This window comes from Syngnathus scovelli, chromosome 9, assembly GCF_024217435.2.
Source record: "Syngnathus scovelli strain Florida chromosome 9, RoL_Ssco_1.2, whole genome shotgun sequence".
NCBI classification, from domain to species: Eukaryota; Metazoa; Chordata; class Actinopteri; order Syngnathiformes; family Syngnathidae; genus Syngnathus; species Syngnathus scovelli.
Window position 1 is genome coordinate 16,438,973 of NC_090855.1, and position 67,242 is coordinate 16,506,214.

Consider the following 67,242-nt stretch of genomic DNA (forward strand, 5'->3'; position numbering starts at 1 on the left):
GTTGAATCGGTTAAAAAATGTAGAAGTGAGAGCAAATGTTGAATCCCCATAGAGAATGAATGGGAATCAAAAGAAAAAGCAATTGCGCCAAAATATTTTGAAATTTGGAACAAAACGTAAAAAAAAAGCTTCAGGAGGTTCACTTTTGGGGTTAAAATGTTGAAACGGGTTCAATCGGACAAAAAATGCAAAAGTTAGCGCCTAATGTAGCTATTTAGGGCAGTTAATTTTGAAATAAGTTCACTTCCGGGTTGATTTGGGTCACTTCCGGTCTATTTGGGTCACTTCCGGTTTGATTAGAGGCACTTCCGGTCTAGCTGAGGTCACTTCCGGTTTATTTGGGGTCACTTCCGGTTTAAAAAGGTCACTTCCGGTTTAAAAAGGTCACTTCCGGTTTGATTTGGGGTCACTTCCGGTTTACCTAAGGTCACTTCCTGTTTACCTAAGGTCACTTCCGGTTCGATTTGGGGCACTTCCGGTTCATTCTAGGGTCATTGGGAGCACTTCAGGGTCAATCCAAGATGGCCGCCACACTGGAAGTGGGGGTCAAGGGTTGAATTGTGTAAGCATAGTGGAAGTGGGGGTGAAGGGGGTGAATATGGTAAGGATGAGGTGACCAAAGTGAATAAAGTTGGAATGGGTTGAATCGGTTGAAAAATGTAGAAATTAGAGTAGAAAAACCAAATTTTGTAGAATTTGGTTGAATTTCAAAATTGAAAATTTGGAAATTTTGGTAAGTGGGAAGGTGTGGAATAGGTAGGCAAAAGATGAACAGTTGAAAGTTGGAATGGGTTGAATCGGTTGAAAAACGTAGAAGTTAGAGTAGAAAAACGAAATTTTGGAGAATTTGGTTGAATTTCAAATTTGAAATTTTGGAATTTTTGGTAGGTGAGAAGTTGTGGAATAGGCAGGCAAAAGATGAACAGTTGAAAATTGGAATGGGTTGAATCGGTTGAAAAATGTAGAAACTAGAGGTGAAAAACGAAATTTCGTGAAATTTTGTCGGAATTTTTAACGTGAAAACGTGAAATTTTTGAATTTGGGAATTTTGGGAATGTCGAGAATCATTCCGAATGTGGTTTGAATGTGCTGAATGAGGTGAATTTAAAAGGGGAATGACGTAAATGTGAAATGTAGAATCTGCCATTGAGAATGAATGGGGAAAAATTTGTCGTAAATTCGCGAATTTTGCGAAATCGGAAAATTTTCGGAACGAGAAAAATGGAAGCGCTCATCTCGTGAATATTTGGAATACGTCAAAAGTGGAACGGAGTGAATCGGATGAATTATGTGGAAGAAGAAGCGGGACAAAAAAGTGTGGAGAATAAAATATAATAATAATAATAATAATAATAATAATAGAGAATGGTGTAGAATAACATATGTGTGAAGGCCATCGCCTTCACACAATAATAATAATAGAGAATGGTGTAGAATAACATATGTGTGAAGGCCATCGCCTTCACACAATAATAGAGAATGGTGTAGAATAACATATGTGTGAAGGCCATCGCCTTCACACAATAATAATAATAGAGAATGGTGTAGAATAACATATGTGTGAAGGCCATCGCCTTCACACAATAATAACTAGAAAATGCAATTTCTGGAGAAATTGCGTGTGAAGGCGAAGACTTTGAATCACTTCTTGGGGAATGATGGCGAATGATGTTGAAATGAGTTGAATTTCTTGAGAAATGTGGAAAATAGAAGTGTAATACTAAATTTTGGAGAATTTGGTTGAATTTCAAATTTGAAGTTTGGAATTTGTGGTAAGTGGGAGGTTGTGGAATAGGTAGGCAAAAGATGAACAGTTGAATGTTGGAACGGGTTGAATCGGTTAAAAAATGTAGACGTGAGAGCAAATGTTGAATCTCCATAGAGAATGAATGGGAATTAAAAGAAAGAGCAATTGCGCCAAAATATTTTGAAATTTGGAACAAAACGAAAATAAATAGCTTCAGGAGGTTCACTTTTGGAGTTAAAATGTTGAAATGGGTTCAATCGGACAAAAAATGCAAAAGTTAGCGACTAATGTAGCTATTTAGGGCAGTTAATGTTGAAATAAGGTCACTTCCGGGGTGATTTGGGTCACTTCCGGTCTATTTGGGTCACTTCCGGTTTGAGTAGAGGCACTTCCGGTCTAGCCGAGGTCACTTCCGGTTTATTTGGGGTCACTTCCGGTTTAAAAAGGTCACTTCCGGTTTAAAAAGGTCACTTCCGGTTTGATTTGGGGTCACTTCCGGTTTACCTGGGGTCACTTCCGGTTCATTTGGGGTCACTTCCGGTTTGATTTGGGTCACTTCCGGTCTATTTGAGTCACTTCCGGTTTGAATAGAGGCACTTCCGGTCTAGCTGAGGTCACTTCCGGTTTATTTGGGGTCACTTCCGGTTTAAAAAGGTCACTTCCGGTTTAAAAAGGTCACTTCCGGGTTGATTTGGGGTCACTTCCGGTTTACTTGAGGTCACTTCCGGTTCATTTGGGGTCACTTCCGGTTTGATTTGGGTCACTTCCGGTCTATTTGGGTCACTTCCGGTTTGATTAGAGGCACTTCCGGTCTAGCTGAGGTCACTTCCGGTTTATTTGGGGTCACTTCCGGTTTAAAAAGGTCACTTCCGGTTTAAAAAGGTCACTTCCGGTTTGATTTGGGGTCACTTCCGGTTTACCTAAGGTCACTTCCTGTTTACCTAAGGTCACTTCCGGTTCGATTTGGGGCACTTCCGGTTCATTCTAGGGTCATTGGGAGCACTTCAGGGTCAATCCAAGATGGCCGCCACACTGGAAGTGGGGGTCAAGGGTTGAATTTTGTAAGCATAGTGGAAGTGGGGGTGAAGGTGGTGAATATGGTAAGGATGAGGTGACCAAAGTGAATAGAGTTGGAATGGGTTGAATCGGTTGAAAAATGTAGAAATTAGAGTAGAAAAACCAAATTTTGTAGAATTTGGTTGAATTTCAAAATTGAAAATTTGGAAATTTTGGTAAGTGGGAAGGTGTGGAATAGGTAGGCAAAAGATGAACAGTTGAAAGTTGGAATGGGTTGAATCGGTTGAAAAACGTAGAAGTTAGAGTAGAAAAACGAAATTTTGGAGAATTTGGTTGAATTTCAAATTTGAAATTTTGGAATTTTTGGTAGGTGAGAAGTTGTGGAATAGGCAGGCAAAAGATGAACAGTTGAAAGTTGGAATGGGTTGAATCGGTTGAAAAATGTAGAAGTTAGAGTAGAAAAACGAAATTACGAAGAATTTGGTTGAATTTCAAATTTGAAAATTTGGAATTTTTTTGTAAGTGGGAAGTTGTGGAATAGGTAGGCAAAAGATGAACAGTTGGAAGTTGGAACGGGTTGAATCGGTCGAAAAATGTAGAAATTAGAGGTGAAAAACGAAATTTCGTGAAATTTTGTCGGAATTTTTAACGAGAAAACGTGAAATTTTTGAATTTGGGAATTTTGGGAATGTCGAGAATCATTCCGAATGTGGTTTGAATGTGCTGAATGAGGTGAATGTAAAAGGGGAATGACGTAAATGTGAAATGTCGAATCTGCCATTGAGAATGAATGGGGAAAAATTTGTCGTAAATTCGCGAATTTTGCGAAATCGGAAAATTTTCGGAACGAGAAAAATGGAAGCGCTCATCTCGTGAATATTTGGAATACGTCAAAAGTGGAACGGAGTGAATCGGATGAATTATGTGGAAGAAGAAGCGGGACAAAAAAGTGGCGGGAATAAAATAGAATAATAATAATAACTAGAAAATGCAATTTCTGGAGAAATTGCGTGTGAAGGCGAAGACTTTGAATCACTTCTTGGGGAATGATGCCGAATTATGTTGAAATGAGTTGAATTTCTTGAGAAATGTGGAAAATAGAAGTGTAATACCAAATTTTGGAGAATTTGGTTGAATTTCAAATTTGAAGTTTGGTATATTTGGTAAGTGGGAAGTTGTGGAATAGGTAGGCAAAAGATGAACAGTTGAATGTTGGAGCGGGTTGAATTGGTTAAAAAATTTAGAAGTTAGAGCAAATGTTGAATCCCCATAGAGAATGAATGGGAATTAAAAGAAAAAGCAATTGCGCCAAAATATTTAGAAATTTGGAACAAAACGAATAAAAACAGCTTCAGGAGGTTCACTTTTGGGGTTAAAATGTTGAAACGGGTTCAATCGGACAAAAAATGCAAAAGTTAGCTACTATTGTAGCTATTTAGGGCAGTTAATGTTGAAATAAGGTCACTTCTGGGGTGATTTGGGTCACTTCCGGTCTATTTGGGTCACTTCCGGTTTGATTAGAGGCACTTCCGGTCTAGCCGAGGTCACTTCCGGTTAATTTGGGGTCACTTCCGGTTTAAAAAGGTCCCTTCCGGTTTAAAAAGGTCACTTCCGGTTTGATTTGGGGTCACTTCCGGTTTACCTAAGGTCACTTCCTGTTTACCTAAGGTCACTTGCGGTTTGATATGGGGCGCTTCCGGTACATTCTGGGTTCATTGGGGGCACTTCCGGGTCAATCCAAGATGGCCGCCACACTGGAAGTGTGGGTGAAGGAGGTGAATATGGTAAGCAAAAGATAAACAAAGTGAATAAAGTTGGAATGGGTTGAATCGGTTGAAAAATGTAGAGTAGAAAAACGAAATTGTAGAGAATTTTTGGTAAGTGGAAAGTTGTGGAATAGGCAGGCAAAGGATGAACAGTTGAATGTTGGAACGGGTTGAATCGGTTAAAAAATGTAGAAGTGAGAGCAAATGTTGAATCCCCATAGAGAATGAATGGGAATTAAAAGAAAAAGCAATTGCGCCAAAATATTTTGAAATTTGGAACAAAACGTAAAAAAACAGCTTCAGGAGGTTCACTTTTGGGGTTAAAATGTTGAAACGGGTTCAATCGGACAAAAAAATGCAAAAGTTAGCGCCTAATGTAGCTATTTATGGCAGTTAATGTTGAAATAAGTTCACTTCCGGGTTGATTTGGGTCACTTCCGGTCCAGTAGGGTCACTTCCGGTCTGATTAGAGGCACTTCCGGTCCAGCTGAGGTCACTTCCGGTTTATTTGGGGTCACTTCCGGTTTAAAAAGGTCACTTCCGGTTTAAAAAGGTCACTTCCGGTTTGATTTGGGGTCACTTCCGGTTTACCTGAGGTCACTTCCTGTTTACCTAAGGTCACTTCCGGTTTGATTTGGGCCACTTCCGGTTCATTCTAGGTTCATTGGGAGCACTTCAGGGTCAATCCAAGATGGCCGCCACACTGGAAGTGGGGGTCAAGGGTTGAATTTTGTAAGCATAGTGGAAGTGGGGGTGAAGGGGGTGAATATGGTAAGGATGAGGTGACCAAAGTGAATAAAGTTGGAATGGGTTGAATCGGTTGAAAAATGTAGAAATTAGAGTAGAAAAACCAAATTTTGTAGAATTTGGTTGAATTTCAAAATAGAAAATTTGGAAATTTTGGTAAGTGGGAAGGTGTGGAATAGGTAGGCAAAAGATGAACAGTTGAAAGTTGGAATGGGTTGAATCGGTTGAAAAACGTAGAAGTTAGAGTAGAAAAACGAAATTTTGGAGAATTTGGTTGAATTTGAAATTTGAAATTTTGGAATTTTTGATAGGTGAGAAGTTGTGGAATAGGCAGGCAAAAGATGAACAGTTGGAAGTTGGAATGGGTTGAATCGGTTGAAAAATGTAGAAATTAGAGTAGAAAAACGAAATTACGAAGAATTTGGTTGAATTTCAAATTTGAAAATTTGGAATTTTTTTGTAAGTGGGAAGTTGTGGAATAGGTAGGCAAAAGATGAACAGTTGGAAGTTGGAACGGGTTGAATCGGTCGAAAAATGTAGAAATTAGAGGTGAAAAACGAAATTTCGTGAAATTTTGTTGGAATGTTTAACGTGAAAACGTGAAATTTTTGAATTTGGGAATTTTGGGAATGTCGAGAATCATTCCGAATGTGGTTTGAATGTGCTGAATGAGGTGAATTTAAAAGGGGAATGACGTAAATGTGAAATGTCGAATCTGCCATTGAGAATGAATGGGGAAAAATTTGTCGTAAATTCGCGAATTTTGCGAAATCGGAAAATTTTCGGAACGAGAAAAATGGAAGCGCTCATCTCGTGAATATTTGGAATACATCAAAAGTGGAACGGAGTGAATCGGATGAACTATGTGGAAGAAGAAGCGGGACAAAAAAGTGTGGAGAATAAAATAGAAGAATAATAATAATAATAATAATAATAGAGAATGGTGTAGAATAACATATGTGTGAAGGCCATCGCCTTCACACAATAATAATAATAATAATAGAGAATGGTGTAGAATAACATATGTGTGAAGGCCATCGCCTTCACACAATAATAATAGAGAATGGTGTAGAATAACATATGTGTGAAGGCCATCGCCTTCACACAATAATAATAATAGAGAATGGTGTAGAATAACATATGTGTGAAGGCCATCGCCTTCACACAATAATAATAGAGAATGGTGTAGAATAACATATGTGTGAAGGCCATCGCCTTCACACAATAATAATAATAATAGAGAATGGTGTAGAATAACATATGTGTGAAGGCCATCGCCTTCACACAATAATAATAGAGAATGGTGTAGAATAACATATGTGTGAAGGCCATCGCCTTCACACAATAATAATAATAATAGAGAATGGTGTAGAATAACATATGTGTGAAGGCCATCGCCTTCACACAATAATAGAGAATGGTGTAGAATAACATATGTGTGAAGGCCATCGCCTTCACACAATAATAATAATAGAGAATGGTGTAGAATAACATATGTGTGAAGGCCATCGCCTTCACACAATAATAGAGAATGGTGTAGAATAACATATGTGTGAAGGCCATCGCCTTCACACAATAATAATAATAATAGAGAATGGTGTAGAATAACATATGTGTGAAGGCCATCGCCTTCACACAATAATAGAGAATGGTGTAGAATAACATATGTGTGAAGGCCATCGCCTTCACACAATAATAGAGAATGGTGTAGAATAACATATGTGTGAAGGCCATCGCCTTCACACAACTAGAAAATGCAATTTCTGGAGAAATTGCGTGTGAAGGCGAAGACTTTGAATCACTTCTTGGGGAATGATGCCGAATGATGTTGAAATGAGTTAAATTTCTTGAGAAATGTGGAAAATAGAAGTGTAATACTAAATTTTGGAGAATTCGGTTGAATTTCAAATTTGAAGTTTGGAATATTTGGTAAGTGGGAGGTTGTGGAATAGGTAGGCAAAAGATGAACAGTTGAATGTTGGAGCGGGTATAATTGGTTAAAAAATGTAGAAGTTAGAGCAAATGTTGAATCCCCATAGAGAATGAATGGGAATTAAAAGAAAAAGCAATTGCGCCAAAATATTTAGAAATTTGGAACAAAACGAAAAAAAACAGCTTCAGGAGGTTCACTTTTGGGGTTAAAATGTTGAAACGGGTTCAATCGGACAAAAAATGCAAAAGTTAGCTACTATTGTAGCTATTTAAGGCAGTTAATGTTGAAATAAGGTCACTTCTGGGGTGATTTGGGTCACTTCCGGTCTATTTGGGTCACTTCCGGTTTGATTAGAGGCACTTCCGGTCTAGCTGAGGTCACTTCCGGTTTATTTGGGGTCACTTCCGGTTTAAAAAGGTCACTTCCGGTTTAAAAAGGTCACTTCCGGTTTGATTTGGGGTCACTTCCGGTTTACCTGAGGTCACTTCCTGTTTACCTAAGGTCACTTGCAGTTTGATATGGGGCACTTCCGGTACATTCTGGGTTCATTGGGGGCACTTCCGGGTCAATCCAAGATGGCCGCCACACTGGACGTGTGGGTGAAGGAGGTGAATATGGTAAGCATAAGGTAAACAAAGTGAATAAAGTTGGAATGGGTTGAATCGGTTGAAAAATGTGGAAAAAAGAGTAGAAAAACGAAATTGTAGAGATTTTTTGGTAAGTGGAAAGTTGTGGAATAGGCAGGCAAAGGATGAACAGTTGAATGTTGGAACGGGTTGAATCGGTTAAAAAATGTAGAAGTGAGAGCAAATGTTGAATCCCCATTGAGAATGAATGGGAATTAAAAGAAAAAGCAATTGCGCCAAAATATTTTGAAATTTGGAACAAAACGTAAAAAAACAGCTTCAGGAGGTTCACTTTTGGGGTTAAAATGTTGAAACGGGTTCAATCGGACAAAAAAAGCAAATGTTAGCGCCTAATGTAGCTATTTAGGGCAGTTAATGTTGAAATAAGTTCACTTCCGGGTTGATTTGGGTCACTTCCGGTCTATTTGGGTCACTTCCGGTTTGAATAGAGGCACTTCCGGTCTAGCTGAGGTCACTTCCGGTTTATTTGGGGTCACTTCCGGTTTAGAAAGGTCACTTCCGGTTTAAAAAAGGTCACTTCCGGTTTGATTTGGGGTCACTTCCGGTTTACCTGAGGTCACTTCCTGTTTACCTAAGGTCACTTCCGGATTGATTTGGGGCACTTCCGGTTCATTCTAGGTTCATTGGGAGCACTTCAGGGTCAATCCAAGATGGCCGCCACACTGGAAGTGGGGGTCAAGGGTTGAATTGTGAAAGCATAGTGGAAGTGGGGGTGAAGGGGTGAATATGGTAAGGATGAGGTGACCAAAGTGAATAGAGTTGGAATGGGTTGAATCGGTTGAAAAATGTAGAAATTAGAGTGGAAAAACGAAATTTTGTAGAATTTGGTGTGAATTTCAAAATTGAAAATTTGGAAATTTTGGTAAGTGGGAAGGTGTGGAATAGGTAGGAAAAAGATGAACAGTTGAAAGTTGGAATGGGTTAAATCGGTCAAAAATTGTAGAAATTAGAGGTGAAAAACGGAATTTTGTGAAATTTTGTCGAAATTTTTAACGTGAAAACGTGAAATTTTTGAATTTGGGAATTTTGGGGATGTCGAGAATCTTTCCGAATGTGGTTTGAATGTGCTGAATGAGGTGAATTTAAAAGGGGAATGACGTAAAAGTGAAATGTCGAATCTGCCATTAAGAATGAATGGGGAAAAATTTGTCGTAAATTTGCGAATTTTGTTTTCACCTCTAATTTCTACATTTTTTGACCAATTCAACCCATTCCAACTTTCAACTGTTCATCTTTTGCCTACCTATTCCACACTTTCCCACTTACCAAAATTTCCAAATTTTCAATTTTGAAATTCACACCAAATTCTACAAAATTTTGTTTTTCTACTCTAATTTCTACATTTTTCAAACGATTCAACCCATTCCAACTTTATTCACTTTGGTCACCTCATCCTTACCATATTCACCCCCTTCACCCCCACTTCCACTATGCTTACACAATTCAACCCTTGACCCCCACTTCCAGTGTGGCGGCCATCTTGGATTGACCCTGAAGTGCTCCCAATGAACGTAGAATGAACCGGAAGTGCCCCAAATCAAACCGGAAGTGACCTTAGGTAAACAGGAAGTGACCTCAGGTAAACCGGAAGTGACCCCAAATCAAACAGGAAGTGACCTTTTTAAACCGGAAGTGACCCAAATAAACAGGAAGTGACCTCAGATGGACCGGAAGTGCCTCTAATCAAACCGGAAGTGACCCAAATCAAACCGGAAGTGACCTTATTTCAACATTAAGTGCCCTAAATAGCTACATTTTAGCTAACTTTTGCAATTTTTGTCCGATTAAACCAGTTTCAACATTTTAACCCCAAAGGTGAACCTCCTGAAGCCGTTTTTTTTCCCTTTTGTTCCAAATTTCAAAAAATTTTGGTGCAATTGCTTTTTCTTTTAATTCCATTCATTCTCTATGGGGATTCAAGATTTGCTCTAACTTCTATATTTTTTAACCGTTTCAACCCGTTCCAACTTTCAACTGTTCATCTTTTGCCTACCTATTCCACAACTCCCCACTTACCAAAAATTCCAAACTTTCAAATTTGAAATTCAACCAAATTCTCCAAATATTCGTTTTTCTACTCTATTTTCTACATTTTTCAACTTATTCAACCCACCTTTCAACTGTTCATCATTTTCCTCCCTATTCCACAACTTCACACTTACCCAAAATTCCAAATTTTCAATTTTGAAATTCACACCCAATTTTCCCAAATTTCCTTTTTGCCTTGTAATTTCAACATTTTTCAACCGATTCAACTCTTTTTCAACATCATTCTGCAGCATTCCCCAAGTATTTATTCAACCTCTTCACCTTCACACGCAATTTCTTCAGGAATTACAAATTCTAGTTATTCTACTTATTCCGCTCACTTTTTTGACGCTTAACTACTTCCACATACTTCAACCGATTTACTCCATTCCACTTTTCACTTATTCCAAATATTCATGACACGGCTGCTTACATTTTTTTCGTTCAAAAAATGTTCCGTTTTCACAAAATTCACAATTTTAAGGCAAATTTATCCCCATTCATTCTTAATGGCAGATTCAACATTTCACATTTACGTTGTTCTAGTTTGAAATTTACTTATTTCAACACATTCAAATCACATTGGGGAAATTCCCAAACTTACCAAATTCAAAAATTTCACGTTTTCACTTTTAAAATTTGCACAAAATTTTGCAAAATTTCACTAAATTTAGTTTTTCACTACTAATTTCTACATAAGCTCCTCCGCTTGGGGCAGGATCTCATCCCACCCTTTTCTGACCGAGGACCATGGCCTTGCATTTGGAGGTGCTGACCTTCATCCCAACCGCTTCACACTCGGCTGCGAACCGCTCCAGTGAGAGCTGGAGATCACGGCTTGAAGAAGCCAACAGCACCACGTCGTCTGCAAAAAGCAGAGACGCGATGCTGAGGTCCCAAAACCAGACACCCTCAATGCCTCGGGTGCGTCTAGAAATTCTGTCCTTAAAAGTTATGAACAGAATCGGTGACAAAGGTCAGCCTTGGTGGAGTCTAATCCTCACTGGGAACGAATCCGGAAATGCGGACCAAACTCTGTCATCGGTGATACAGGGACTGAACCGCCCTTATCAGTTGGCTCGGCACCCCGTACTCCCAAAGCACCCTCCACAGAACTTCCCGAGGGACACAGTCGAACGCCTTCTCCAAGTCCACAAAACACGTGGACTGGTTGAGCGAACTCCCATGCCCCCTCGAGGATCCTGCCAAGGGTGGAGAGCTGCTCCACTGTTCCACGGCTAGGACGAAAGCCACACCGCTCCTCCTGAATCCAAGGTTCGACCTCCCAACGGACCCTCCTCTCCAGCACCCCTGAATGGACCTGACCAGGGAGGCTGAGGAGTGTGATTCCGCTGTAATTGTAACACACCCTCTGGTCCCCCTTCTTAAAGAGGGGAACCACCACCCCAGTCTGCCAATCCAGAGGCTGGGCCCCATGGGGGAAGGCCCGGCCACCAGACGCTCACCTTCGAGCCCTACCTTCAGGCCTGGTTCCAGAGGGGGGCCTCGGTGACAAGGGTGGCGAGGGTTAGGGTTAAGGTTATTTTTATAACCCTAATTATATATATATCAAAGTCAAAGTCAGCTTTATTGTCAATTTCTCCACATGCCAAAGACACACAAAGAAACCGAAATTTCGTTCCCCCCTATCCCACGGTGACAAGACATGGCTCATAACAGACAAACAAGTAAACAAGTATAACAAAAGCGTGCTGAATAAATAATGAATAAATAACACAACAATAAATAAATAAATAAGAGGAGCAGAAAAAAAAGGAGCAAGTGCGCGTACAGCAGACATTCCCGAAAATAGCGCAACAGTGCCGCACGCTACGCAGAAGGGGGTAGCGAGTTCAGGGCCCTAACAGCCTGGAGAAAGAAGCTGTTGGCGAGTCTGGTGGAGCGGGAGCGCAGGCTCCTGTACCTCTTCCCAGAGGGCAGAAGGTCAAACAAAGAGTGAGCCGGGTGACTCACATCTCTGGCAATCGAGGTTACCAGCCGTATTCACTATGCGCTGCAGGGCCTTCAAGTTCTGTTCAGTGCAGTTACCACCCCAGACAGCGATGCAACTGGTGAGGACGCTCTCAATGGTGCCACGGTAGAATGTAGACAGGACTGCCTGAGGAGCACATGCACGCCTGAGCTTCCGCAGGAAGTACAGGCGGAGCTGCGCTTTCTTTGCCAGTGACAAGGTGTTTGCGGACCAGGAGAGGTCCTCACTGATGTGCACCCCCAGGAACTTGGTGCAGCTCACCCTCTCCACCACAGCACCGTCGATGATCAGCGGCAGGTGTGTTGTGTGACCCTTCCGGAAGTCAACAATGATTTCCTTGGTCTTATTGACGTTCAGCAGGAGGTTGTTGTCCCTGCACCACGTGGTCAGAAGGTCAACTTCCGACCTGTACCGAGTCTCGTCGCCCTTCGTGATGAGACCAGAGTATACGTATATTCTCTATTTTATTCATTTATTTTATATATTGAAGGAATGAGGTCGAAATACAAAAAGTCCTGCCTCGCTACAAAAACAGATATGCTCAAACCTCATTGAATAAAGTACATAAGCAGACAAGTATATTCACATATTAAATAAATAAAAGAAACATTTGAAGCATATAATTATACTTACACACCAAATCAATAAAGAAGACATAACTAGACATTTTTGATAAGTGGTGATGAGAAAGGTTTTTATAACTTTATGATCTGATATATATATTTCTGAGGACTTTGAAATAACAAATGACTTTTGATATATTGCCTAAATAGCTTAATGACCCTTAAGGAACTGTGGAATGCATGCCTGACGTTTTTTCTCTGAATCAAGTACCGCCGCTGCTTGGCAGGGTTCCAGGGGTGATTGTGTCTATAAAATGCAGAATTTTGAGTTCTCTCGTGCCGCACGTCTAGGGGCCAGACCTCCTCCGAGTCCCTTGTAGTTCCGCCTGGGTCCGTGTTGTGCAGAGTTACCGTGTGTCGCCGCGTGGAGGCACTACATAGGGCTTGCTGTTAGAGAGGCTATGTACTGGCAGGGAAAGACTTACGCACTCGGCTCTCCCGTTCGCAAACTGCTAGCCAGCGGTGAGGGTTGACAGTGAGAAGTGACATGCACTAGGCACTCCACCAACACACTAGACGCATCACAACAACCCGACTTGGTCTTATGAAGTCAGACACACAATGTAAAAATATACATACAATATTAAAAAATGGGGGCTATTTTAATAGAACAAAACTACTAAGTTACATTATAGTAAATATATACATATTCTATGTAAGACATATCAAATAAACAAAACAACCAGCTCGGCAAAACACAAGGGGGAACAATATAAGGTGTTTTGATAGCCCCTTTCGCTACTCAGCGCTGGAGCCTGTTTTAATTTTAAAGCCATTGCGGTCCTTGTTTCATCATTCGTGGCCTCTGTGCGTGTCGTCAAGAGCTTCTACAAAGATGAACTCGATGGACATCAGGCACCACCCATTGTAGACCTTGGGATTAATATGAATATGGGGGGAAAAAAACGACTACCTGTAAAATAGTTTTTCCTTGATGCATCTCATGTCAGTCGCACATTTCGAACAAGAAGCAATCGCACAGGAACGAGCAGACAGATTTTTCTTTTTAATTTACCAGCGCTATCAGAGCAGTCTTCCTGAGGGCCCTCTGCACGAGTCACACGAGCACGCATATTGAACGTTGTCATTGTCATTTGTGTAGAGTCTACAACAGAAAAAAAAAAGTTAACTTTGAGCGCAGCCACCACATCGTAAGCCTTCACTGTTGTCTTTTTTTATATACAGTACAGATGTCAAACTAATCATACCTGTCCATGGTCTTGGAAACATGCAGGTCTTCAAATCAGCGACCTCCTAACACAAGACTGCTTTGCAATCTGTATACAAGCAATTATGAACAGTGTCTCAGAAGAGTGGAATTAAGAGTAGACAAAATTGAATTGAGGACTTTTTTTCTTGAAAGTCAGGCAAAAAATAACTAAATAAAAAATAAAGTCAGTAACTTTGACAGTACAGCAATTAAACCAAACAGAACCCTTACAAGTTCCATTTGTAAGCTATCAAGAGTGAGTGGTACATCCAAAACTTTGACTAACCATTTCCAAGCATAGTCATTCTGTCATTCAGTCTTGCATCCTGTTTGTCATTTATTTCCTTGAACATCATGTCAAAGGTCTCCAGATCAGTCATGGGAACCGTCTTCTCTCCGCGTCACAGTCTGAACAAGAGTTGAGGCTCCTCAGCCCAGGGATTACCAGAAGGGGCTCCACAATGACCTTCAGAAAGAGAGAGAGAAAAAAAAGAAATAAAATACTCTCTTAAATTACTGCAGCTATGACCTCTTTTTAAATGACTAATGCCTACAAAAAAATAAACTTTTACTTTTCCCTGTCATGGGCATTTCACACTCACTTCCTAGCTGATGAAGAATGAAGCAAATGTTAGCTGCAATGATAAACTTTGCCCTGTTTGAAAAAAAAACAATTATGGCATTCTGTCTGTGCTTTTGAATGTGGTGCAAATTAATTTGGCAGTTCTACAAATTCAATTACATTATTTTAAAATAGTACTGTTTAGAAATAAAATCGCTTGTTCTACAAGTTGTTATCCAAATGATGAAAATGTACAGGGTAAACCTGGGTTTTATTTTGACATCCGCCCCGGTTTCCGGAGTGTGAAAGTCAAGGCAATGACATGTCATAAATGCAAGTTCCATATTGACAATTGCAATTACGACATACGCTTTTTGCATATGCTCGACAGTAGCTAAGCATACATAAGTATATTCAAACCACCAATAACAGATCAATTTACAAAGATAACACAAGGCAGTTGTGAGTACTTCTACAATCAAGAATAAGTCAAAAATCAATCTATGCCTTGCGGAGTCCGGTCAGTTTTTAATACATATACTCCTCTTTTCTACAGGCTTGGAGTCTGAAAAAGAGAACGGGAAAAAGAACATGTCTGATTTGACAAATCACCCATTAATCGCTGTTAATCACATGACACAACACCATTTTAACTTTTGAAGTGATTTGCCTTGCAGTTCCAAGCCCTCTTAAGCGCAAAACAAAGTTAGGTGCATATTTTAATGACATCAGAAGACAAAAACCTACCTTTTCACATGCCACTCCTTGAGCTAAATCTGAAGTCAGTAACCCCTACATGGGTAAAAAAGGGAAATTACATCTTTGCCATGCCATCAGAAAATCTCAAATTTGTGATTTATACCCTGCGACATGTCTGTCCCTAGCGTTTCAAACGAAGCAATACAACATTGAAATTACAGCTGGTATAGGGTTCAATATTTCATATTTGATGGATTTAATTTTGGCATCTATATAAGGTCTATGGAATAACCTATTATAGACTTCTATATCAGTTTACAGAAATAACCACACTTCACACGGATCATTGGTTGTTTAAAACAAAGCAATACAAGTTATGTACATTATTTGGACAACTTATAGCTGGTTTAGGGTTTAATATTTCATATTTGATGGTGGGGATAAGTGGTATAGAAAATGGATGGATCGATGGATTGATGGATGGATGGATGGATGGATGGATGATGGATGGATGGATGGATGGATGGATGGATGGATGGATGGATGGATGGATGGATGGATGGATGGATGGATGATGAATGGACGGCTTCAATATTGGTTATAGAAATAACCACACTTCACATGTGTTGGAATAATTTTAAGTGAAGCTTTGGCCTGCCAGACCTGGAGGCCTCGCCTTTACGAGTTTATCTTTTCCTTTTATCTAGGTTCTTCCTTTTTAGTGATAGGGATGTCTTTTGATCCCTGTCAGCCATTTGTATCCTTCCTGTCCTTATGTTGTCTGTGTGTTTTGGTTCCCGTAAGAGTCCTTCACTGACAATGAGCAGGGCTTATTTGCATAGGTGACATGATCTTTGTTTGATTCACAGGAACTTCATTCCTTTTATTTAGTGGTAGGTTTGGTTCATAGCTTGTAGTTTATCAGACCTGTTTTTCTTTGTTAAAGGTTACATACAGTTAGAAGTAGTTGCATAAAAGTTATCCCATATTTACTCAATGTTTGTTTAAGGAACTGCATACCGGTTACCTCACGTTTGCTTAATGTGTGTTGAAATGTTTAGGACAAGTTACTTATTACTATTGTGTGTTAATTACCAAGTAGATAAAGTTAGCAAAGGTCTAGTTGCATTTGTTCCACAGCAAAGCGCCAATCAACGTGCGTCAGGGTATTTGTTGACCCGGGTCGAGGAAGAGTCAGCCAACTGAGGGAGGACAGCTGGGGACGGCCTCTGCGGGGGGTCACGAGCCAACAACGAAGTGCTAATTCACACCACACTACATTCTTTTGCTAATCAGCGTTGCTACAGACACAATCCCCCCTCCCTTTAGTGTAGCAACGCCTCTGTAACCAGGGCCACCATAACATTAAAAAGAGGGGCACGTGGAGGAAGGACTCAGAACTGATGGAGGTTGTAACTGAGATTGCTTTCTCTATCGTTCTCCTCGCGAGTAAACCTGTTCTGGTTGTCTTCTCCTCTTCATTCCAGCGAGTGATTTAATGTCTAATCGTATTTAGACCCAACAACATGGATCAAGGCGGCTCGGTGGCGCACTGGGTAGCACGTCCGCCTCACAGTTAGGAGGGTGCGGGTTCGATTCCACCTCCGGCCCTCCCTGTGCGGAGTTTGCATGTTCTCCCCGAGCCCGCGTGGGTTTTCTCCGGGCACTCCGGTTTCCTCCCACATCCCAAAAACATGCTTGGTAGGCCGATTGATCACTCCAAATTGTCCCTAGGTGTGAGTGCGAGTGCGAATGGTTGTTTGTCTCTGTGTGCCCTGCGATTGGCTGGCAACCGGTTCAGGGTGTCCCCCGCCTACTGCCCGATGACGGCTGGGATAGGCTCCAGCACGCCCGCGACCCCCGTGGGGACTAAGCGGTTCAGAAAATGGATGGATGGATGAACATGGATCAATGATTGTTTAAAACAAAGCATCACAACTGTACATTATGTATACAACTTACAGAATGGTTTTAGGTTTAATGTTTCATATTTGATGGATTTAATTTTGTCGTCTATTTTAGATCTATGTGTAGACCTAAAATAGATGTCTATTTTAGGTCATTCTATAGACCTAAAATAGACATCTAAATTACGTCTATGTGTAGACATAAAGTAGACGCCTAAATTAGGTCTATGTGTAGACCCAAAGTAGACGTCTAAATTAGGTGTACATATAGACCTAAAATAGATGTCGATCAGGTTACAGAAATAACCACACTTCACCCGGATCAATGGTCGTTTAAAACAAAGCAATGCAACCTCTGTTCATTATTTATACAACCTCCAGCTGGTTTAAGGTTTAATATTTCGTATTCAATGGATTTAATTTTGTCGTCTATTTTAGTTCTCTATATAGACCTAATTTAGACGTCTATTTTAGGTCTAGATATAGACCTAATTTAGACGTCTATCTTAGGTCCATAAAATACCCTAAAATAGACGTCTATATCAGGTTCCAGAAATAACCAATTCACATGTACGGATCAATATGGTTGTTAAACACAAATCCAAACAACTTCTGTACATTATTTATACAACTTACAGCTGGTTCAGATTTTAAAATTTCGAAATATATTCATATTTGATGGTAGACGTCTATTTTAGGTCTACCGAGACCAGTTTTAGACGTCTAAATTAGGTCTATACATGGACCAGACGTCTAATAGACGTCTATGGCTGACACGGAGGCGTTCATACATTTATTTGGGTTGACAGTCATAATGGCCCTCCGCAGGAAACTGACTACAATGCGGCCCGTGACAAAAATGAGTTTGACAACGCTGCACCATCAGCGATCCCCAATTCGAATTTTGTTTGCATCTTTACGATTCGCGTGTGCCCAGGGATGATAATAGCAAATGATAAAAAGCAGGGAGGCGGCTCGGTGGTGCACTGGGTAGCACGTCCGCCTCACAGTTAGGAGGGTGCGGGTTCGATTCCACCTCCGGCCCTCCCTGTGTGGAGTTTGCATGTTCTCCCCGGGCCCGCGTGGGTTTTCTCCGGGCACTCCGGTTTCCTCCCACATTCCAAAAACATGCTTGGTAGGCCGATTGATCACTCCAAATTGTCCCTAGGTGTGAGTGTGAGTGCGATTGGTTGTCTGTCTCTGTGTGCCCTGCGATTGGCTGGCAACCAGTTCAGGGTGTCCCCCGCCTACTGCCCGATGACGGCTGGGATAGGCTCCAGCACGCCCGCGACCCCCGTGGGGACTAAGCGGTTCAGAAAATGGATGGATGGATGGAAAAAGCAGGGAAAAGTAGGGGAGAGGGGGGGAGGGTGTACGCTGTCTTGGCTAAAGTTGCCCGGCCAGCTAGCCGGCCGCTCCCCCCTATATATATATAAAATAAATAAAAAAATTCTCAACGGATTTACATGATTCACGAAAATACTTTAGACGGAAAAAAACACGGAAATCCGCGGATCCGCGGAAGATTCTCATCCCTTGTGTGTTGCGTCACGCTGACGTTACATTGTCTATCCAGCCAGAAGCGGGACAGTGCCACTGAAATGATACTTGCTCTTGAAGCACTGTCTTATCGTGATTTTTGTTGTTGTTTTATTGTGTTTTCGTGTTACAGTGTATCGTAAGACGAAAGCCACCAGCCCGGAAGTGACGCATTAACGCCAACCAATCTGCGGCACAAACATAAGAAACAAGCGGAAGTCCCGCCCTCGCTTTTCGTCTCTTGCGGTCCGTCGGGCCGTCCGTGTTCGTCGGCTGTTTGTGTTGTGTTGTGTTGTTGGGCTTCATCTTCCTGCCGGAGGTAAGCGCGCTCCCTCTCGGGCTGCTTCGGTCTGGATAGGTCGAGAACCTCGCCTTGCGCTGGGCGGGAGCACGGAGGGAGCAATCGGTGCACCAGAGGGGCGGTGCGTGGCCAACAAAACGCTGCGCAGCAGAATCAACCTTCACGTCGTCGTCCGTGGGGCAAACTTGGATTTTCTATACACTTTTGTCACTTGGTGGGTGCGTTTTGAGCCGTCGTGACCGAAGAGCGTAAAAGAAAGGTCAATGTAGACGAGGAGGGACGGGGAAGCGAACCCTGCACCCGCCGCCACAGATTAAATATCAGTGCAGCGCAAACGTTGACACGGTTCCTTATCTTAGGTTATTTTAGTTTATCTTAGCTTTGCTTTATTCGTTTTACTGTAGTCTAGTTTAGCAAGAAACAAGTTAAACACGCATACGTCGCTTTCAGTCTTCGCTATGTCCGTTTGTGTGTGTCGATTGAATGTCGTCTTCTCGGGCAACACGTTAACCTCAGTATTTTTATTTTGGCTCTCATCTGCTCTCATCCAATTTGTGCTTATGTTGGCTTGGCCCTCACATTGGCTGGTGTTTTTCGATGTGTGCCCCGACATTGGCTTATGACCAGCCTGTCACCGTTAGCACACATCGATCGAATTTTTTGCCAGTCCAATGTTGTCCGGCGTGAGGATGCCTCAGCCCCATGTGTCAGCGCGTGCTCTTCGAACGGCGGCTTGATGTGGTTTCCATAGCAACATGGACACGGAGTTGTTTATGGAGTGTGAAGAGGAGGAGCTGGAACCATGGCAGCAGGTGGACGACGGCCTGGACGAAGACAACGACAACGTGGGCGCTTGTGAGCCAGGTAGGCAGTAATAGCCGCGTGCGTGTCTGTGTTGGCAATCGTTCGCAATTGCGGACGGACTTTGACCGCACCGCAAATGCCCGTCGACTGTGCGAACGAGTAAAAAGATTTCAAAGGCAGCGAATGCATTTGAAATCATTTGCCTTTCCCTGTCAAAACGTGGCGGCTTTGACAGCCTTGCGTTGCAAATATGTGCTTAACAGGACTCATTAGATTTTAAAAAATCATGCAAACGCTGACCCTTAAATACAACTTTCCTCTGTCACAAAGAGCAGATCATGCTGCTTTCTGCACATCCGCTGAAGCTTTTACCTTCTGCGCACCGTCGTGACGTTGTAACATAACACGTCATTGTGTCTGTGATCGCATCGAATGTAGTCAGAGCGCCGTCTAACGGACAATCAGCACAGGTACATCATTCTGATGACACCAACCAACACTTGTTAAATGAGAAAGAAAGAATGTATTTGGCTTTGGCCGGAAAAGTCCGGGCTGAGTGTGGTTCTTCTGAAGAAGGCTAATAATGGCCTGTGGCGCACGAGTGGTGAGGACTTTGTTTTTCTGCCTCAGCTTCTTTGTCGTCACTGAAGCCGATGGCGCCGCCTCTTCCATCATCCTGTGCCGCCGCCCCTGTGTTGCTTCACAGGCCCTTCTTCCTGACGCAGACCAGCGGCGGGGCACACCTCCTCCTCAGTGCCCAGGTACACCCACATGCATCTTCATCTGTGCCAGGGCCGGAACGGTTCGCTCAGGTTACGTGGTTTTGTGGTCTGGTTTTTGCTCTGCTTCGGTACTTATTGAAGTTAAACGTGAAAGTGTACATTGATATATATATATATATATATATATATATATATATATGTGTACTGCCCATGTTGAATACATTGTCCCGCTTTACAAGGAGCCTGACCTTTTATGACACGTCTGGTCCGGCGCTCCCCCACCCGCTCTCGTCTGCACGCTTACTCAAACGCTTAGAACCTTGTTTGAGATGCATCCCTAAAAAATCATCAGGCTTGCCAACAGGATCTCGAAAGGGGCTCTTAGCAACCAAACTTGGGCATCCCTTTCTAAAGTAGTTTTATCTCTTTTTGGGGGGGGTTACTTTTTGGTCTTTATAAGTCCAGGCTTTCACGTGTACTGTTCTGGCTCAGGCGTTGCCGTTGCCATCACCCGGACCGTCGCAGATTGTCAACCTGTTGCAGAAGCCGTGTAGGTGGCACCGCTCTCGTCATGCTCAACCAAAGCTGAGTTGACATTTTGCACTGACCGTCTGCGCAGCCCCCGTGGTCCAGCTTGCCCTGGGCGCGTCCTCTAGCTTACCCACCGGGCACACCCTCTTGGGACCTCCCCCCCAGCTGGGCCATCACGCCAGCAGGGAGCACCAAGGTCAGTGGCCTTACTGCGTACTCGTTGATTAAGTATTTTTGTTTTGGTGCCCATTGTTTTCTTGGGATTAAGCCTCCAACTTGTGGGCAGCATCACTTTGCTCCACACGTTTTGATGGCTAAGTGGCTCAAGTTAGGTTTTTGTGACACGTCACACTGTCACGTCGACGCACAATTTGTTCACATTACGTTCAATTGTTGACTGTTAGGTCAGGTTTTGTGACACGAACAAGGACAATTTGTTCGTATTGTGTTCAATTGTTGGCTGTTTGCTTCAGACAGCATTCAAACGCTAAAGTTAGACTTCTTTTTCTTATCGTGCTAAAAATTGCATTTTCTTTTATGTTGTCAGAAAGAAGAAGCGCATTTCTTATCATAGATCTCCTGTATCAAAATGACTTTACATGATGCTAAACTTGTCTTTGAGTAAAATAGCAAGCGGAGAACTCGTCCCCCCCATCCACACGTTGAGTTCAAGTGCTAATGTTAGCCTTTTTTCAGAGCTTTTCATTGCTGCGATCGCAGCGTCAGGTGACCCAGCAGCTCCTAGCACGTCGTCCTCCTCCAGCATGATGCCGACCAAGGTGGTCCTCAGCGTGGACGAGTTCTACTACGGGATGATTGGCGGGGAGCAGCCTTTGAGGAAGAAGTACCGGCAGGCGCTGGACACCTTCGACTGCAGTGTTTGTCAGCGCGCATTTAGCGACAACCTCAGGTGTGCCTCTCGGGGGCTGGCTGCTTGACGAGAGAGGGCCACTCGCTGAGGAAAATGTCGCTGGCGCAGGTTGGTGCAGCACACGCTTCAGCACTCGCCGCTCATCCGAGGAGGCGACAACCGGAAGATGTGCGCCTTCTGCTTCCGCCAGTTTTCCAGTGGCGCTCATCTTCAAGGCCACCGTGAGCGGGTTCACGGCCCCGCCCCCTCTTCCTGTAAGTTAACGCGTGGCGTCGATGCCGGCCATCTTGACGCCACGGCGGGTCTCCGCAGGTACGTGTCGCATCTGCGAGTGGGCCTTTGATGACGAGCCAGCCTTCCTCAACCACATGAAGACCAACCATAAACCGGGAGAAATGCCCTATGTCTGTCAGGTGGGCGTGCCTTCTTGGTTGCGACTTCCGTTCCGGTGTGCAGTTAGCATGTCGGAAACCCACGCAGCCATGTGTGAGTGCGGATGGTTGCTAGCATGGGTGAAGGGAAGCCCAGAAGAAGAAGCAGGATGGGAGGGAGGCCACCATCCATCAGTGCCCGCTTGCGGCATCCTGATGAATTGTGGCTTGTGTTCAGGTGTGCTTCTACCGCTCATCCTTCTACTCGGACGTCCTGCAACACTTTGCGAGCTTCCACAGAAATTCGCGCTACCTGCTCTGCGTCTTCTGCCTTAAAGTCAGCAGGAATGTGGGCAGCTATCAGAAGCATGTCCTGCACCACCAGGTACACACACACACACACTCACTCACACACACATGCACAATCTTGTGCAGAGCACCACTCGCGGCCTCCATCCCAACACTTTTATGCTTCCAGCCTCACGTCCTGACTTGTAGCTACTCAAGACACCACTGTAGGACACAAACACTAAAGTTGGACTCAATCTAAAGCCAGTCAAGCGCTGGCAAGCCATCGCCAGCAAGTGATGTAACTTTGCTTTTTTGGAGATCGGAATAAAGGTTGTCTTTGTGTGCCAGGCGGGCCAGGCCTTCCACTGCAGCAGATGTCGCCTGCAGTTTGCCTTCCTGGCAGACAAAAAGCGCCACAAGCTGGAGCGCCACCGCAGCGTGCGCAGGCCCGCCAAGCTGGAGGGGCTCCCGCTGGGTTCAAAGGTGAGCTACCGCCCAAAGCTCCCCGGCGAGTCCTTGTTGTTGATGTTGATATCACCACCCGCCCAGGTGACCATTCGCATGTACGGCAAGAAAAGGATTCCCGCCGCATCGGTCGGAGGCGGGGCCCAGCTCCTGCGGGATCCCTCCTGCCTCATCCAGCCCACCAAGATCAAGACGGAGCAGCAGAGCGCCTCCGGCCTTGGGGACTCCCCACTGGCCGACCCCCCCCCATCCCCCGCCGGGCGGCCGCGTGTCGGCAGGTAAGCTAAAAAGGAAAACTAGATTGGGTTCATCAGGACAAAGTGCATCCATTTGTGGAGGCGGCCATACTTGCCGTGGGGAAGGGGAGGGGGAATGGCGAGCCGTGGCGCAGAGGCAGGTGTCTTGGCTTGGGCGCCTCCTCAATTCAACGCGGCATTTTCTCTGTGGGATTCTGACCAATCGGGTTGATCTTGCCATTTTCCAGCGTCGATACTGACGGGAGGTAGAAATAAAGCCAAGTCAATCAGAAATGAAAAAAAGAGTCCTTCCAATCGATCTCCAGGGTTAACCATTTAACGTCAATGGCTCTACTTTTTGAGAACAAGGCTCTCCATAACGATGGCTCAATTTAATCATTGAATCATGATGACGATGGCTCAGGTTCAATTTAATCCCGCACACAAAGAATTTAGGTTGAGATGAATATCTTCAACATACCATAATTTCCGGACTATAAGTCGCGTTTTTTTTTTTCATAGTTTGGGTGGGGGGGCGACTTATACTCAGGAGCGATTTATATATGATTTTTTTTCACAAATTTTTACTTGATCATTAAGACATCACTTACTTACAAGTATAGTTGACCACTTCCCTTGTTATTTTTAGTATAGTTGATCACTTCACATGCTTTTATATCTTTATCTTGAACATATTCAAAACATAAAAAATAGAGAAAACATCAAATAAAGCAATTAACACTTTAAAGCACCATATCCAAGTCCACTGTCTGCTGTATGTACACTTGCTCCATTTTTGCTCCTCTTATATTTATTATTATTATTTATTATTAGGGCGGCTCGGTGGCGCACTGGGTAGCACGTCCGCCTCACAAGTAGGAGGGTGTGGGTTCGATTCCACCTCCGGCCCTCCCTGTGCGGAGTTTGCATGTTCTCCCCGAGCCCGCGTGGGTTTTCTCCGGGCACTCCGGTTTCCTCCCACATCCCAAAAACATGCTTGGTAGGCCGATTGATCACTCCAAATTGTCCCTAGGTGTGAGTGCGAGTGCGAATGGTTGTTTGTCTCTGTGTGCCCTGCAATTGGCTGGCAACCGGTTCAGGGTGTCCCCCGCCTACTGCCCGATGACAGCTGGGATAGGCTCCAGCACGCCCGCGACCCCCGTGGGGACTAAGCGGTTCAGAAAATGGATGGATGGATATTTATTATTATTTGTTTATTTATCATTTATTCAACACTCTTATTTATTCATTGTTTGTGCCTTCTTGTTGTTGTTTTTTTGTGTTGCTTGTATGCATATGTGTACTATCTCACCGAGGGATAGTGGGAACGTAATTTCAATCTCTTTGTGTGTCCTGGTATATGAAAAAAAATCGACGGAACAATAAAGCAGACTTCGACTTTGATAAAACAACCAAATAAACAAAACAAAAAACTACATCTGAAAAAAATTATATTTTCAGACGAAACTGGATGAGGGCGCTCTAAATTTCACCGTTGGCCGTGACTCATCAACTGGGTGGGCTTAAGAAAAATGGCACCAAAAAGAAACTCATATTTTGCAGGTTACAAACTTCAAGTTGTAAAATATGCAGCTGAAAACAGTAATCAAGCAGCAGAAAGAAAGTTTGGAGAACCGTGATGTACCAAAGCATTACTGTATTTTGAATTTCAAGTGACGTCAGTGGCACGGCGCGGTGCGGCGGTTGTTTACATAAAGAACAAACGTACCCACGTAAGGACTACCGGCATCGTTAGCGGTGATCATTTCTAAGTGACGCGGAGGACAAAGAGTTTGAAGGAATTAAGGATTTGGAGTGACATAGAAGGTTTGAAAAACTATTATGGCTTTTACGCACGCTCGGTCCTACTCTACTGAGTCGGGGGCTGGCGCTCGGCCGAGGGGCTGTCTGCGAACGGTGCATGGGGCTCGGACATGGCCATTACGCACGCCCGGTCCTATGCCATGGAGCTCTCGTGTCTGGAAGTCTATGCCGCCACACGCTTGGAAGTTTGTTTTGTTTAATAAAGAGCCGTTTACCAAACCCACGTCTATCCTTGTACTTTGTTAACGCTACAATATAGTTATATACTAGATCTGTGGAATAAAGACGAGGCTGACGTCAGGGCGCACGCGCGGCGATGTTGACAAAGGACGAGGAATTTGATTGATAAATTTAATGGATTTAAAGTGCACGGATGGTTTAATAATATTATTGCTTATATTATAGTTATTTGAAATATAGTTTATCTATCGTTATATGAGCCTGTGGAATATTTTGAAGTGCAAGCGCCCTCAGCCGCGCGCACCCATTGTTGACAAAGAACGATCGATGGATTTAATGAATTGGAGTGACACAGATGATTTTATAAATGTGTTATTCATGTAATCGTTTTCTTTAATAACTCTATATGTTACGTCAGGCCCATTCTCAGCTCTTCGTTTGTGTTTGTCACGTTAGCATACCTATCGTTTAGCCTGTTGCTATCGTATCGAACAATCGATGGATTTAATGAATTGGAGTGACACCGATGGTTTTATAAACATGTTATTTATGTAATAGTTGTCCTAAATCACTCTATATGTTACGTCAGGCCCGTTCTCAGCTCCTCGTTTGTGTTTGTCACGTTAGCATACCTATCGTTTAGCCTGTTGCTATCGTATCGAACGATCAATGGACTTAATGAATTGGAGTGACACCGATGGTTTTATAAACATGTTATTCATGTAATAGTTGTCCTTAATCACTCTATATGTTACGTCAGGCCCGTTCTCAGCTCTTTGTTCACGTTAGCATACCTATCGTTTAGCCTGTTGTTGCTATCGTTTAGCCTGTTGTTGCTCGTTCATGACTGGTTTTGGTGTGGGATTTTGTCGAATAAATTGCCCCCAAAATGCGACTTATACTCCGGAGCGACTTATATATGTTTTTTTTCACTTTTTGGGGCACCGATCCGCCTGTCGATCTCGCGCTCCATCCTCCCCTCACTCGTGAACAAGACCCCAAGATATTTAAACTCCTCCACTTAGGGCAGGATCCCATCCCCGATCCGGAGAGGGCATTCCACCCTTTTCCGATCGAGGACCATGGACACGGATTTGGAGGTGCTGACCCGCTTCCCAACCGCTTCACACTCGGCTGTGAACCGCTCCAGTGGAGATCATGGCCTGAAGAAGCCAACAGCACCACGTCGTCTGCAAAAAGCAGAGACGCGATGCTGAGGTCCCCAAACTGGACCCCCTGAACGCCTTGGCTGCGCCTAGAAATTCTGTCCATAAAAATTATGAACAGAATCGCTGACAAAGGGCAGCCTTGGCAGAGTCCAACCCTCACTGGGAACAAATCCGACTTACTGCCGGAAATGCGGACCAAACTCTGGCATCCGTGATACAGGGACCGGACCGCCCTTATCAGTTGGCTCGGCACCCCGTACTCCCAAAGCACCCTCCACAGAACCTCCCGAGGGACACGGTCGAACGCCTTCTCCAAGTCCACAAAACACATGTGGACTGGTTGGGCGAACTCCCATGCACCCTCAAGGATCCTGCTGAGGGTGTAGAACTGGTCCACTGTTCCACGGCCAGTACGAAAGCCACACTGCTCCTCCTGAATCCGAGGTTCGACCTCCCGACGGACCCTCCTCTCCAGCACCCGTGAATTCTTAAAGAGGGGAACCACCACCCCAATCTGCCAATCCAGAGGTACTGTCCCCGATGTCCACGCAATGTTGTAGAGGCGTCTCAGCCATGGACGCCCCACAACATCCAGAGCCCTTAAGAACTCCGGGCGGATCTCATCCACCCCCGGGGCCTTGCCACCGAGGAGTTTTTTAAACTACCTCAGTGACTTCGACCCCAGAGATTGGAGAGCCCGCCTCAGAGTCCCCAGGCCCCGCTTCCACAATGGAAGGCGTGTAGGTGGAATTGAGGAGGTCTTTGAGGTATTCTCCCCATCGACTCACGACGTCCTGAGTCGACGTCAGCAGCACGCCATCCCCACTGTAAACAGTGTTGACGTTGCACTGCTTCCCCCTCCTGAGACGCCGGATGGTGGACCAGAATTTCCTCGAAGCCATCCGGAAGTCATTCTCCATGGCCTCACCACACTCCTCCCACGCCCGGGTTTTTGCCTCAGCAACCGCCGAAGCCGCGTTCCGCTTGGCCATCCGGTACCTGTCAGCTGCCTCCGGAGTCCCGCAGGCCAAAACGGCCCAATAGCTTGACGGCATCCCTTACCGCCGGTGTCCACCAGTGGGTTCGGAGATTGCCGCCACGACAGGCACCAACGACCTTACGGCCACAGCTCCGGTCGGCCGCCTCAACAATGGAGGCGCAGAACATGGTCCACTCGGACTCAATGTCCCCCGCCTCCCCCGGGACGTGGGAAAAGCTCTGCTGGAGGTGGGAGTTGAAGCGTTTCCTGACAGTGGATTCTGCCAGACGTTCCCAGCAGACCCTCACAGATCGTTTGGGTCTGCCAGGTCGGACCGGCATCTTCCCCCACCATCGAACCCAACCCACCACTAGGTGGTGATCAGTTGACAGCTCCGCCCCTCTCTTCACCCGAGTGTCCAAAACATGCGGCCGCAAATCCGATGACACCACTACAAAGTCGATCATCAAACTGCGGCCTAGGGTGTCCTGGTGCCAAGTGCACACATGGACACCCTTATGTTTGAACATGGTGTTCATTATAGAAAATCCGTGTCGAGCACAGAAGTCCAATAATAGAACACCGCTCGGGTTCAGATCGGGGGGGGGCGTTCCTCCCAATCATGCCCTTCCAGGTCTCACTGTCATTGCCCACGTGAGCATTGAAGTCACCCAGTAGAACGATGGAGTCCCCAGAAGGAGCGCTCTCCAGCACTTCCTCCAGGGACTCCAAGAAGGGTGGGTACTCTGAGCTGCCGTTTGGTGCATAGACACAAACAACAGTAAGGACCCGTCCCCCCCACCCGAAGGCGGAGGGAGGCTACCCTCTCGTTCACCGGGGTGAACCCCCAATGTGCAGGCGCCCAGCCGGGGGGCAATAAGTATACCCACACCTGCTCGACGCCTCTCACCGTGGGCAACTCCAGAGTGGAAGAGAGTCCAGCCCCTCTCGAGAGGGCTTGTACCGGAACCCAAACTGTGTGTGGAGGCAAGTCCTATGTATGTCTAGTCGGAACTTTTCTGCCTCGCACACCAGCTCGGGCTCCTTTCCAGCCAGAGAGGTAACATTCCATGTCCCAAGAGCCAGCTTCTGCAGCCGGGGATCTGACCGCCAAGGTCCCTGCCTTTGGCCGCCGCCCAGCTTACACTGCACCCGGCCCCTTTGGCCCCTCCCACAGGTGGTGAGCCCATGGGAAGGGGGACCCACATTTCCTTTTCGGGCTGTGCCCGGCCGGGCCCCATGGGCGAAGGCCCGGCCACCAGACGCTCGCCTTCGAGCCCCGCCTCCGGGTTTGGCTCCGGAGGGGGGCCCCGGTGACCCGCGTCCGGGCGAGGGGAAACTAAATCCATTTATGTTATTCATCATAAGGGGCTTGTGTGAGCCGTGCTTTGTCTGGCCCTTCACCTAGGACCCTTTTGCCATGGGTGACCCTACCAGGGGCATGAAGCCCCCGACAACATGGCTCCTAGGATCATAGGGGCACGGAAACCCCTCCACCACGATAAGGTGACGACTCACGGAGGGGACTGCGTCAAATTGGAAGGAGCAAAAGCAATTTACCGTGCAAAGGATACAATCTGTTTGCAGGCACTTTTGATAGTTAGAGGTGCTTGTCCGCAGCCAGAGGATCGCTGCTATCGGCACTTCCGATCTGGACAAGGACCTGCTGGAGCAGCTTTACAACTGGGCTCAGGTCAAGCCCAGCACCAACCAAGTGACCTGCTCCAAAGGAAGAGCGTGGCATGCGGCACCATCGGTGCAAACCAAACGGAAAGGAAGAGCGGGCCGTGCGGCACCATCGGCGCAAACCAAACAGAAAGGAAGAGCGGGGCGTGCAGCACCATTGGCGTAAACCAAATGGACTTTCCCAAAAGCAACAGCAGCCCCGAGGAGTGTCTGATCTGATGGCTGAGGAGAGACTTGCTTGTCTTTACCCATTGGAGAGATTCCAGGGATGTTTTTTAATGCCCAAGATGGCCGCTGGACATCCCTGTGCTGTCAGCGGCAAAATAATACAACAGGTGTGTATTGTAGCCATTTGGCATTGCAGTCATTTGTGCGCTGGGTCTATTTTTATGTAACCCTCACCCCAACCCCTCTCTCAGCTGACTTGGCATAGCCAGTGCCCTGATAAGGTGACACGAAGAAGTGGCACAAGAGGTTTTTCCCCTTCATGGATATTGCCGTGGTGAATGCCTTCGTCCAGCAGAAGGGCAAAGGGGAGAGCTTTTCTCCGGATGTCGGCCTGGATGGCATCGCCCGATCAAACCCATCGAGGTTCAGGCTCTGCCATGCCAAAGCGCCCATCGAGTGCGCCGCGCTTGGCTCTGCTTCTTGCGCATCAGGGACTGCGATAGTGACTGGCATGGTGACAACAATTTGTAAGTGTGGGAAATACCCATGTGTGTTTTGTTTCCATAAAGCCATTACCCCAAAAGACTCGTGTGTCTACGCTTCTGCTTTCAGTCATACGTACTTGGAGTGAAAAGATAGTCTTGAGTCTAAATAGTCTTAAGTCTAAGTTTCATCTTTGTGTGTTGAAGCGTTCCAGAATAGCAGCAGCCTTTTTCCCGAGCAAGGTATGCGACCACGCTGGGCCGAACGGCGACCACGCTTGCGGACTTCTCCTCGGGCAAAACCTGAGTTAAATGCTCATTTGGTCTCATGGCATTGTCAAAATTCCACCACGCATTCATTTTCCCGGCACTCTCTTTTGTGTATTCCTCAGTGCCAGTCGCACTTGAACAGATTGTGACTCTTCTGCCTGTAAGTTCCTTTTGCGCATGTTCAGGGCAATGTGGTTTGCACCTTGCTCAATCTTGGGGCCACTGTTTGGCTACTGTCGAAGTCCGAGCGGTTCGGCTTGTGTTGTGTCACGTGAGCGCAGGCGTCATGTTCCCCCATAATGACTGACACGCATACAGCAAATGGATGCCGTCAAATTTTGTCAAAACAATGCAATGAAATGTTCTTCGTTTCAAGTCCCTAACAAAAAAAGATTTTTTTGGATTGTATTGTTGCTATTTGAGGGCATTTCAATGGGAACAAAGTAGCGCTGTCAGCGCATTTTGGGGTTTGCAGGTTGCCGGCTGATTGTTGTCCAGTTGATGTAATTTGACTGAAGCGTGTGCTCAAAACAAGCGTCTGCTTTTTGGTTGTCAGGTTGTGGTGCTTGGAGTGCGGCGATGACGTGCGCGACATGGCTGCCCACTACCCCACGCACGTGCGCTGCCTGCTGTGTGCCTTTGGCAGCTGTTGCTCTCGCGCATACGCAGGCCACATGATCCAGTAAGACGGGAAGGGCGGGGAAGCAGCGGGGCTCGTGATTGATTGTTGCCATCTCATTGCAGCCACCACGTGCCGCGCTCCAAAGACCACCGTCTCCCTCCACATCAACACCCGCCCCCTTGGTCAGCCGCCGTCGCGTCCTCCATCCTCGAGCGGCTGCTGACAAAGGCCTGCTTATGTTTCAGTCCTTTCTTCTTGACATGTTGCCACCGTGACTTTGCGTCGGTGTCCGGGGACGAGATGGCCGAACACCTGCTGGCCAACCCAGAGCACGGTGGTGCCATCTGCCGCCCCAGAGGTGAGCATCTAGTGCAGGCTTCCGAACGCCTCGAGCGGCGGCTTCAAGCAAAGGCGTCAAGTGTTTGCCATGCCCTCCCTTGCTGTTGTACAAACAAAAGTCAAGAAATACAACGTGCTCAACACTGACGATTCGGAAAGTAACTCACTTGTCACAAAATATATTTTTTTAATGTTAGTCAAAATGAAACGACAAATCAAATTGGCGTCACATTGGTGCGTAAACGAAGCATTATGACGGGAAAGCAGACAGAATATTGCTGTCTCATTATTTTGGCTTTCCCAGATGACATGGCACTAGAGTAGAAGGACAAGAGTAGATTTCAAAATGTTCCCTCCTGTGCCGGCCGGGGTTGAGCTTTGCTCAAGCTTGGAGCTGTTTGTCGTCTGCAGTGTACGTGGAGCCAGATATCCAGCTGCATTGGGACCGAGAGCCGCCACACCAGCTCGAGAGCGACCAGATGCCATGCCAGCTCGAGAACGACGAGCCGCTTGGCCACCGGGACTGGAGGCTGGCCGACAGCTGGACGCGCCCCGAGGACAACCTGGACGCAGAGATCAGAATCTCGCCCTTCACACAGCCCTGCGGGCCTCGCCAGCCGGCGCTGAGGAACGCCGACGCTGTGGACTTCTTCAACCTGCTGTTCCCTGCAGCGCTGGTGGAACTGATCGCTGCAGAGACCAACGCCCACGCTAAGACCTGCTGCTACCTGGACTCGGGCTGCCTGGACTGGGTTCCAGTCACCCCGCGAGAAGTCAAAGGTTTCCTAGGTCTGTGCATCCTGATGGGCTTGCACAACCTCCCGGAGCCATCTCAGTACTGGTCTTGGAACCAACATGATGGCCCCACCTTCCAGCGCACCATGAGCCTGGAGCGCTTCAAGCAAGTGGCCTCCAACATCCGCATGGGAAGCTTCAAGTTGTCACGTGGCCACCAAGCCCACGACCCGCTGCACGTCTTTAGGCGCATGCTGGACATTCTGAGCAGCGCCATGTGGGATGCCTACCGGCCCAACTGCTGCCTGAGCATGGACAAAGCGCTGCTCCCCGCTCTGGAGGGAGATCCGCCAATGGGGAGCTTGCAGGGCCAGCCTCAGTTGTGGCTATTGTGTGACTCCAAGTCCGGCTACTGCCACCGCTTCTTCATCCAGAGTGGCCAGGAGGTGGCCCCCGCTTCTTCATCCAGAGCGGCCAGGAGGGGTCCGGGCGTGGTGCAGGAGCTGGTCAAGGGTCTGGAGAACAAGCACCACCACATTTACTTGGCCAAGTCGCTCACGTCTGTGCCTCTGATGCAGCAGCTTCTGGACCAGGGCATCTATGCCTCCAGCTCCTTCCCGCCTCGCAGTCCCATCTTGCCGGCAGCGCTGTGGGAGGACGGCCGACTGGACAAGCCCGGGGACTTCTTGCAGAGGCGCTTGGGTCCCCTGCTGGCCACACGCTGGAAGGACACCAAGGAGATGGGCTGCCTCTCCAGCAACGCCCGCGCGGGGGAAGCGGACACAGTGTGGAGGCGCTCGCAGAGCAAGATGGGTAGCCTGGATCCCATCAGGCGGCCCATGGCCTTCCGACTCCTGCAAGAGAACATGCGAGGGGTAGACATCTGCAAGCAGCTCCTGGCCTGTAACCCGCTGGGTGGAATACTGCAGGACCGCTATTGGCGTGCTCTCTTCTGGTTCTTGGTCAACCTGAGTGTGGTGAACGCCTTCATCGTCCTGCGCGAGAGCCGCAAGGAGAACCCGCCGGCCTGGGTGCGAGACGGGCTCTTCACGCAGGTCAACTTCCGCAAGCGTCTGGGCATCCAGCTGGCTGAGTGCGCCCGCCAGCCCTCGCATGGGAGCACACGGGAGGCGGAGAGGGGTGACCGGAGGGTCCGACACCGCATGGACCGGATCACTGGCTCGTCCGGGAGCTGCCGACACTGTGGTGGGACCATGGATACCGGCACCTGGGCCTGCGTGGTGTGCGGGGCGCGACTGTGCAAAGAGTCGTCGTGCTTTTGGGAGTTTCACGGCTTGTTGCCTCTCAACAAAGGTGGGTGGGGCTCATCCGAGGGTTTCTGTGCCGATGCCCGCCCTTCGCCGCTAAAAGCCGCCTTTGTTGTCCGCAGGCCTGACGGAAGTGGGATTCCTCAAGGGCAGCCATAGGTAATCGCAGCCCGCTGTTTAGCCGCCTCCACACAATCATTTTGTCATCAGTCATCTTATTAACTGTGACTGTGTTTTTGTCAAGTAGTTTCTTTCTGTTGTTGGGTGTCCTGCTCTTTCAAAGCAAATACATGTATGCCCAGACAGGCTCACATGAATACACTGCACTCGAGTCAGACTGAGGCAGCGGTAAATTGAATCATCTTGGGTGTCTGACTGGTGCGTCGGTTTTGTGTGACAGTGACGAGGCGGAATCCGACAGAGTCCAAGATCATCTGGCTCCCCTGGAAGACTTCTCTGAAGACGAGGCCGCTGACAGCCCCAAGCAAAGGCCACCTATAAAAAAGGAGGGTACTTCTCCGCCTCCCTCGCCTCATCCGGCCAACGTCAGCAGCCAAACGGAGCCAGCGGACTTCCTGTCAGCCCACCAACTGAGAGTGGCGCTGCTGGCTCTGTGCGGCGGCCTACACCAGGCGTCCGCCGTCTTTTCCATTGAGCCGTGCCTCATCCGGGTCTGGCTGAAGGAGGCCAGGAAACACCTCAAGCAAAAGAACCGGGACAGAGACGAGATGCAGGTCCAGGGGGACGGCGAGGCCCATCTGGTGGCCTGGGTGCTGAGCCAGCGTGAGCAGCAGCTTCCTGTCAGCGAGAGCGTCTTCTTCCACAAAGCAGCCACACTCAACAAGAACGGCGCCTTGGGCGACACCTTCCGCATGTCCTACGACTGGGCCGTGCTCTTCATGCTCCGCCACCAGCTGGGCCCGACGCCCGCTGGCACCAAGCGAGCGCCAGCCTATCGGTTGCCGCTGCCCCTGCAGGCTCGTGTCCAGTCCTTCAAGGAGTTCACCCACAGAGCCATCTTGGCCAACCGGCTTCCTCAAAGTTCGGTCGGCGTGATGGACGAGCTATGCTTCTTTGTGGATACTGGGAGCGTTCAGCACCGCGCTGAGGCTTTGCAGTTCACGGGCTCGGTGCCGCTGGTCACCGTGTGTCTGTCGGCACTGGCTGACGGAACCATGCTGCCTGCTTTGGTGCTGACCGACAGACGGCCGGCCAGCGAGCCGCTGCCGGACTTTGTGCTTCTCCAAGTCACTTCACAGAACCCAACCGCGCGGGAGGCCTTCAAGCTCTGGATTCAACAAATTTGGCTGCCATATCTTTCTGGGCCAGTTTGCCACAGGAAGTCCATGTTGGTATTGGACCAGCACCAAGACCACGTGGGAGACCTTTCTCTCGGCAACCTGAGCAACTGGGGCACTCTTCCGGCCGTCATCCCCGAAGGATGTTCCTTCCTCCTGCAGCCTCTGGACCTCTGTGTCAAACCGGCTCTGCAGCGCTTCCTCCGAGCACGGTGGGACAAGTTCAGTGCTGGCGGCCAGGAGGAGCCCGAAGAGGCGGCGGCGCCAAGAAAACTGCAAGACACTGCCGCTCAAATGCTGATCCGCTGGACGGCTGAAGCCTTGACGTGCCTGAAAGACCTCCGGCAGCCATGGCGGACCTCTTTTGAGATTACGGGAATCCTGCCGAGGACAGACCCCGGCCGGGAAGGTCCCGACCGAAAGGCAGAGTGGCAGAACCTCCTGAGGAATCTTGAAAAGATACTGCTGCCTTCTGAAGACAGTTTGGACCTCCTGCTAGTGGAGGATGAAGAGGACTCTGATGACAACCAGATGTCCGCAGAGGAGGAGGACCCTCAGGAGCAAAACAAACCCGGGGCACACACTGAAAATAAGCTGCAAGAAGAAAGTGACGAGAACAAAAACACAGAACTCCAGGAGGAAGAAGAGCAACAAGTGGACACCAACAGAAACTGGGAAGAGAACAAAGAGGCAAATGACCAGGAGCCAATGGAAAACACCAAAATGGTCCAAGGAAAACAGCTTGAGATAATGGAAGAGGACAGCGAAGAAGAAGCAAAAGAAGAGAAGGAGCAGGAGAACGAGGATAGGAAGGCCACCAAGGAGCGCAGGGAGACCAGAATCATGATCGGAGAGGAAGTTGGGGATGAATGGAAGATAACCATGAAGACGAGGACGGAGATCAGGATAGAGACAGCTCGGAGCAACCAAAACGAGCCCCAACTAATGGACCTGAGCTGAAAGTCCTTCCAGATCTTTCGAGGACCCAATATGGCTGGCCTCGGACAATGATGCGGCATTGTCCATTGCGATTTTCAACTTGTGCTCACCTCCAAAGCTAGCTGCTAGCAGCTAGCCCCCCAAGCTGGCTGCTGAATGTGACTGAATGTTGGCATTGACTTGTTGCTATATGCTAGCGCTAACCACAGCATGTAGCTTGCATTCCACAGCGATTGGAATGAGAAGCTCCTCATACATTATGTTGTCCTTTTCTTTTGCTTCAGTCTGTCTCTTCTGTCCTGTCTGTGGCTTCGTCCCAAGCCACATGTTTCTGCTAGGAAAGCTGAAAGTCATTTTCCAATTTTTTCACTATAAAAATCTTTTTATGGTCAACTGGGGCTTTTATTGTGTAGGATTTAAACAGAAGATAACTTCAAATGGAAAACAAGTTGTCCACGATTGGAGCGGATTTTGCTTGGCTCGCTTTGGAGGTGATGGCCCTGCTCGTGCAAGTGAGCCGCCCTTGGCCCCAAACAGCCAAAGATCCATTTGCTCCTTTGCTTTGTCATGTGACATACAAAGCAAAGGGAAGAGCCGCTTCCCAGCCAGTTAGCTCTGGCAGAGTTTATTGGCCTTCTCACCAGAAGCTCCGCCTGCCACCCCCTCTGCTCTCCTCTCCCCCTCGTTGGTGGGCTAAACCCATAAAAGTGTGTGCATGAGGCCCAGAGAGTGTGTGTGTGTGTGTCTGTGAGTGTGTGTGCATGCTGACTGCTAAACACCAGCAAGCGTCGACATGGGTGAGTGAGCTTCTGCAAACATAATAGCAATAATAATAGCATAATAGCAATAGCACACTCGCACGACAAACATGCTTTTGTTGCTTTTGTGTAAAATCCTTGTCATTGCTCCGTGCACGCAGCTACGAGGTATGCGAGATCTTGATATCGCTGCGTGCAATCCTATACTGGGATTCACTTCCTGTTTTTCTTGAAGCCTGCTGCACTTTTTTTGTTGAACCAGATGACCTTGACCCCATACACTGGCAAGCTTTCGAAACGGTGAATGCAGACCAAGCAACAACATGCATAACTTCAATGCAACTGGCGTGTTTGTTCATCCCGAAAGTCGACAGCAGGCGACTTTCAGTCAAAGACTGGCCCTCATTTTGTGCGCTCAGCAAAATGTTGTTGTTGGTACTGGTGCAGCTTGACCCGGAAATGGGTTCCACGGGGGCAACCGAGTCCTGAGGTGATCTTCCCTAGGCCGCCAAACAAAACCGGGGCTGTTTACCACAGCTCAGCGACAACAAAAGAGGCAACCAGTTGCTTTCTTCCTCCTCGGAAAACATTCTGGTGGCGCAAAAGATTGAGTGCTGCTAGCAGGAACAGGTGTGCGACAGAACCATTCTCACTTTCACGAACGGCTGAAAGACAGAGACCTTTTTCTGCCTCACAGGGAATTCGTTGGCACAGGTTGACTGTCTACCAGTCGCCCCCGTGCGTGGCCCACCTGACTACTTTACGCTCATAACTGGTTCCAACGTGGGCCAGAGTTGTATGAGCTTACTTGAGAGTGGAAATGTTGCCCTCACTTATGAATGCACTTGTTTTTCTCCAAATCTTTTGACATTTGGCCTGGTGAGAGGCCACTGCCAGCTGCAAAAGTCCAACCCAAGTCTTGCACTGATCAACTTGACTGGAGCTGCAACACGGGCACAGCTGGTTAATGTTCAACCCCGACTTGCGTGACGCTCATTGATTGTTGGGGCCTGGAACGGCCTGATCCAGTGGTTCTGTGACCTGGATGAGTGCGAGCGACTCATGTACACGCCCCTCCTGCCTTTTCCCACATTTGCTCACCTCACCGCATTCCTCTTTCCTTCAACAATGGGAGGGTTTGGGGGGGTCAGACTGGGAGGGGCTGCCACATCTCGTCTTGTGACCTTTGCCCATGGGGGGGCTTCCACAGCCTGTATTGTGACCTTTGCGTTCGCTTATGCACAGCTGGCTGCTCAGGATGTGGACCGGGATACGCGAGCCCGCTCAACGCCATGAAGGGTGAGTGTGTGTGTGCGCATGTCTACATGTGTGCGCACATCACTTACCGTACATGCATGTTGAAGGCGATCGCGAGAAGATTGTGTATCTTCCGTGCATCTACCGCAACACGGCCACCCGCCAGGCCGACTACTTGGCCACCGTGGACGTTGACCCGGACTCTTCGTCCTACTGCCAGGTATGTTGCCATTATCTTCACCCTGCCACTCCTTCATGCCAACAAGCAGCTTCTTGCCTCTGCGGGACATGCGCTTGTTTTGGTTCCTCTTTTTTTAGGTTTTATAGACTTGAGGTAGCTGGTCGGTAGTTGCGCCTTCAGCAGAACCAGTTGCTCATCTATTGCTGTTGAGGGAAATTCAGCAGCAAATTTGAAAGAGGGCCAGTTGGACACTGCAGCTTGTCTTGCAGGTGGTGCACCGCCTTCCCATGCCCAACGTCAACGATGAGCTCCATCACAGCGGCTGGAATGCATGCAGCAGCTGCTTCGGCGACGCCTCCAAGAAGCGCAACCGCCTCATCCTGCCTGCTCTCATCTCCTCTCGGATCTATGTGGTGGATGTTGGCACCAACCCCCGAAAGCCCAGACTCCACAAGGTCAGTCAGTATTGCGCGTCGGCTCAGAGGAAGGTGTCAATCCTTTCAGGCTTGCCACAATTTCCTTCGGGAATCCAATTTTCTTCTCAGCTGTTTTTAACCTACCTCCTTTTGTCAAATCCTTCCAAGCGACTTGATGTCGTCGAGCACTCTGAACTCTGCGTCCCATCAAGTAGGCGGCTAAGAAAGATATGCCATATTACAGCGGGCAGAGAGGCTCAAGTTGGATGAAGCACGGTGATCCCTTTTGCCTAACACTTTGATTTGTCTGCCTGAAAGTGCGCACACGTGCTGCTCCGACCGAGGACATGACGCTGTCGCTGCTGCGAGCTTCTGTACAGTGCAGACAGGATTGACAAACTCACGATCACACACATTGCCAACACACACTTGCGTGTTGTCATCTTGAAATTAGACAAGGATCATGTTTTCTGCAGAAAGTCTTCAGGTTCCGAGTCAAGTCCTGAGCCTTTAACTTCCAAGTTCTCAGAGCCAGCGGCTCGTGTCCCCTTCTCTGCTTTCGGTTGCTGAGTGAGGCGGCGCTTGGCTCCTCAAAGGTGACGGCGAGTCACGTGGCCCTTGTCTCGTCTTCTCAGATCGTGGAGCCTGTGGATCTGTACTGGAAATGCGGCCTGGCCAACCCCCACACCAGCCACTGTCTGGGCAGTGGTCAGATCCTGATCAGTTGCATGGGGGACCCCTCCGGGGGCGGCAAAGGTCAGACCGCCACCACAGCCTGTCAATTCCAAGGTTTGGGACTGTTGAATTCTCAGGTGGCTTTGTGCTGCTGGATGCTGAGACCTTTGAGGTGATTGGCAACTGGGAGCATCCTGGCGAGGCGGCCCCCTTCGGCTACGACTTTTGGTACCAGCCTCGCCACAACGTGATGATCAGCAGTGAGTGGGGAGCCCCCAAAGTCCTTGCAGAGGGTTTTAATCCTGCTCATGTCGGAGAAGGTGAAAACAAAGACAAGGTCTTTCTTCTTTCCCTCCTCAAAATGCACCTGACTCAAGACATTGATTGATCAAACATTCCTTGTTTTTGAAGCTGGCCTTTTTTGGTCTTATCCGCCGGACCTCATAGATTGATTATCAAGTTAAAGTAGTCCAAAGCCAGATCGGGGTCGAGGTTCTGGTCGGCACCAACTCAGCATCGGAATCTCGAACCCAACAGCCAATGCAGGTTCCTTGTTGTTCTAGGCCATTATGGTACTTCCCTCCACGTGTGGGATTGGAGCACCCATAAGAGGGTGCAGACCCTGGATCTGGGAGAAGAGGGTGCCATTCCTCTTGAGGTCCGGTTTCTCCATGACCCAGATGCCACAGAAGGTTTTGTGGGCTGTGCCCTAAAGGGGAACGTGTTCCGGTTTTACAGAGAACCAGTGGGTGACTACTTGCAAGGCACAAAATGCCAGAGCTCTTCCGCTTTGGAAACTGCCGCCTTCTACTGTCACCTTTGTCTGCAATTGTCCTCTTTTGCACCGTTCCGTTTCATGTCACATTTTGTCCCTCAGACAGGAAAGTGGGCTGCAGAGAAGGTCATAGGTGTTCCCAGTAAGAAAGTTGAAGGATGGATTCTGCCTGACATGCCAGGTCTGCGGCAACACCAGCCTGAGTTGCCCGTCTGTCTGCCTGCCTGCCTGCCTGCCTGTCTGTCTAACACCGGTCTGCATGTCTGTAGGCCTGATCACTGACATCCTGATCTCTTTGGATGACCGCTTCCTTTACTTCAGCAATTGGCTACATGGTGACATCAGACAGTACGACATCAGCGACACCAGGAACCCTCGACTGGTTGGACAGGTCAGATGTCATATGACTGCACATTCACAGGCGGAGCCCTGCAAGAGAGAGACATTTACTTTGCATCTGTGTGTCCCCAGGTGTTTTTGGGAGGCAGTATCACCAGTGATGGACCAGTCCGAGTCCTAGAGGACCCAGATAACCAGCTGCAGCCCCGCCCCCGTTTTATTCAGGTCTCTCAGACAGGATACCTGCCTGACTTTCGTCTGTCATCTACTGGCTTGTCCATTTAGCTAGTTTGCGCTTAGTAGTCATCTGTCTGCTTGACTTCCTTGTCAAGCCTGCTTCCAATACAAAAACAACAACAACCAGTGACCAGTATGTTTTTGTTGTGTTCTGAACTGAGCGTCTGTGAACTGAACTGAGCCAGCCTGTTACTGGGTTCTGTGTTACTGGGTAATTGCTGGTGTCACCAGCTCGCAGCGGAGCAACAACAGCATGTTTGTCTTATGGCATGGCTTTGACTCAGTGAGTTGAGCAGGTTCGCCAGTGAACCAAGCCAACTGCTCCAGACTTGGCTGCTTTTGCAAATCAGCAGCAAAACACAACAAAACCATGCTGCTCTAGGCTTTTTTATTTTGTTTGTATCATCTGTCTGTCCAGTTATCCCTTGTTTATTTTGCTACCTACGACCATACCTATTCAAGCCGTCCAGCTATCTATCCCTCTATCTTTGTGCAGTAGCTGTCTTATCACCGGTCTGTCTAGCTTGCTAGCAAACTTTGCTCTAGTTTTCTACTTACCTGCCTGCGCATGTGTCTAGGGGAAGCGCGTCTCTGGTGGTCCCCAGATGTTACAGTTAAGTTTGGATGGTCGAAGGCTATATGCAACTACGTCACTCTACAGTGGCTGGGACAAACAGTTCTACCCTGAAATGGTCCGGTTAGTGTTTTTCACACACACACACACACACACACACACACACACACACACACACACACACACACACACACACACACACACACACACACACACACACAAGAAGACTCTGTCTTTGGGCAGCAGTGATGCTAACGTTGCTAATGCCATTTGCAGGGAGGGGTCGGTAATGATGCAAATCCACGTGGACTCCCTCAAGGGGGGTCTAACTCTCAACGAGAACTTCCTTGTGGACTTCGGCAAGGAGCCCGGTGGTCCGGCACTGGCTCATGAGCTGAGGTACCCGGGAGGAGACTGCACATCTGACATCTGGCCGTGACGCCAAACATTCGCTGCTTCTTCTAAAGGGTGCCTGTCAGTCAAATTTGATCTGTGCTTCCAATTTGAAGTTCATCACATGGTTTTGTCTGAATGTTAACAACACATGCGTGATTGTAAATCCAAATGCAAAAGACTTGATGATTATCGTGATCTTACTAAGAGAGCAGCAGCACTGGGGCCCACAGTTCTACTTGGTACAATAAATGTGTGTCGCCCCCAAAAGGCCTGTATAGGAGAGTTTTTCTTACCAAAAAGCCAAGTGAGACCAGCTCGATTGTTGCCACCTGTTTCGGGTGACTGTGCCATCTTCAAAATCTTTGGCCTTTTGCTGGATCAAGCCATTCATCTTGATTTACGCTTCACATTAAAACTGAATGAGTCCAGATTGCGCTCACTACTTTTGTTGCTAATGATAACCATTAACATAGCATTCCATCCATCTATTATCTTCTCTTAATAAGGGTCACAGGTGTGCTGGAGCCTATTGCGGGGGACAATCTGAACCGGTCGCCAGCTAATCGCAGGGCACACAGCGATGAACAACCATTCGCACACTCACTCACCTACGGGCAATTTGGAGCGCTCAATCAGCCTACCGTGCATGTTTTTGGAAGGTGGGAGGAAAGTGATGCAGGCATATGGAGAACATGCAAACTTCACACAGGAAAGTTTGTGTTGAGACTCACACGTTTTAAAACCAATAAGCAAAAATGAGCCTGCCACAAATTCATTGTATGGAATATATATATAAAAAGGGTTGTCAATGGCTGTCACTCCATGAACCAGTAACTTGGGGCACTACAATGAAATGATTGTACAGGTAACGAGTATGGCACCACACTGGAAACACAACTAATGATAAGACCATCTTTGAGGATTTAAAATTGTTGCTAGGCATTGTAAGAAGTCAATAATTTACAATCTCCTTGCTCCTCGCTATACATTTTAGTGCATAGGTGGCAACAAAATGGGTCATCCATGTGTGAATCATCACCATCATAAGTTCGCAACGCATGTCTGCTTGGTTTCAAGTGGTGGGCCAGTCAAAAATTGAGAAACACTTTCTCATGCTGCTGAATGGAAAATTTGACCGTTAATGGACGTTGTCTCGTTTCTAATGAACACTAAGGCCTACTGTACTTCTGCAGTCTGAAATCGGTCGTAATGGTGCTGGTTGGAGTGCTACATATTTTTTTTAGCTGCTACTTTGTGTCGAACGTTTGAGAAGCTCCGCTCAAAAGAGTAAAGCGCATCTGCCGACTTTTTTTGACACGAGCGGACGGTTTGACTCGACCAAAATGGCGGCGAGGTAGACGAGAGGCAAATAAAGTTGCATGTTTCCCCCTAGCGGCCAATAAGCATCATTCTCTACGGCTGCGGGCGGCCAGTCGACAGCATCAATGGGAGGACAAAGTTGACTCGACGACACGATTGACAGTCACCAGAGCTCATCAAGGTACGGGCGAGCCGCCAGCAAACACGTCACGCACTTCGTTCAACGTTAGCGTAGCCTTTAGCTTCTCAGTGAGTTCAGGCATTTACTCAGCAGACCCTAGCAACAGTTGGCTACTGCTAACGAAGCTAAAAAGCCTCCGAGTGAGCTCAGACGGTCTCGGAGCCGGCCAGACACTTTGCTAATCTACAAAACTGCTACTGCTAGCCGATTGTTAGCCGCTAACACACTCGAGTGCTACTCCGCGAAATGCATGAGCCTAGTCCAGAGTGTGCCGATGTCAGTTGCAAGCCCACAAAGACGGGTTCGCGTTGAGGTTATTTTCAACAATTTGCTGAGTTGATGCGCAAATTGTTTGGATTGAGGGCTCGCTCACGGAGGGGACCAGTCCGTTGTTGTTTGTCTTGCTTGGGTGGAGAGTAAAGCCTGCAGAACCCGTGTTCAAATGCCAGGATTTTGAGATGCAATGAAATTAATTGGCCTTTTTAAATTGGTAACCTAGCGAGTTCCCAAATATAAGAAATCCAATGATTAAGCAACCGCGTTCGCAAGCTTTCGTTCTTCACGCATCACGTGAATCAGTAACGTGCAAGGCTCCAAATAACGTCCTGAGGAGTGAGGTAGCTGGATGTTTTTTTTTTTTTTTTCATGGAGGGATCAGCAGGAGCAAGGCTTTTGTTAAACAATGAAATCCTGACACTGCACTGTGACGGGGAGTTGAATGGAGGGCTGCGAGGGTGAGATGTTACATTTGGGGCAGTAATTAGGAACAAAATAACAGAATTACGTTGACTCGTGCTTACGACACCCACGCAACAACCTCGGAATGAGGCCAAATGCACTGAGGCACATACGGGGGGGGGGGGGGGGAATTGGCATTCTTCTGGGGGCCACTCAGCCACCTGTTGCCCATCTCTGTTTTGTAACTTTGCAAATAGAGAAATGGCACATGCGTGTTGCGAACGCAAGCGCCTCCACTGTGCCACATGGACGCCCGTTTGCAGGTTTGCTTTGCAGTGTGTTTGGATGAAGCGCAAAACGTGAAGGCACTCATTTCAAGTTCCCCAAAGTGTCATGGGTGTGGCTGCAATAGCATCAAGAAAGTTGAAAAGTGGAGCACATCTTCTGCAGGAAGTGGATGAAAAACAGGCAATTACTGCAGCGCACCGCCGAACGCGCAACCGTAGCGCATCGCCCACCGCGCAACTGCACCGCGCTGGTCGCATTATTGTGACAGAGCCGTTGCTGAAATTTAGAAAATCGTTTTAAAGTCCTGATGTACTTTCCAAAATTTAAGTGGACCTAAGTGCGCAGTGAGCTTAATTTTGTTCGATCGCGCAACTGCAGCGCACCGCCGAACGCGCAACAGTAGCGCGTCTCCGACCGCGCAACTGCACCGCGCTGCTCGCATTATTGTGACAGAGCCGTCGCTAGAATTTAGAAAATATTTTTAAAGTCCTGATGTACTTTCCAAAATTTAAGTGGACCTCAGTGCGCAGGGAGCTTTATTTGGTCCGATCGCGCAACCGTATCGCGCCGGGCGCTCACTGTCGCATTGCTTTAAGAGCGTCTTTGTGTTTTAGGATGGCTTTAGTGCTCCCACTTGCTTTCTTTGGAGGCATGATTAGGGGTTAATACAATCCTCAGAGTAACGAAAATACAATAACAACGAAGTCAGTCGGCATCTGGGGCGCGCGGTCGGGTTTTGGTTCGAATTCCGATTTGTTCAAGAACTAGGACGTTCGAAAACCGAGGTTTGACTGTAAAATAAATAGATGCAGCTCACTGACAAGTGCCGCTATTTGAGCTAATTTTTTGAACAGTCCTGCGGGCGACTCATGCGGTCCTCACGGGCGACCTGGTGCCCGCGGGCACCGTGTTGGTGACCCCTGCTGTAGAGGATAATTTCAGTCTCAAAACAAAAAAAACAGAACATAGTTTCCAACCCCAAATGGGGCCAAGAAGTACGCAGTGACAACAAGCATTCTCATCTGTGTGTATGCATGTGTCTGCTGCAGTGAATGTGGGCGGAGCCTCTTTCCCTCCTGGTGGTCTCAATGGAGGAAAAGTATGTGGAGCCCTCTCCCGTCCAATTGGAACACGACGCCCTCTCCCCGCGCCCGAGTCCCGCTGCCGCCGTCACTCCCCCACTGGGCATCATCAGTGAGGGGACGGGTGAGGGGGCGGGCAGCGAAGGAGCGGGGCCGCTGATCGACGCGGCGGCGGCAGAGAGGGCGTGTCGGGAAGTCCTGCACAAGCTCAAGCTGAGACACACCGACCCTGCATGCGACGGGGACAGGTCGATCGGGTCAGACAGGGACCAGGACGAGGACGGGCGGGTGGAGGGTGGCCTGCGGCGGCGGCCCAACCCGTCCAAGCAGTCGTGGCTCCTGCGCCTGTTTGAGTCCAAACTCTTTGACGTGTCCATGGCCATCTCTTACCTGCATAACTCCAAGGAGCCCGGCGTGCAGGCCTATATCGGCAACCGACTCTTCAGCTTTCCACACGACGACGTCGACTTCTTCCTGCCGCAGCTCCTCAACATGTACGTGCACATGGATGAGCACGTTGGCGACGCCATCAAGCCTTACGTGGTGGGTGCGGGCGCGCACGTGGCAAACACACACGCGCGCGCAACGTATGCACACACACGCAGTTGATGGAAACACGCACAGGACAGTTGGGTTGGATTTTATATTTGCGTGAAGTTGTGGGGGAAGCTTTGCCAAATGCCGACATATGCCATCAGGAACCAGCAGTGTTTTCTTGGCTGCCAAAGGTGTGTGTGTGTGTGTGTGTGTGTGTGTGTGTGTGTGTGTGTGTGTGTGTGTGTGTGTGTGTGTGTGTGTGTGTGTGTGTGTGTCTGTGTGTCTGTGTGTCTGTGTGTCTGTGTGTGTCTGTGTGTGTCTGTGTGTGTCTGTGTGTGTCTGTGTGTGTGTGTCTGTGTGTCTGTGTGTCTGTCTGTGTCTGTGTGTCTGTCTGTGTCTGTCTGTCCCTCCCTCAGGTGCATCGCTGCAGGCAGAGCATCTCCTTCAGCCTGCAGTGCGCATGGCTACTGGCGGCGTACTCGTCCGATATGCACATCTCAACGCAGCGCCACTCGCGAGGTGCCAAGTTGCGCAAGCTCATCCTGTCTGACCAGCTGAAGCCAGCCGCCAGCCGGGCCCGCCGGGACCCCCTGATGCTGGCGCCCTTCTGTGCCGCGCCCACCGAGACAGGCCTGTCGCCCTCCAAACGCACACACCAGCGGTCCAAGTCGGATGCCGCCGTGGCCGTCAGCCTCAGTGGCGACCTCAAGAGGACGGCCAGCAACCCCAAAGTGGAGAGTAGCCATGACGAGGTATGTGGGCACCCTTAATCGATTGAGAAAAGGCCACCCATTAGCTGGCTTGGGCAAGTCCCACCTGCTGCTGCGTCAAACCGCAATGGGGCCAAACCTAACGCACGCCGCCTTGTGTTGTTTTGGCCCACGGGCCGGCAGCCGCTGCGCCTGGCGCCGCAGCGCGACTTCATCAAGTCTTTGATGGGCATCGGTAAGCGTTTGGCCACGCTACCCACCAAAGAGCAGAAGACGCAGCGGCTCATCTCGGAGCTATCGCTGCTCAACCACAAGCTGCCCGCCCGCGTCTGGCTGCCCACCGCCGCCTTCGAGCACCACGTGGTGCGCGTGCCGCATACGCAGGCCGTCGTGCTCAACTCCAAGGACAAGGTGATGCCCGCCTTCTCTTTGAACGTATCGCCTCTTGATCTTTGTCGTCGGAGGACGAGCGTGGTGGCGGCAAAGTCACTTGGCAGACGTGGAACTGTTTTTTGCCGCTCCAAGTTCACACAAAACAAAACAACGCCATCGCTGTCCCGGGCTTATCTTAGCATATAGAAAGCAGCACTGAGTTTTAGAGAGTTTTAGGCTACGGATTCTAGTTACTGATCTGACTCCAAATTACAACCAAGACTTAACTGTTTTAGCACACACTTGCGCACCTAACAATTTTGCGAGTTCGTTCTGTCAAAGAGAAGACCAGTTGATCAATCAGACCGAATTCACCAATTGTTTATTCCTGACAAAGCAAGCTCATATAGGCGCCTGGGTCCCAGGTCCCTCACACCAAAACTCATGTGTTCTTGTGACCATCAAGAGACAACGCATTCTTCCAGGTTGCCCAGTTATAAAGAAACACAATATGAATATTCAAACACTCAAAATATTGTGTGATGATTGGTCGATGGCCATCTCCTCCCCGTCTGGGTGTTATCGCTGAGTGCAGCTGTCCGGCCTCAGCTGTCTGGTGGTTGGGTTTTCCCCGCGAAGCCCGACCACCAGGACGGGGTGTGATTCTTGTTTCTCACCGACCTTGAGATGTTCTCGTCAGGTGCCCTCCCTGTTCTCGCCGGGCCGATGATAAATCCTGTTGCACAACACTTCGAAGAAAACAACTTCGTGCAGTTGCCTGCACATTTCCTTACCACCCACCATGCGACCACACAAGCACAGCCACTACTGGAAATTATATTGATGTGATTATATATAAGTCTAACGCAGCCTCAATAAAATATGTTTGCAGACTGCCGAAAGCACATTTCCCTTTCAGAGTGACTGATGGACGTTAACTAACTACCGTATTTGCCGGTGTATTGGTCGACCTTTTTCGATCCAAAATCGACCGAAAAAAATCGACCTCGACTTATACACCGAGTCATAAAATTTAACTTCGTATTCATCGCTTCAAATGTGATGGTAACCAAGGCCGTTTCTCATGCATCTCATTGTGCGTTGCACTTAGAAAATTTGAACCGGGCGGCGTGCGCGAGTGCGCGGCCCGCTGGAAGTCCAATGAGGCGCCGCGATCTCCTGCGCGGTGCTTATAAAGTGCCGATCCGCTCGGCTTGGAGCTATTTCCGGCCTCCCGTTGGTGCCGGGCGGCGTGCGCGAGCTCGCCGGCCGCTGGAAGTCCAATGAGGCGCCGCGATCTCCTGCGCGGTGCTTATAAAGTGCCGATCCGCTCGGCTTGGAGCTATTTCCGGCCTCCCGTTGGTGCCGGGCGGCGTGCGCGAGCTCGCCGGCCGCTGGAAGTCCAATGAGGCGCCGCGATCTCCTCCGCGGTGCTTATAAAGTGCCGATCCGCTCGGCTTGGAGCTATTTCCGGCCTCCCGTTGGTGCCGGGCGGCGTGCGCGAGCTCGCCGGCCGCAATCTCCTTCGCGGTGCTTATAAAGTGCCGATCCGCTCGGCTTGGAGCTATTTCCGGCCTCCCGTTGGTGCCGGGCGGCGTGCGCGAGCTCGCCGGCCGCGATCTCCTCCGCGGTGCTTATAAAGTGCCGATCCGCTCGGCTTGGAGCTATTTCCTGCCTCCCGTTGGTGCCGGGCGGCGTGCGCGAGCTCGCCGGCCGCGATCTCCTCCGCGGTGCTTATAAAGTGCCGATCCGCTCGGCTTGGAGCTATTTCCGGCCTCCCGTTGGTGCCGGGCGGCGTGCGCGAGCTCGCCGGCCGCGATCTCCTCCGCGGTGCTTATAAAGTGCCGATCCGCTCGGCTTGGAGCTATTTCCGACCTCCCGTTGGTGCCGGGCGGCGTGCGCGAGCTCGCCGGCCGCGATCTCCTCCGCGGTGCTTATAAAGTGCCGATCCGCTCGGCTTGGAGCTATTTCCGGCCTCCCGTTGGTGCCGGGCGGCGTGCGCGAGCTCGCCGGCCGCGATCTCCTCCGCGGTGCTTATAAACAGCCGCATGCGCGGAATTTGAACACATTTCGTCAATAAATTTCGCATATTGAATTTTGAAGTTTAATATAATGCAACAATTGAGCTCGACTTATACAAAGGATATATCATAAAATCGTAAATTTCCGTCGAATTTTAGGGGGTCGACTTATACACCGAGTCGACCTGTACACCGGCAAATACGGTAACTAACTAACTAACTAACTGGTATGGAGGTCGGTCGGTAGGTAGATAGATAGGTACATATGTTATTGACCCCGGGGGGAAATTCAGTTGCCAGCAGTTAAGTACATAAATAACAGATATACGATATAAAATCGGAAGCTACTGAAGCTACTCCTCCGCCCAGTGACGGTGCTGTAGAGTAGGTGGACAGGGTTGTCTTTGATGGACAGCAGCCTGGCCAACACCTGCTGTTCTGCTACAGATGCCAGATCAGGCAGCTCTGTCCACAACAGAACCCGCCTTCCTCACTAGTTTGTCTAGGCATGAGGCATCTCTCTTCTTGATGCTGCCCCCCAGGGCGCCACCGCAAAGAAGAGGGCGCTCACCAAACAGAACGATAAAACATCCGCAGCATCACATTGCAGACATTGAAGGACGCCAACCTCCTGAGGAAGTACATCGTCCTTTCTTACACAAAGCGTCCACATGCGCAGAGCAGTCGAATTTGTCGTCCAGCAACACGCCAAGATCCTTACAGGTCTGCACACAGTCTCTATTGATAGTCACTGGCTCAGGATGAGGACTGGGCCTCCTGAAGTCCACCACCATTTCCCTAGATCTGGCGGTGTTTAGGTGCTTGTAGTTGGAGCCACACCAACCGACGAACCACTGAACCAGGCCCCTGTAGTCCTCCTCCTGTCCATTTCTAATACAGCCAACAATAGCAGTGTTATCCCCAAACTTCTACACATGGCAGAATTCAGTTGTATGGAAGTCAGAGGTGTATATGGTGAATTGGAGTCATGGAGACAGATCATACAATAATGTTCACAGGCATTTATTCTTGAGACAAAAAACTAACATTGCAAAGTCTATATATATATATATATATATATATATATATATCTCATATGTATCTCATATGTATGTGTGTGTATATATGTAGTATATATATATATGTGTGTGTATATATATATATATATATATATATATATATATATATATATATATATATATATGGATATATATGGATATATATGTGTATCTATATGTGGTCGTTGCGAAGGGGCCCCGTCCGCTTGCCTGCATGACTGTGCCGCCACCTGATGGCCAAGGCGGGCACGCCGGAAGGAGTGGCACAAGGAATGAGAGGGAGCATTTGGTCGTGATGCACAAAATGTCAAAGTCTTTTTGATCCCACAGGCACCTTACCTTATCTATGTGGAGGTTCTGGAGGTGGACAACTTTGAGACGTCCAAGGTGCCGGCTCGAATCCCGGAGAACCGTATCAGGAGCACGCGCTCAGTGGAGCACCTGCCCGACTGCGGCATGAGTGCCGAGCAACGCGCCGGAAGCTTCTCCACTGTCCCCAACTACGACAACGATGATGAGGCCTGGTCGGTCGACGACATCGGCGAGCTGCAGGTCGAGGTGCGTGTCCAGTCGGGCGCTCTCGGACCCAAGTTGTCGGCCGCATGACTGCTCTTTTACAGCAGCTTCCAGAGGTTCACACCAGCTGCGACAACATCAGTCAGTTTTCCGTGGACAGCGTAGGCAGTCTTGACAGCAAAGAATCCGTCTTCATCGCCGCGGGGGACATCAGGTTGGTCCCCTGACGCTCAGTTAAGTGGCTGTCTGCATTTGGACGTATCTGTCGGGAGCGCTTTGAGGTTGTCGATCCCGCGTTGCAGGGTTCCAGATGACAGCGCATCTGTCAGTGTTCTCGAGATTGGTCTTGCCTTTGAACTGTTGAGTGTCTTGTTCAAAGGCATTTTTACTCTGACTCGGACGGGTCAGATTCCAGATCTTTGCTCAAGACCGCCGGTCCGGTACTGCTGTCAGAAAGAGACAATGCGGCTGCTGCGCTGGCTTCCAAGTGTCGCCTGAAATGCCACGTGCCTTGCACAAATTTGCTTAGCTTTCCAAAACAACCGAGTAGAAAGTGGTCTAGTTGCAAAGGCCACGAAAACAAGACGGTGGTCTTTTGTTTTGTCTTGGAAAATACCGTCTCGGTCTGTCTTGGTCTCGAATGTCTTGTTCCCGCTCGACGCTGTCTTGACTCTAGCACCTCGTTCAGCGTGTCTGTTAAGACTCGCGGGCGTGGCCATCGAGTCGTTGCCGTTTCCGCCAACACATTGGAACGTGCGTGTGCAGGCGTCGGCTGTCGGAGCAGCTGGCGCAGACCCCCACCGCTTTCAAGCGCGACCCCGAGGACCCGTCGGCCGTGGCTCTCAAAGAACCGTGGGAGGAGAAAGTCCGGTAGGTGTCCCTCACTTTAGCCACCTTCTGCCGCGCATCCCATAATCGTGACTGCATTGTTCAGGAGGATCCGCGAAGGCTCCCCTTACGGGCACATGCCCACCTGGCGCCTGCTGTCCGTCATCGTCAAGTGCGGTGATGACCTCCGTCAGGAGTTGCTGGCCTTCCAGGTGCTGCGGCAGCTGAAGGTAAGTCGCCGCCGTGCCCGGGACCGCCCCCTTTCTCTCCCTCCCTAAGCCGATCTGTTTGTCAGACTATCTGGGAGACGGAGCGGGTGCCGCTGTGGATCAAGCCCTACAAGATCCTGGTTCTGTCGTCGGACAGCGGCATGATCGAACCGGTGGTCAACGCAGTGTCGCTGCATCAGGTCAAGAAGCACAGCCAGCTGTCTCTGCTGGACTACTTCCTGCAGGAGCACGGTGCGCCCACCACTGAAGCCTTCCTGACAGCGCAGAGGAACTTTGTGCAAAGCTGTGCTGGCTACAGCCTCATCTGCTACCTGCTGCAGGTCAAGGACAGGTCAGCGCAAAGCTAAAGTTTGGGCCCGTTTTTAGTTCTCCCCGCAATTCGCCTACTATAAAACCAGAGACTATTCTATTATGTTGATTTTGTTGCTCAGTCATGCCCGACCGTGTGATTTATAGTCACATCTACCGTAATTTCCGGACTATAAGCCGCACCGGACTATAAGCCGCACCAGCTAAAATTCAGGGATATTTTAGTTTTTTTTTTACATAAGCCGCACCGGACTATAAGCCGCACGTGCACATGAGTTTTTTTACAAAGAAAGACAGTACACAGAAAGCCGTAAAAATCCATAAATACGCCGCGCCGCCATTTAAGCCTCAGGGTTCAAAGTAAACTTCTGAATAAAATGCATTAAAAGTTCACATTCATTACAACTTGTTTTTGGTGAGCAAAATGTCAGAAGAATTGAATTTAAATGCTGATTGATTGGGTTTTAATACAATGCAGATGGTCCAAACAGCGCCACTGCTTTGTGTAATCTCTGAGTCACATGGCAGAGTATGAAAAAGGGTTTAGAGCCCTTTGACGCAGGTCACCTAGCGTGCATTCCTACTAAAGCTCATTTTTGTTGTTGTTTTTTTCTTCAAGATACCGCACAACAGTGGTCCACAGCCTTTTTACGAGTGTATAAAAGTGATCAAGTCATCACAAAAATCACGAAAAAAAATCTTATATAAGCCGCACCTGACTATAAGCCGCAGGGTTCAACATTTTGGAAAAAAGTCGCGGCTTATAGTCCGGAAATTACGGTAATATATAAATAAATAAATATATAAAAATTCCCCCCAAGCTCAACTGGGGGCGCTACTTAGTGTGAGCCTTTTTTTTTTTTTTTTTTTTTTTTTTTTGTTTGAACCTGAAAAGTGGATTTTGTCCCCTCAGGCACAATGGCAACATCCTGCTGGACGCATGTGGCCACATCATCCACATCGACTTCGGCTTCATCCTGTCCAGCTCGCCTAAGAACCTCGGCTTCGAGACGTCCGCTTTCAAACTCACCGCCGAGTTTGTTGAGGTCTTGCTTTGTTCTATCCATCGACCGCAAGGCTCGCCGAAGCCCCACCCTTATCGCTTCTGTGTGCGCATGTCAGGTGATGGGCGGTCCTGATGGCGACATGTTCAATTACTACAAGATGTTGATGCTCCAGGGCCTGATCGCCGCCCGCAAGCACATGGAGCGTGTGCTGCAAATTGTGGAGATCATGCAACAAGGTCAGCAGCGCATGCCAAGAACATGCTAAGAGGCCGTAAGCTGACGTCAGGCGTGCGTTTGGCGTGCCACAGGTTCGCAGCTACCCTGCTTCCACGGCTCGAGCACCATGCGAGGCCTGAAGGAGCGCTTCCACATGAGCCTGACCGAGGAGCAGCTGCAACTTCTAGTTGAACAAATGGTGGTTGGCTCCATGCGCTCGCTCACCACCAAACTGTACGACGGCTTCCAGTACATCACCAACGGCATCATGTGACCGCTGGAGCGCAACCGCCGTGATGACGATTGCATTCTCAGGTGTTTTGGGTCACTGGTGTCTTGGTCATCCTTCCGTGGAGAAAAGTTGGTGTGACATTCCTGACATGTTTTGCTCCATTTAGTTCTTTTTGTTGGGTGTGACGGAAACACCCTGACCTGTCAACATTGCCACTCCTAACAAGGCCCCGTCCACATTGTACAGCGTCGCTTGTGTCAGTTCACATTTAATGGCAGCGGTGATTTATTTGACGGTGTACTGCTTCATGGACGCACCGAAATAAAAGTGTGACAAAGTTTCACTGTAAACTCTTTCTGCTCCTGAAACAAGAGGCTGGTCATTAAGCAAAATATTTTTAAGCTCGACTCTTCCTTGGCTGGAAAGAAAGAAAGAAAGAAAGAAAGAAAGAAAGAAAGAAAGAAAGAAAGAAAGAAAGAAAGAAAGAAAGAAACTAAAGCTGCCAAAGAGCCCCCTGCAAGTGCACAGGTAGGTGAACTAAATACCAATGAACCGACAAAGATTACGCCAAAATACTTTAAAGTGCTCAGGTTAGCGCGCTGAAATGACGTTTGAAGTAGAAAGGAATCAGGTGCGTGTGGGCTAACGCTAGGTTAGCCAACGTGCGCCGTTCCTCGAGCTCACGTTGTCCTGTCCGTTTGGCTGACGCTATAGGACTCGATGGCCGGGAGCTTCCAAGCCAGCAGGAGTTGCAGCGCGCGGTGAGTAGAAACTGAGAAACGTGCTCATGTTTACCAACCATTTAATTTAATTTTTAGTCCAAATTAATTCTGCTGTTGAACGAATTAATCCCGGTTTTCTGTCCTCTTGGAAGCTTGGCGTGAACTACCCGTTTTTAATTGGTTTAGGGTTATTTTGAATGATGGAACTTTGTTTGTTTGAAATATTAGACAGTCTTTAAGAGATTAACCGGGGGGACGGGGTTGAACAACACCTCTCTATTTGTAAATATTGTTTTTGTAATTGATATCTGATCCCCAGTTCTCTCAGCAAATAAAAGTATGTAAGAGCTTGGATGTGTAGCATGGTGGTTATTGTCAAACTGGCTTTGTCGAGGGCAGCGTTTGTTTGCTAATAGTTTGTCGACCCGCCCCGGAACCGTATGCAGAGATTTTACAAGTCGAGGAACTAGTCAGGGATGAAAGATAACTTGACATAGCAAACAAACTAATCGGTCCGAAAAGAGAAGACATGAATTTGATTCCCATACGTCCTGGAGAATACGCTGAGAAAAATAAGATAAATATTGCAATAATAACAATAAATTGTATAAATTTATTTAAAAATGATGAGTTACACGTGTATTTTAAAGTATTAACTTTTTGAATTATTATTTTTTCCTTCTTCCCCCTAATTCATGATTTTTGGATTTAGCTTCTCTCAGGTGCTGGCTGGGCAACTGATGCGGCCCCACGTGGCAACCGCTCCCGAGTCTGTGCTTCTATTGGTGGCATCCTCATCTTCAGTCAGTCCGGTGAGTTCTCTGCCACTTTTTTCCTCAGGGTGACATTTGAATGTGTTGCGTACAAATAATTTGGCGAGTTTTCGCCCACGCATCAAGGTTGCACCAAAACAAGTGAAATGTGTGTCTTTGTGACATGTGCCTGAGTGAGTCTTTCAGTGTAATTAACCACCCAGAAAGTGACGGCCAATCATTTCGCAGCTCAGCTCCACGAGTTGGGGGGGCGTGTCTGGTTGTCGACTGGTTGTCGTGGTAATGTAAGCCAAGCCATTGCCGGGCGGTACGGGAGCTGACATGGTCAGAAAACAAGGCAATTTGACAATGGCAAGCGCAGTGATCTGCTGTTCATCCATCCATGCATCCAGGCGGAGCTCAAGCGTGCGGTTATCCAAGAGGCCAATCTGGGCCAGCTCTTTCCTGGTGCTAGCATTAGCTGCTCGCTGTCAGTTTTGGATTATGAGATTCTGTTAGCGAATGTCTACCAAAGCAATTGACAGAGTACCAGCAGCTGTTTTCGCCGCTCTTACGGCTTCTCTTTGCTTGAAACAAGTGGCGGTCAGCTCGGGATGTCAACTAGAGACGTGTGATCGTAGCGAGGGCCCGGCTGACACACCGTGCTAGCAGCTATGTCTATGTTTGCGTCTTCCAGAAGGGGCAAATGTGCTTCTCGCCGGTGCCTGCAACTTCATCCCCCGCCAGACGAGCGAGCGTGTGGACCCGGCTGGGCTGGCGGCGGGTCGGCTTCTGGACTTTCCGGAACAAGTACGGATGGAGAGCCAGGTGCCGCGCCGCCCTCGCCAAACCAAGTGAGTAATAGGTGTCGCCTCTGCAACAAAAATCCTAATCCCCGCCCCCACACACACCTGGACAAAAGCTCCATTGTCGATAGTCACGGCACGGCTTGCTTGTTTTTTTTAGGCAATTTTCTTCCCATGTTCTCCAATTTGAACTCGTACTACCCAATTTTGTTGGTTTGTTTGTTGCCTGAGAGGGAAATGATCTTGAGCTCACCCAAAAACTGAAGAACAACCCAAAACTTGCAATGAAAAAAACTTGGAAAATGTAGTCGGATATACCGTCACCGTTGAGACGAACCATTCCGACCTGTGGTGCTAGTCTTAGAATGTCATGCAGGATTTCGCAATTGAAGAGAGTGCCTTGAAGCGGCCTAATACTTGGGGACAGTTAAAAAAAAAGGAAAAGAAAATAACAAGCAGACCTCATGAATAAGTGATCCTTTTTGCCACGGCAAACAGACTAAGGTCCAAGACGACAACTCGCACACCAGATTTTTGTTCTGCCTTTTGTCTCTCGCGTATTGATGAACGACAGCAGTCCGTGAAGGCTTCTCGACGAGCCGAGCCTTCACACACTGAGTCACATGTGGCTGTCCCTCCACAGGAGGGAGTGGAAGGCTGGCTGGACGTCGCTGCCAAAAAGTGGATCGTGGAGCCCTGGAGTCCTCTCTTTGTTCGAGGGGGCGGAGCATCAAAGTGCCCACTAAAAGAGAGCTGGACGCCCAGCTGGATGGCTACATGGCCATGTCCAAGAAGCGACTGGATGCCGACCTCGACGCGTATATGGCCAAGTCCAAGAAGCAACTGGACGCCGATCTGGACGCCTACATGGCGCTCGCCGGACAGTCGCCAACATAGTGGGAATGAGCGCGCTTTGCCACCGTCAAGCTTTTTTTTTTTTCCATTTTGCCTAGTGTTCGCATAGACTTATTTAGCTTGCGGGCCTGTTAGATAGGTGAGATAGAGAGGTGAGAGGGACCAACAGGTGCACAAGTTTTACTTTGTGTTCTGGAATGAAGGCTGGGAGGTTTTTCTTCATACCCTCAGCTGAACAGTCGCCAACATCAGCAAGAGCACCAAACTGGGTCCTGCTCCTGAAGCCTGAACAGGTCAAAGGTCACATGTGTACACACTTCCTCGGCAGAGTTTGACATTCGGACCTTTGCTCGCCTTGTTTCTGGCCTTTGGAGATGTTGCTGTAACTAGACACAAAGTCACAGCAGCGCCAAATCAGGCATTTGTGGCTGTGTTGGTCCCCTACATTCCAATCATGGCTTGATTGTGAAAACAAGTTGAAAATTGGTCTCCACACTTTGTGGCAGTCAGTGATGACAATAAATGAACCGCATCGATCTCAAAATAACTTTCTGTAAAGCTTGTATGTGTGACCTGTTCTTTGATTAAAGAATCGTTTGGTGCCTTGGCATTTGAGCTAAATTAGTTCTGTGACTGCGCATGTAACTCGAAACTCTTGCATCTCAAGTTGATAGAATTCAATGCTAATGTTATCAGTCAATTCCAGACGCCCCCACAAAACACCACAGTGTGTTTGTCAGGTTCAAAGTGCTAACTGAATATCTGAATAAAAGAAAAGGATCAGCAGACAAAAACAAGTGAGGCAAAATATTGATTTTTCTTGCGAGGAGTGCGATACAGATTGCTTTCTACAATCTGACTACACTAAAAATCTGTTTACACTCTCGCTCTTTTTATTTGGAACGCCCTACCCACAGTGTGAGACGATTAGCCCCTGAGGGTGAGGGGAAAGAGATTGTGGGCTTTGTCTCGTAAGAAAAGAAACAAAAAGTAATGCACAAAGTGTTGCGTACTTTAAGGAAGATCAGAAGGTTCATGGCGCATCGTTTGACGTGTTGTTTTCACGATCTGTTCTGGTGGACGTCATTTTTCTGCTGAGATGTCAGCAGTATCTTGTTTGACACAACCGTCATCTCGCCCCTGACCCAGCCGTAATCCTACTGTTCTGTTGCACAAGATAAGCAAGGCAAAGCAGCAAGCAGACTGAGCAGTAACATTATGAATAAGTACTCAAAGTCAAAGTCAGCTTTATTGTCAATTTCTCCACGTGCCAAAGACACACAAAGAAACCGAAATTTCGTTCCCCCCTATCCCACGGTGACAAGACATGGCTCACAACAGACAAACAAGTAAACAAGTATAACAAAAGCGTGCTGAATAAATAATGAATAAATAACACAACAATAAATAAATAAATAAGAGGAGCAGAAAAAAAAGGAGCAAGTGCGCGTACAGCAGACATTCCCGAAAATAGCGCAACAGTGCCGCACGCTACGCAGAAGGGGGTAGCGTGTTCAGGGCCCTAACAGCCTGGAGAAAGAAGCTGTTGGCGAGTCTGGTGGTGCGGGAGCGCAGGCTCCTGTACCTCTTCCCAGAGGGCAGAAGGTCAAACAAAGAGTGAGCCGGGTGACTCACATCTCTGGCAATCGAGGTTGCCTTGCGGGCGAGATGGGAGGTGTAAATGTCCTTCAGGGAGGGGAGCGAAGCACCAATAATCTTACCAGCCGTATTCACTATGCGCTGCAGGGCCTTCAAGTTCTGTTCAGTGCAGTTACCACCCCAGACAGCGATGCAACTGGTGAGGACGCTCTCAATGGTGCCACGGTAGAATGTAGACAGGACTGCCTGAGGAGCACATGCACGCCTGAGCTTCCGCAGGAAGTACAGGTGGCGCTGAGCTTTCTTTGCCAGTGACGAGGTGTTTGCGGACCAGGAGAGGTCCTCAATGATGTGCACCCCCAGGAACTTGGTGCAGTTCACCCTCTCCACCACAGCACCGTCGATGATCAGCGGCAGGTGTGTTGTGTGACCCTTCCGGAAGTCAACAATGATTTCCTTGGTCTTATTGACGTTCAGCAGGAGGTTGTTGTCCCTGCACCACGTGGTCAGAAGGTCAACTTCCGACCTGTACCGAGTCTCGTCGCCCTTCGTGATGAGACCCACCAGAGTCGTGTCGTCAGCAAACTTCACTATGCGGTTGTCGCTGTAGGTCGCAGTGCAGTCATGCGTCAGCAGGGTGAAGAGCAATGGACTGAGCACGCAGCCCTGGGGGGCCCCCGTGCTCAGCGTGATGCTGGCGGAGATTTTGTCGCCAACACGCACCACCTGAGGCCTCTGACAGAGGAAGTCCAGTAGCCAGTTGCAGAGGGAGGTACTGAGGTCCAGCTCATTAGAGAACGCATGATAACATATATATATATATATATATATATATATATATATATATATATATATATATATATATATATATATATACGATTTTTCTAACAATTCCCCCCAGTTTATCATAAGTTCTCGGGGACCAACTTATCACCCATATGGCCACTTCAAAAGATTTTCAGCCAAGGGATCACATTTCGCAAGAACTAACTTACACTTGGGAGGAAATTGAGTCTTAATCGTCAAAGCCAGAGTCAGGAAACAAATCGGACAGGTTTACCACAATAGATTCGCTGACAGAGTCATCACTAGAGAAAGAACTCCCGTCGATCGAAAGGTTATCCCTTTGGAGCAACGGAAAATTCTCAGCTGGTGGAGAGATAGCAGTTGTAACTAGCCTGTTTATTAAGGATCGGAGACAAGGAATGCAACAACATCCACACAGGGTCAAAATGGCAGAGAAAGCGGCAATGGCGACCAGGACCGAGGAAACCAGGGTGCGGTACTTTCCGAACACGTTCAACCAGTCGGTCCAAACCTCCGTGTTCACCCCACTGTGTTCCTTCATCTTCCCATTCAAGGTCCGCAGACCCTCAAGGGCCCGGGACAGGCTTCCGTCGGCTGCAGTATTATTTGGAATAAATGTGCAACATTGCTCACCAAACATGGCGCAGACACCGCCCTCTTTTGAGAGTAGCATGTCAAGGGCCATTCGATTCTGGAAAGCCATGAGGGAAGTAGCGGCCAGTTGGGAGTGGACCGCCTTGAAACCCGCCTCGGTCCAGTTTCCAAGCCTCTGCACGTTGTAATGGATGTAGTTAATCCTGTCAACATTTTTGTTAAGAGTACACCACCAACACAGGGCGGATTCAAAACCAGCTGCTATCTGATTCACCAGCTTATACTCATCCGGTACTCCTCTAGGAACACCAATGGCGTCTATGTAAGTTGGATTAGCTGCGCCCTGCCATTCGGCGTTTCGCTTCGTTCTCGGCCAGAATACGGGCACTACGGACTTAGCAAAACATGTTAGATCATAATTTTTTTTTTTTTTTTTGTATGGCGCCGACGTGAGTGGCAGCCTCCCAGCAGTGTTCTCTCTTTTTCTCTTTATTTCCTTCTTTTCTCCTTTTTCTTTCTGTCTTTTTGTCCATTCGGCGATGCTGGTGCCTTCTACCGCACCTCGGTATCGCTTTGGATGTGATTTTCTTTTTTTTTTTTCCCCCTGGGACCGGGATGGCTGCGCACATCGGTCGAGACCGGCGTACCTCTACGACGGCTTCCTGCTTATCCGGCTGATGCTGACCGGGTCCCTTGCCTTGCAGCCGCGACCCCTGTGCTCCCTCGTGCTCGTCAGAACGAGCGACCTTCGCCGTGCTAGCCCCGTGGTGACCATCTGCACGTGCCCCGACTGGGTGCCCAGGACGCTGCTCACACGTTTGCCTGCTTTGTGATGTTTTCACCGATTCACGACCACGGTCCATTGGGTGCCGTTGAACTGGACTACCCTTACACCTGTCTGTGGACCCCGTTGAGGCTATTTTGTGTGTTTTGGGGTGTTTTCTGATATTGAGGGGTGCTGGTTGGGCACTGTTACTTTTTTCTTTTGTCTTTTTGCTTTGCTTTGCTTTGCTTTGCTTTGCTTTGCTTTGCTTTGATGGCTTTTATCTTTCGCACTTTCTGGCTTTCTTTGTGGCGCCGTTGTATGGCAGCCTTATGAGGGCCTATTGAGTTGCGCTCATGCCATCTGTGTGTCTTTTGTAAACCCGCTCTGTGGTATGGATACTGCTGGGGCCTGAATTTCCCTGAAGGAGTATTCCCAAGGGATTAATAAAGTTGAGTCTAAGTCTAAGTCTAAGAGGACATTGGTATCAAATGAACAGGAAACAATAGGGTTACCAAAGCGCAAATTCCAGAGCTGTTTAAAGGCAACCCATCATAAAGTTTGTTACTATTACACCAAAACCAAATATCACGACGAGCAATGGGCGAAAAAGGGGCAGTGACATTGGTCATGGACCCACACCATGGAGTAGGTAGGGCGCCGAGCTTCTCACCGGTACCAGGTAATCTAATGCATGTAAAATTACCCTTAGCTACATCGGACGAAAAAAGGGGTTTATATTTTGTCATAGAGGCAACAGGGTAAACCTTATCCCATTTAAAACAATCATGAGTGGGTGAAATGGATGAGTTTAACATTAAAACAACAGCACACTTAGGAACTATATTTGCAGGTATGATTTTCAAAAGAGGTCTTGGACCCATACATGCAATGCAACTGGTGTTAGCCATCTTTGCGGCTTGCTCAGCCATAAGCAAAGATGGCTTCATTTGCAGGTATGATTTTCAAAAGAGGTCTTGGACCCATACATGCAATGCAACTGGTGTTAGCCATCTTTGCGGCTTGCTCAGCCATAAGAAGCCAGTTGTTGGTTTGACAGCTTATTCCTGTGGAGGCTACAAAATAGCTGTCTACATCAGTGAGGAGCATACTTGTGATTTTTGCTCCTGCTGACAGGGTGTAATTATTTACAATGGGACGGTCTGCCTCCTGGACGCCTCCCTGGGGAGGTGTTCCGGGCATGTCCCACCGGTAGGAGACCCCGGGGACGACCCAGGACGCGCTGGAGAGACTATGTCTCTCAGCTGGCCTGGGAACGCCTTGGGATCTCCCGGGATGAGCTGGATGAAGTGGCTGGGGAGAGGGAAGTCTGAGAGTCCCTCCTAAAGCTGCTGCCCCCGCGACCCGACCCCGGATAAGCGGAAGAAGATGGATGGATGGATGGATGGATGGATGGATGGATGGATGGATGGATGGATGGATGGATGGATGGATGGATGGATGGATGGATGGATGGATGGATGGATGGATGGATGGATGGATGGATGGATGGGACGGTCTGCGATCAACATTGTTTTGTTAATGCAAATAGCAATAGGAAAGTGAGGATCAATTCCAGAGGACCAAGCCCACAGTTGAAAACCCCAACAGGAAGTGTTAAACAAGGTGGCATTTGGAGGACGAATTTGACCATCAGGGAGTGTAAGAGTCAAAAGGAGGCTTGTGCCCTGATTCTTCAAAGTTACTCGTTTGGCAAAGAACACAGCCTCTTCACTGGAACCAGAGGGCCAAAAATCTTGCGTTTGTGTGGTGACAAGGGTGCCCCAGTCGGTGCTAACCGGGTGACTAGTTAAATACCACCAATATCTGAGCCATTTATCCCCAGTAGTGGGGTGACCATTTCGAAACCTTTCAAACTTTTCATAGGTAAAATAATAGAAGAAGATGTATTAGGAGCCACAGTAAACATTAATGAGTTATTGTAAGTCCAAGACAAAAGCCATGGCACGCAAGTTGGAACGCGGACGGTTTCTGGTGTACAAACAACATGATCAAAAGGGGATTTTGTGTTGCGCTTATGTCTAGCAATTTTTCCCATGAGCCATATTGATTAGAATCAGCGTTGGTAGTTGCCTGAGAGAAGAATGTTCGAGGCTCATGGTAACCCCCGAAAAAAAAAAGAAAAAATAACAATAACACAAACCAGCAAAAGCAACCAAAAATGGTAGACTTTGCGCAGGCTACAGCCCGATTAAAGCACTTTACGAATGACTCTCTAATGCTCATGTTTTGGATCTCCTCAGAGTCAACACCCTGAGCTTCGGGTTGGTGTCTTGGAAATTGGCTTCTGCTAGCTTTCGTGTCAACCCTGGATCTTGGCACCAGGATCAGGCACTATTACCAGACTTTGCTCACCTTCCGTACTTAGGTTGGGTCTGCGGAGATCACCTTTTTACAATAAGATAAAGGCAGACAACAAATAAATGCAGAAAAAACAATATTCTTTCCCTTCACATTTATGTAATTGGATATAAACCATATGTATTGTCTGAAACGGATACAATGGAGTCGGGAACTTTCCTCTCTGAGGTCTTAAATCGCCTTGTGTAAAAGCTGCAAAACCGTATGTTGTATAAATAGCTTCAACTTGTTTCACCATAGCCCCCCCCCCATCAAGATATGGGTGACCCCATGACTCGAAATAGCAGCCCATTTGAACAAGTTACGAGGCAAGACAGGTTTGCCCAAAGGTCACACAAAAAAGACTCAGTATTTTTAGTTGCACCCCGCTTTTCCCAAAAGAGTCGTTCCTGGCAGGGGCTCTGAGACTGCATGTCAAGCAACACATCAGGGGAGATGTGTGACATCGAATCATGATCAGTGAGAGATGAGAGGACATGGAGCAGGCCTTCTGCAGCGGCCTTAGCGGATTTGTCAGCAAAAGCATTACCGAGAAAAACAGGATCAGAGCTTGCAGTGTGAGCAGCACATTTGCAAACCGCCACCTTTAAGGGCAGCTGGACAGTGTCCAAAAGTTGAAGTAGTAATGTGGAATGGGTGACGGGCTTGCCCGTAGAAGTTATCATGCCATGGTTGCTCCACTGCTGAGCAAAAACGTGCATGGTAGCAAAAGCATACTGACTATCAGTCCAGATAGAGGCGGATTTGTTTGCAAACAATTTGCACGCCTCAGAGCAATGAGCTCAGCGGCCTGTGTTGACATATAGGATGGCAGATTAACAGCCTCCAAAACTTCGTCAGCAGTAACAATGGCATACCCAGTAAGGGTCACACCAAATTCATTTTTCTTAGAAGACCCATCAACAAAAACCACATGACCATCTGGCAGAGGCGTATCTCCCAAATCAGGCCGAGCCTTTGCAATTTGTTGAGCAGCATCTGCACAATCATGGAATTCGCCGTCGTCAGGAAGGGGAATGAGAGTGGCAGGATTGAGTGTCGTGCATCTTTCAACGGTCAGGTGCGGCTGAGACAGCAACGTAGCCATGCAGGAAAGATGACGTGCAGGCGACAGAAAAGTCACTCACTCACTCACTCACTCACTCACTCACTCACTCACTCACTCACTCACTCACTCACTCACTCACTCACTCACTCACTCACTCACTCACTCACTCACTCACTCACTCACTCACTCATCAATCAATCAATCAATCACACAGGTGTTAACTAATTTGTAATTATATTGCAAGCAATTTAAACTCTAATGGAATATGTGGATGTCCATATCTGTTTCATCAAATTCTAATCCTACTTTACCTTTGTATAAGGCACAGGTGTCATTACTCGAATTGCAAATTATCTTCACTTTTAGTAATATTTTAAATATTAGACCAGTTTTTATTTGTCTGATTTGAAAGCGAGTTACTCGTCAGCTTGTTTTGCAGCTCCCACAATATGAGGTGCTCACACATCTACTCGGGTATGACAGTCATACCGGCCCTCCAAAAGAAGCCATGACTACACTGCGGCCCGCGAACAAATGAGTTTGACACCCCTGGCACAAGGGATAGCCTTCTCATTGATCAATCGCGTATCTTAAATCATGCTTTTTGTCAGGCGCAGAGCAGGGAGAGGACTCGAATGCAGAGAGTTCAATGTTCAAAAAGGCTTTTATTGTCGCCACTGACAGTCGAACAAAAAACGCCTCACTAGGAGGGAAAAAAAGGAAAACAAAGGCGCCTCGAACCGAGGGAGAAAAAGGGGAAATCAAAGCGCCTCGAACCGAGGGAAATACAAAAACAAGGTAGCGATGTAACCAAGTTAACATCGGTGATCAAGGTTGCTCAAACAAGGCTTCTACGTGGAACTCGAGGGTTTCGTGATCGCTAGTGTTCTGACAAGGCAAGACGCACTGGCACTGGATACGGGGAAAGACGCGGGTTATATGGACACAGGAGGGGAACACAGGTGAAGACAGTTGGTCATTGGCGCAGGTGCACACACTTGGAATCAGGGGTTCACGTGACCGGACGCACAGGGGAAGGACACACCGACTGGAACGAGAGGAAAATCACACAATAAAACAGGAAGTGATCCGGACGACACATGACAGCATGACATAACCCCCCCCCTCTAGGGCCGGATCCCAGACGGACCCGGAGCATCGGGGTGAGCCGCATAAAAGTCATCTAATAGCCCGGGATCCAGGATATAGCTACGCGGCACCCATTGCCGCTCCTCTGGCCCGTAACCCTCCCAGTCCACCAGAAATTGCCAGCCTCGGCCCTTCCGGCGCACGTCCAGCAACTTCTTAACTGTGTAGGCAGGCCCACCCCCCACCGTCCGCGGAGGCGGAGGCGCCGCGGGAGCCGGCACCATCCCACTCTCCCTAACCGGCTTGACCTTCCCGACGTGGAAGGTGGGATGCACCGCAAGGGACCGAGGCAGACGGAGCCGCACAGCCGCTGGACCGACGACCTTGGAAATCGGGAACGGCCCTACAAAACGGGGGGCCAGCTTCCTGGAGCCCACCTGGAGGGGAAGGTCCCGGGCAGCTGTTGGTTAATGCGTTCTGCTTGGCCGTTCGCTTCCGGGTGGTAGCCCGAAGTGAGGCTCACGGTGGCCCCTATAAGCTTGCAGAAGGCCCTCCAAAAGCGGGACACGAACTGGGGGCCCCTATCTGACACGACGTCCCGAGGAAATCCATGGATCCTGAAGACGTGGTCCATGAGAACTACTGCAGTCCGTTTGGCCGAAGGTAATTTGGGCAGGCCAATGAAGTGGGCCATCTTGGAGAACCTATCCACGACGGTGAGTATCGTCGTCTTACCGCTAGACACCGGCAGTCCCGTGACAAAACCCACAGAGATGTCGGCCCATGGTCGAGAGGGAATGGAGAGAGGCTGCAGCAACCCCACACGGCGGCCCGGAGTGTTCTTACTTCGCGCACAGATGGAACAGGCTGCAACATACTCCCGGACGTCCGCCCCCATGGAGGGCCACCAGAATCTTTGTTGGAGGACGTGCAGGGTTCTTCGCACGCCCGGGTGACACGTGAGCCGGGAGGTGTGCGCCCAGTGGATCACTTGGGATCGTAGTCGGGGCGGAACAAACAGTCTATTCTCGGGACTTCCCCTAGGGGGTGGATCATCGTGGTTTGCCCGCTTCACTAAGTCCTCTATGGGCCAGGTTACGGCTCCCACCACGCAGTGAGGGGGGAGAATGGGCTCTGGCTCTGTGGACACCGGGTCTGGGCTGTAGACGCGTGACAGCGCATCAGGTTTGGTGTTCTTGGCCCCCGGTCTGTAAGACAACGTGAAATGGAAACGGTTAAAGAAGAGGGACCAATGAGCCTGGCGGGAGTTCAATCGCTTGGCCTCCTTGATATATTGCAGGTTCTTGTGATCGGTCCAAACCAGAAAGGGGTGTTTGGCTCCCTCCAGCCAGTGTCTCCATTCTTCCAGAGCCTTTTTGACCGCTAACAATTCCCGATCTCCGACGTCATAGTTCTGCTCCGCGGGGGTCAGCCGTCGGGACAAAAAGGCGCAGGGATGGAGCTTGTTGTCGACCTGGGATCTCTGAGACAGGACGGCGCCGATTCCCTGGCTGGAGGCATCAACCTCCACCACGAACTGACGAGATGGGTCAGGCAAGGTAAGAATTGGAGCGGTGGTGAACCGCCTCTTCAGCTCCTGGAAGACGGCTTCAGCCTCCGCCGTCCAGCGAAACGGAACTGTCGGGGAGGTGAGAGCGTGCAGGGGAGCCGCGGTGGCGCAGAAGCCTCGTATGAATCGTCTATAAAAGTTAGCAAATCCTAGAAATTGCTGCACTCTTTTGCGGCTATCCGGTACCGGCCATTGGGTCACCGCGCTGACTTTGGCTGGGTCCATCTGGACCTTTCCTGGGGCTATGATGAAGCCCAGGAACGATATCGTTTCGGCATGGAACTCGCTCTTTTCGGCCTTGACATAAAGTCGATGGTCCAGGAGCCGTTGCAGGACCGACTTAACATGACTCTCATGGGTCCTCAAATCTGGTGAATAAATTAAGATGTCATCTGTTAGAGATTTGCTCACTCCAACTTATTTTGCAAGAACCACACGGTAGACAAGCAAGTTCTTTTAGACACCTGCAGGTGGAGAGTCCATTCGTCGCTGTGCGTGCAGCAATGTTCGAATAGACCTCTGGACTCTCCTTCCTGCAAGAGAATATTTATTAAGAGAAACAGAGTGGGGGTATGAGTGGGCTGAATAGAAAGCCCTTACCTCTAGTCTAAACATCTCAGGGGATGTTTTACGATCTTGTGATAAGGAGGACAAGGTAAGGTATTTATTACCTGTTGCATTCCAACATAATCCTATGATAAAGATAACCTGGAAAACCCTAACATCTCCCTCCTGTTTTATCATATGATTATGCTACCCCAAACAACAAAGACAAGTAAGAAAAAAACACATATATATGTATAATGAAGAAAGAAGAATAGGAAAAATAAAAACAACAAACAATGATAGCAACACTTTCCAGTGAAGATGAGGCATTACCTTAATACCCCAGATCAAACTTATTGTGTAAGTGAAAAACCTGCTGGCCAGATGTTATTAGCAGGAAAATTCTTACACGGTCCCTTTGCCTTAAGGCGACCAGAATGCTATCAATAAAAACAAAAAGAAAAACAAAGAAACAGTACATCAGCGTATCCATTACTTGCGAAGCATATTTGATGGTCAAATCAACAAGTTTCCGTAATACATGCTCAACAGAACAGCATCTACGCAATCCACGTCTCATTATCATTATCACATCTGTCACGTCTAAGAAGTTGTATATGTGCTCGCGTTTTCGTCAGCTGCTGATGTTCTAGTCTGTAGGTGAGGTCTGTCACACACACTGGCGCACACACTCGTGTCCAGTTGGCAGGCAGCATCGGACAACTCTCGTGACCACAAAACCATGATCCGTACTGAACAGGCACGTGCACTCATAGGATGCAGGTGAGGCAGTGCCTCTGAACTTCTGGATGAAGTAGGTCCCGTCCGATGGTGCAGCCATGTTGGTAGTAGAGCCCTTACACCTTGAAAACGGCTCTCTCATCCTGGCACACAGCGGTGATGTCCAAAGCTCCCATCCAGTTTCCTCCTGGAGAGCAGTCGTTAATGCATTTGTGGGTCCTGCAACCTTGGATGCAACATGTGTAGTCAGCAAGACTTGGAATGGTCCCTCCCGTCGTGGCTGGCCCAGTTCCTTCTTTTGATGACCTCGATGTAGACCCAGTCTCCTGGATTGATGGGGTTGTCGACCTGTGAGGAGGAAAGATCAAGCGGCAGTAAATTTGTCTTTGACACAGTTTGAGCGTCCTGATCATATAATCTGCCAAGGACTGCTCTTCATCTGTTGTTTGCAACTCTCGTAGTCAATTGTCGTGCCCATTTAACTGGCAAATAGGAGTGTTTGCGGGAAGAGTTTGAACACCTCCTAATGATTCCCTTTAACCAAAAACTATTTATGACAGGGGCGTTCCCATTTATTGCCTCCTGGTTTAAAAGAGATTGTCTTACCCATGCCTTCTTTCTCCTCACACGCTCGCACCCACACAGGGTGTGAACACACACACACACACACACACACACACACACACACACACACACACACACACACACACACATCTGCACGCACACATACACAAAACGGCATACAAAGTTCAGACGAACGACAACAAGACTGTCACAATTTTACAGAGATTACTCACAAACAGAAC

At 48.3% G+C, this 67,242-nt stretch overlaps 3 protein-coding genes and 1 long non-coding RNA gene across 12 annotated transcripts; 3 read left to right on the forward strand and 1 right to left on the reverse strand.

Annotated features, from left to right (window-relative positions):
- Positions 1-11,455: 11,455 nt before the first annotated feature.
- On the reverse strand, positions 11,456-13,967 carry LOC125975083 (uncharacterized). The gene is made up of 3 exons (XR_007483861.2): positions 13,710-13,967; positions 13,517-13,606; positions 11,456-13,374 (listed from the first exon to the last, which is right to left on the reverse strand). It is a non-coding gene; the product is annotated as an uncharacterized lncRNA (long non-coding RNA).
- A 4,639-nt stretch (positions 13,968-18,606) lies between these two features.
- Positions 18,607-35,362, forward strand: pogzb (pogo transposable element derived with ZNF domain b). Of its 8 annotated transcripts, none has more exons than XM_049730172.1 (16): positions 18,607-18,737; positions 19,471-19,583; positions 20,154-20,284; positions 20,738-20,795; positions 20,865-20,972; positions 21,473-21,686; positions 21,756-21,901; positions 21,960-22,060; positions 22,257-22,403; positions 22,658-22,792; positions 22,859-23,052; positions 30,325-30,450; positions 30,513-30,748; positions 31,141-32,778; positions 32,855-32,891; positions 33,133-35,362. In XM_049730172.1, the coding sequence occupies exons 2-16, from the start codon at positions 19,475-19,477 to the stop codon at positions 34,988-34,990; spliced, it is 5,238 nt and encodes a 1,745-aa protein (XP_049586129.1). In that variant the 5' UTR covers positions 18,607-18,737; positions 19,471-19,474; the 3' UTR covers positions 34,991-35,362. The 8 variants fall into 8 exon arrangements, with proteins under 8 accessions (XP_049586129.1, XP_068507892.1, XP_068507890.1 ...); XM_068651791.1 differs by adding an exon at positions 19,854-19,993 and having other exon boundaries at positions 18,633-19,583; XM_068651789.1 differs by adding an exon at positions 19,859-19,993 and having other exon boundaries at positions 18,633-19,583.
- A 150-nt stretch (positions 35,363-35,512) lies between these two features.
- Positions 35,513-41,007, forward strand: selenbp1 (selenium binding protein 1). Its single transcript, XM_049730186.2, has 12 exons — positions 35,513-35,766; positions 36,973-37,026; positions 37,092-37,204; positions 37,435-37,620; positions 38,217-38,337; positions 38,394-38,576; positions 38,820-39,001; positions 39,134-39,212; positions 39,301-39,422; positions 39,503-39,595; positions 40,186-40,304; positions 40,458-41,007. The coding sequence occupies exons 1-12, from the start codon at positions 35,763-35,765 to the stop codon at positions 40,618-40,620; spliced, it is 1,419 nt and encodes a 472-aa protein (XP_049586143.1). The 5' UTR covers positions 35,513-35,762; the 3' UTR covers positions 40,621-41,007.
- A 901-nt stretch (positions 41,008-41,908) lies between these two features.
- Positions 41,909-52,505, forward strand: pi4kb (phosphatidylinositol 4-kinase, catalytic, beta). Of its 2 annotated transcripts, none has more exons than XM_049730183.2 (12): positions 41,909-42,078; positions 44,094-44,669; positions 45,080-45,415; positions 45,557-45,784; positions 49,155-49,382; positions 49,445-49,554; positions 50,106-50,210; positions 50,275-50,398; positions 50,464-50,729; positions 51,621-51,753; positions 51,830-51,950; positions 52,023-52,505. In XM_049730183.2, the coding sequence occupies exons 2-12, from the start codon at positions 44,097-44,099 to the stop codon at positions 52,202-52,204; spliced, it is 2,406 nt and encodes an 801-aa protein (XP_049586140.1). In that variant the 5' UTR covers positions 41,909-42,078; positions 44,094-44,096; the 3' UTR covers positions 52,205-52,505. The 2 variants fall into 2 exon arrangements, with proteins under 2 accessions (XP_049586140.1, XP_049586141.1); XM_049730184.2 differs by having other exon boundaries at positions 41,910-42,078; positions 49,448-49,554.
- The last annotated feature ends 14,737 nt before the right edge of the window (positions 52,506-67,242 follow it).

Coding starts and splice junctions, on each gene's coding strand:
- pi4kb (XM_049730183.2), top strand. CDS start 44,097: ATGTGGGCGGAGCCTCTTTCCCTCCTGGTGGTCTCAATGGAGGAAAAG. Junction 49,383..49,444: donor TCGGCGAGCTGCAGGTCGAG/GTGCGTGTCCAG, acceptor GCTCTTTTACAG/CAGCTTCCAGAGGTTCACAC. Junction 50,211..50,274: donor CCGTGGGAGGAGAAAGTCCG/GTAGGTGTCCCT, acceptor TGCATTGTTCAG/GAGGATCCGCGAAGGCTCCC.
- pogzb (XM_049730172.1), top strand. CDS start 19,475: ATGGACACGGAGTTGTTTATGGAGTGTGAAGAGGAGGAGCTGGAACCA. Junction 20,796..20,864: donor CAACCTGTTGCAGAAGCCGT/GTAGGTGGCACC, acceptor CCGTCTGCGCAG/CCCCCGTGGTCCAGCTTGCC. Junction 23,053..30,324: donor GGGCGGCCGCGTGTCGGCAG/GTAAGCTAAAAA, acceptor TTTGGTTGTCAG/GTTGTGGTGCTTGGAGTGCG.
- selenbp1 (XM_049730186.2), top strand. Junction 39,002..39,133: donor TCCGGTTTTACAGAGAACCA/GTGGGTGACTAC, acceptor TTTGTCCCTCAG/ACAGGAAAGTGGGCTGCAGA. Junction 39,213..39,300: donor GATTCTGCCTGACATGCCAG/GTCTGCGGCAAC, acceptor GCATGTCTGTAG/GCCTGATCACTGACATCCTG.